Raw genomic sequence first — 70,598 nt, 5'->3', positions numbered from 1 at the left:
CCCCCACAATCTGGGTCCTCATTTTACCTACCTTTGAAAGGATGGAAGGCTGAGTCAACCTTGAGCCTGGTGAGAGTCGAACTTACTTTAATTGCAGACAGCTGGTGTTAAATTACAGTGCTTAGTCTGCAGAGCTATCCAGGCTCCAATTTATTTATTGGTTCGATTTATATGCCGCCCTATTCCGGAGACTCAGGGCGGCTTACAATGTGTTAAGCAATAGCCTTCATACTTTTGTATATACCTGCTTAGTAGGGCTTTCGCCCCCCCCCCAGCGGTGTTCTTTTTTATACAAAGTCAGCTTATTGCCCCCACAATCTGGGTCCTCATTTTACCTACCTTTGAAAGGATGGAAGGCTGAGTCAACCTGGTGAGATTTGAACTTGCAGTAATTGCAAGCAGCAGATGTTAATAACAGTGCTTTAGTCCACTATACTACCAAGGCTCTTATAGACACATGCTCATGGACACATGCACCTTTTTACTGAAATCTTTATTTATAATCCCGCTCGAGATTACTCCTGCCTTTGGAGCTTAATTGATTGAAAATTAGTAATTATGTGAGATAGAATCCCTGCTCTGCTCGTAATTCTTTGATGCCTGTTTTAGGCACCTTGTTTAAATGTGTTCATTCCCTTGGATTTATAATAGCTGCCGTACACTGCACGCTCATTCTGCCTGCAATTGCTTGCTGCTTTATTGTTTGGTGATCGCTCTTCTACTGCTGCTTTTTTATGGAGACTGCTGTTTGCTGAAAATTTAAAGCCGTTATCCTAATTGCTGTTAGATTTCTACCTTTCCTGCACCACCTGCTTTAACTGGAGGGTTGGGGGGAAAGCCCCTAGAACCGTGATGGCGAACCTATGGCATACGTGCCACAGGTGGCACGCGTAGCCATATCAGTGGGCACAAGAGTTCAGCTCCGCCAGCTGATTTTTGGGTCTTCTGGGCCCACCAGGAGTAGGAAAGCAGGTTGTTTCCTGCCTCCAGAGGGCCTGGGGGGAGGGGAAGGCCCGTTTTTCTTTCTCACCTGGCTCCAGGGCCTCTCTAGGACTCTGGGGAGGGTGAAAACAGCCTTCCCTCCCCCCAGAGGTCTCCCGGAGGCTGAAAACGGCCCGTTTGACAACTTCTGGTGGGGCCAGAAGTTGTCAAACAGTCCGTCTTTGGCCTCTGGAGGATCTCCGGGGGTGGGGGGTGGGGAGGGGAAGGCCATTTTTGCCCTCCCCAGACTCCTAGAGGGGCCCTGGAGGCTGTGGACAGCAAAAAACGGGCCTTCCAGTCCCACTAGAAGTTGTTAAACGGGCCATTTTCGGCCTCCGGGGGGATGGGGAAGGCTGTTTTCACCCTCCCCAGATGCCTAGAGAGGCCCTGGAGCCAGGTTAGAAAGAAAAATGGGGCTACCGGGCCATCGCGTGCCAGAAGTGGGGGGAGGGGGTTCATGCACGCATGCGCAGGGGTGGGACGTATAGAATTATGGGTGTGGGCATGTGCACGCGTGACCCCTCCGACCCTCCCCCCCCATTCTGGCATGCGATGGCAAAAAGCTCATGCCCTAGAACATGGTTAAGAATGTTTCAATGAATTAAGAAGCATTTCTCATCATTACAGGCTGTAAATGAATATCGGATGGGTGACTGCGAATATTAAAATGCAATTGGATTAGCAAAAGAATGGTGGCCCAGAGTTTCTGAAATATTAGTTCCTTTTGGTGCCGTCAGGCATCCTTTAGACGCGAGGATTATTCAGATGCTATTTGCACCTGTAAATGTTGTGGCCAAGTTGAAGGAAAACCCATAATCTGAATATTAATTGGAATAATTGAATTGTATCCTGTGGTGTGGAGAGCCATTGCTTGCTTAGGGCTGTTGTCCAATGAGACCATATCCTTCTGAGGTAAATGCTTCACAACAGCCTTACCTATATTATCAGCTAGGGCAGGGATGTCAAACTCGAGGCCGGAGGGCCGGATCCATCCCGCGGGATGCTTAGATATGGCCCGTGATGAAATCCCACTCCAGGGGAAGGATACTGCAGAATCTCCATTCCCACCCCACTCCAGGGAAAGGATACTGTAAAATCTCCATTCCCTCCCCACTCCAGGGGAAGGATACTGCAAAATCTCCATTCCCACCCCACTCCAGGGAAAGGATACTGTAAAATCTCCATTCCCTCCCCACTCCAGGGGAAGGATACTGCAAAATCTCCATTCCCACCCCATTCCAGGGGAACGATACTGCAGAATCTCCATTCCCACCCTACTCCAGGGGAAGGATACTGCAAAATCTCCATTTTGAGGAGCACCCGGAGGCTCCAACTGGTCCAGAATGCAGCAGCGTGGGTAGTGACGGGAGCAGCCTGGCGCTCCCATGTAACACCGCTCCTGCGCGAGCTGCACTGGCTCCCAGTGGTCTTCCGGGTACGCTTCAAGGTGTTGGTTATCACCTTTAAAGCGCTCCATGGCATAGGGCCTAGCTATCTTCGAGACCGCCTGCTGCCACCGACGACCTCCCATCGACCCGTGCGCTCCCACAGAGAGGGCCTCCTCGGGGTGCCATCAGCCAAACAGTGCAGGCTGGTGACCCCCAGGGGGAGGGCCTTCTCTGTGGGGGCACCTACCCTCTGGAATCAGTTGCCCCCTGAGATAAGGAGAATCCAAGACCTCGGTGCCTTCCGCCGTGCCCTTAAAACCTTCCTTTTCCAGCAAGCCGGGCTGGCCTAATTTTTTTAAGTGTTTTTAAGTGTTTTGTTTATTGTTTTTAATCAATGGGGCCAAATTTATATATGTATATTTTAACTGTATTTTAATATTTGTATTTGATGTTTTTACTTGGCTGTTCACCGCCCTGAGTCCTCAGGGAGAAGGGCGGTATACAAATTCAAAATAAAATAAAAATAAAAAAAATAAATTCCCACCCCACTCCAGGGGAAGGATACTGCAGAATCTCCATTCCCACCCTACTCCAGGGGAAGGATACTGCAAAATCTCCATTCCCTCCCCACTCCAGGGAAAGGATACTGCAGAATCTCCATTCCCACCCCACTCCAGGGAAAGGATACTGTAAAATCTCCATTCCCTCCCCACTCCAGGGGAAGGATACTGCAGAATCTCCATTCCCACCCCACTCCAGGGGAAGGATACTGCAAAATCTCCATTCCCACCCCACTCTGGGGCCAGCCAGAGGTGGTATTTGCCGGTTCTCCGAACTGCTCAAAATTTGCGCTACTGGTTCTCCAGAACCTGTCAGAACCTGCTGGATTTCACGCCTGGATCTGGCCCACAGGGCCACCCTAGAAACAGTGAAGGACGAGCCCGCGGTGCCTCTACCAGGGAAAACGGAGCTCGTGGCCCTCACAAGCTCCATTTTTGGTGGCAGAGGGTGGCAGAGGATTGCAGGAGACCGTTGCAGCCGAAAACGGAGCTTGGGAGCCCGTTTTTGCTGGCAGATCACTCAGGCCACCACAGGCACCCCCGACACAAGTGACATCGAACTGGCCATGCCCCCCGTGGTCCCCCGAGGTCAAACACAGCCGTGATGCGGCCCTCAATGAAATAAAGTTTGACAGCCGTGAGCTAGGGTTTTATACAGGGCTGGGCTTCAAAAATTTTAGCAAGGGGTTCTCTGCCCAGTTGCGGAGTGGGCGTGGCCTAGTCGGCCTCCCGCACCATGGCGGAGGGCATTTTTGCCCTCCCCGGGCTCCGGAGGCTTTCCTCGAGCCTCTAGGAGGGCAAAAACGGCCTCCCCAGGCTCGCTAGGCCCCTTTTCCACCCTCCTCGAGCCTCCGTGCGCGCCCTGCACTTACCTGCATCCAAAACAGGCCACATGGGGACTCCTGGGAGGGGCAGGGTGGGCGGGGCCAGCCAGGAGTGGGATTTGGGGGTTCTCCCGAACCCCTGCGAACCCCCAGCAGCCTCCCCCCTGGTTTTATATAGGTAAGCTATTGATTAGCATGGAAGAAAAGAATGGAAGTGAATTGACAGTATTTGTCAACCTTTTGAGGTAGTTCAGCTCAAGCAACAGGTCACAAGAAATAGTGCAACTAGACCTCATTGTTACTTATTTATTTATTTAGCGTATGGCTGGTCACACACTCATTGTTATACGGCTTGGCAATGGGAATTTTGGTCCCAACTTTGGTGGTAAATCAAGGACGACCTGTATTGTACCCAAAGGTGCTTTTTTTTCCAAGAAGGAACTGGACTTTCTTGTTTTTTCTTTGAAGACGTTTCGCTTCTCATCCAAGAAGCTTCTTCAGCTCTAACTGGATGGTGGGGAATGGAAGGATTTATGTTCCTTGCAGGCAGCTGGTCGTTTGCAGCCTTTTTAGGGGGTCGTTGAGGCCACTTGGAGGTTAGTCTGTGTCCTTCCATTCCCCACCATCCAGTCAGAGCTGAAGAAGCTTCTTCAAGGATGAGAAGCGAAACATCTTCAAAGAAAAAACAAGGAAGTCCAGTTGCCTCTTGAAAACAGCACTTTTGGTACAACTATGACCTGAATGAGTGAGAATCTCTACAGACTTTGTATTTTTCGTTCTTAACTCATTTTTCCCTTTCAGCTGCTTCATTTTCCACAGAATTGCTTCATGACATCAATCCAGCAAGACCTCACTTCACCTCCATTCAGTGATCACCCTTTGGATTACAGCTATCATATCTGCACCGTCTAAAATGTCATCCTTAGACCTGTGCATTTGGTGGCATTATAAACTGTCCATCTCTTCGGGAGGAAAGAGCAAAGCATCAGCGCTCAAGAGGGTAGGTCTACTTAAGAATACCAGTCGCAATGGCAGTTAGACTTATATATCTCTCCATAGTGCTTTACAGCTCTCTCTGAGCAGTTCCGGGGGTTTTTTTTGTTGGTTTGTTTTGTTTTGTTTTGTTTTGTTTTTACAGAGTCAGTATCTTACACCCCCAACAATCTGGGTCCTCATTTTACCGACCTCAGAAGGATGGAAGGCTGAGTCAACTTTGAGCCGATCAGGATCGAACTGCTGGCAATCGGCAGAATTAGCCTGTAATACTGCATTCTAACCACTGGGAGGGAGGGAGGGAGGAAAGGAAGGAAGGAAGGAAGGAAGGAAGGGAGGAAGGAAGGAGAAGGGAGGGAGGGAGGGAGGGAGGGAGGGAGGGAAGGAAGGAAGGAAGGAAGGAAGGAAGGAAGGAAGGAAGGAAGGAAGGAAGAGTAATAGCAATAGCAATAGCAATACACTTATATACCGCTTCACAGTGCTTTACAGCTCTCTCTAAGCAGTTTACAGAGTCAGCTTATTGCCCCCAACAATGTGGGTCCTCATTTTACCTACCTCAGAAGGATGGAAGGCTGAGTCAACCTTGAACCAGTCAGGATTGAACTGCTGGCAATCGGCAGAGTTAGCCTGCAATATTGCATTCTAACCACTGGGAGGGAGGGAAGGAAGGAAGGAAGGAAGGAGGAGGGAGGGAGGGAAGGAAGGAAGGAAGGAGAAGGGAGGGATGGAGGGAGGGAGGGAGGGAGGGAGGGAAGGAAGGAAGGAAGGAAGGAAGGAGAAGGGAGGGAGAGAGGGAGGGAGGGAGGGAGGGAAGGAAGGAAGGAAGGAAGGAAGGAAGGAAGGAAGGAAGGAAGGAAGGAAGGAAGGAAGGAAGGAAGGAAGAGCAATAGCAATAGCAATAGCACTTATATACCGCTTCACAGTGCTTTACAGACCTCTCTGAGCAGTTTTGTTCTTTTTCAGAGTCAGCATCTTGCTCCCCCAACAATCTGGGTCCTCGTTTTACCGACCTCGGAAAGGATGGAAGGCTGAGTCAACCTCGAGCTCAACGATCTGTTGTAAGTCGAGAACTACCTGTATTTGTTTGCTGGAAGGTTTTGCCACCTCTTGTCTCTCCTAGGCCAAATTAGAAATGATCCATCTTTTCTCCCCCCCACCACCCTCCAAAGAATTGGAGAGAAAAGATTAGAAAAGTTTCTAATCACCTCCGTTCCGCCGACATATTTTCCTGTCAAAGAGAGTACCAATCTGTTCGGAATGATTTGAGGTTCAACGGCGTACAGGTGTCTAATTGTGACACCTGTATTTTCCAGGCAGCAGCTTTCATGTCAAAGGCTTTGTGATTATCTAAGACAGTCTAACTGGTCCTCGGTTTCTTGAACCGATCAAGGTAATGCTTGCAGGCAAGCTGAAGGGCTGACTTTGATTATTTTAAATGTTAGATGTAGATTTAATGAACAAAGAGGCAGTCAAAACCTTAGGGAGAGAAGCAGAAAGCCAGGTGTATCGAAAATGGCTGCTTTCCATTGTTTTCAAGACAGGATTGTAGCTGGGAAAACCAGCAATTCAGCTGAATAGCACACACCTTCATATTATGCTCTTGGAAAGATGGTTTAATGGTGGACAGGACCACGTGGGTGAGAGAGAGAAAGAGAGAGAGATTTATACCCTCTGTTGGGCTTTGAATTTGAGCTTGTGTTCTGATTGGTTGTCAGACTCCCATGGGGCCATGCAGGGGTTAACTTTGTAGGTTGTCTGTGTCCCAGGCTTGGTTGACTCATGCTGGGTGATGATGTAATGAAGGGGTTTGGGGCAATTCCTATTATGGCTCTGCCTGAAGGAGGTAGATCTTTGTTATGTAGAATAGGCTGGCCCAGGTCTTAATGGCCCATTGACAAAGGTGGAGGGGGTTGAGTTTCTGCCACCCTTTTAGGGGAAATATTCTGCCCTTTTAATATTTCCTAAAATATCTCATTTTCCTAGGAGAGGGGTGGGTGCTAACTTCCTACAATGCTTTCGAAGATTCAGGAACACAAACTTGTAAACGATGGCTATAAAAATCTGTTTTATTGTCCCCTCACTGGAGGTGAATACAGGTAAGTCCTTGACTTATGACCACAATTGCGCCCCAACTTTCTGTCATTCATTAAGCAAGGCAGTCGTTGAGTGAGTTCTGCCTCGTTTTATGACCTCTTTGCCACAGCCATTCAGCTTCCCCCTTTGACGTTGCTTGTCGGGACACTGGCTGGGAAGGTCAGAAATGGGGATCGCATGACCACAAGAACCGCAACCACCATAATTACCTGTCAGTTGCCAGGCAACTGACCACATGACCACGGAGGCGATACAATAGATGTAGTAAGTGTGAAAACTGGTCATAAGTCGCTTTTCCAGTGCTGTTGGAACTTGGTCAAAATTTGGCAACTGGCATGTATTTATGACAGTTGCACTGTGCCAGGGTTATGTAATCGCCATTTGTAACCTTCTTGGCAGGGGTGAAATCCAGCAGGTTCTGGAGAACCGGTAGCGGAAATTTTGAGTAGTTCGGCGAACCGGCAAATACCACCTCTAGCTGGCCCCAGAGTGGGGAGGGAATGGGGATTTTGCAGTATTCTTCCCACAGGAGTGGGGTGGGAATGGAGATTTTGCAGTATCCCTCCCCCAGGAGTGGGGTGGGAATGGAGATTTTGCAGTATCCTTCCCCCAGGAGTAGGGTGGAAATGGAGATTTTGCAATATCCTTCCCCAGGAGAGGGGAGGGAATGGGGATTTTGCAGTATCCGTCCCCCAGGAGTCGGGTGGGCATGGAGATTTTGCAGTATTCTTTCTCCCTGGAATGGGGTGGGAATGGAGATTTTGCAATATCCTTCCCCTGCCACACCCACCAAGCCACGCCCACAGAACCGGTAGTAAAAAAATTGGAATTCCACCTTAGCCGGCTGCAACAAGCAAAGACAATGGAGGTAGCCAGATTCCCTTAACAACTGGGGCAAAAAAAGTTGCAATTGAAATGTTGGGCTTATTTATGATTGTAAATTGAGGGTTGCCTATATATCTCTGTGGTGTTAGAATTTCCTTTCCTTTGGAAAGCTTTGGGAAGGGTGATAAATGTTTTTGTTTTTTTAGGTCATTCATCTTACCTGCTGTGATGAACTCCAGCTAGCTTGTAGAACAAATTACCTGCAAGAGAGAAGAATCAAAACAAGGACTGTATATATATATATATATATTTTCCCACTGCGCACAGGAAACAAAATTTTTATTCATAGAAAGACCGGTCACTTCTCTATAACGAAAAAAAAAATGTAGATTTGCATAACTTTGGTCTACAGTCCCCTCAAATATGGGCATGCCTATAAATAATACAAACAATGAGGAATTCAAACATAATCACATCTCGGTACCGAGAAATTGATCATCTCTACCGTCTGCGCTCGTTTTAATTTTCATCGTATTTCCTCAAACCCAATTTAGATTGAGTCGCCCTTTAAATCGAGGAAGATTTACCAAGAGTCCTTGATAAATGTAAATACGGAGCGGTAGCCTCAATGTTCATCCTCTAATATTTCGTGTGGATTTTAGCAAAAGGTAATAGGACATAGCTGTTGTTGCTTTACTGACCTAATTAATTGCAAGAGCTTTCACTATCATCCTGTTAAGACATTTTCTTCCCTATGACTCCAAAATGTGAAGGATAAGGCACCGAAAAGGCTGTACTTCCTGAGAATGCTCAGGAAGATAAACCTATCTCAGCATCTACTTCTTTCCTACTATTGCAGCACCATTGAGAGTGTCCCGATATACGGCATTCTTGCATGGTATGGGAGCAGCTCTGTAGTGGACAAAAAAGCTCTACAGAGAATCATTAAAACTGCCCAGAATATCATCGGACTCCAGCTACCAGCCCTGGACGACATCTTCAAATCTCGTCGTTTGAGAAAGTTGCATAACATTCTCAGAGACTCTTCCCATTCTGCTTACAATTTTTTTGGACTGTTGCCTTCTGGCAGAAGATACAGAACAATGAAAACTCGGACCACACGTTTTCTGAATAGTTTTTATCCCAGAGCTATAATTGCACTCAACATTGAACTAAAGGGCCACCATCAGTGAGATGTTGGACAGCATTACTTGGTCTGTTGTGTGGATGTTTGGGTGGTTTAGGGGTGGAGAATTTGTGGTGGGTGGGAGTGTGTTTGGGGATTGATCTGTGTGTTGGACCTGGTCTTTGGGTGTGAATTTCGTTGTATGGGTATTTATTTATTTATTTATTTATTTAAATTTTGATTTATATGCCGCCCTTCTCCAGAGACTCAGGGCGGCTTACAGTGCGTTAAGCAATAGCCTTCATACTTTTGTATATTTATACAAAGTCAGCTTATTGTCCCCACAAACTGGGTCCTCAATTTACCGACCTTAGAAAGGATGGAAGGCTGAGTCAACCTTGAGCCTGGGGAGATTCGAACTTACAGTAATTGCAGACAGCTGGTGTTAATCACAATGCTATCAGTCTGCTGAGCCACCAGGCCTGGTATACTGCGTATACACGTAGAATGACAATAAAGTTATTTATTATAACCTGGTTAGATGTGCTGAGTTGTAAATAAATTCCACTGAAATGGGTTGGATTTGCTTCCGAGTGTCTAATAAAGCAGGGCTAATACAGTCAAACTACATTTGGAATGAATGAGATGGAAGGGACCTTGGAGGTCATCTAGTCCAGCCTCCTGCTCAAGCAGGGGAAAACCTATACTATTTCAGATAAGTGACCATCTAGAACAGGGGTATCAAGCTCGATTTCATTGAGGGCCGCATCAACGGTTGTGTTTAACCTTGTGGGGATCAGGGGGGGCATGGTCAGGGTGGGTGTGGCTAGCTCAACATCATTCGTGTCGGGGGCTCGTGCGGTGCCCGGATGCTCCTGAGCTCAATTTTCGGCTGTGACGGCTTCCTGCAACCCTCCGCCAGCAAAAATGGAGCTCAGGAGGGCCACCTGTGGCGCTCCCAAGCTCTGTTTTTGCTGGCATAGGCACCATGGGTCAGTTCTTTGCTGTTTCCATGGCAACCCCACGGGCCGAATCTAAGCACCTCGTAGGCCGGATCTGACTCCCAGTCTTGAGTTTGACAACTCTGATCTAGAATCCTCTTAAAAACATCCAGTGATGGAGTGCCCACAATTTCTGGAGGCAAGCTGTTCCACTGGTTAATTGTCCACTCTTAGAAAATTCCTCCTTAGTTCTAGGTTACTTCTCTCCTTGATGAGTTTCCACCCATTGTTTCTTGTTCTGCCCTCAGGTGCTTTGGAGAATAATTTGACCTCCTCTTCTTTGTGGCAGCCCCTCAAACAGGGGTGAAATGAATATAGAATAACAGAGTTGGAAGGGACCTTGGAGGTCTTCTAGTCCAACCCCCTGCTCAGACAGGAGACCTTATGCCATTTCAGACAAATGGTTATGCAATCTCTTCTGGTTCGGGCCGGTTTGCCCCGAACCGGTAGTAAAAAAAATGCTTAAAAACAAAACAAAACAAAAGTTCCGAAGATCAGCTGAGTGACACACGATCATCGAAACTTTTTTTTTTTTTTTACTTTTTAAAGCATTTTTAACTACCGGTTCTGGAGACCTAGTAGTAAAAAAAAATGCTTAAAAAGTAACTACCAAAAAAAGTTCTGAAGATCAGCTGAGCGACACGCAATCATCGGAAGTTTTTTTTTTTTTAACTTTTTAAAGCATTTTTAACTTAAAAATGCTTTAAAAAGTAAAAAAAAAAGAGCAAGAAATCCAAAAGCACGTGTTTGGTGTGGACAGCGCATTTGGCACGCACCGCGCATGCACAGGCAGCAAACCGGTGGCGGCCGGCGGAGGATTTCACCACTGCCCTCAAATATTGGAATACTGCTATCATGTCGCCCCTAATTCTTCTTTCCTTTAGACTAGCCAGACCCGAAACCTGCAGCCATTCTTCAATTACTACTACTTCAAGAGCCTTGGTAGTACAGTGGTCTAAAGCACCCTGTTATTAAGACCAGCTGCCTGCAATTACTGCAGGTTTGAATCTCGCTAGGCTCAAGGTTGACTCAGCCTTCCATCCTTTCTAAGGTAGGTAAATTGAGGACCCAGTTGTGGGGGTAATAAGCTGACTTTGTATAAATATAGAAAAGTATGAAGGCTATTGCTTAACGCATTGTAAGCCGCCCTGAGTCTCCGGAGAAGGGCGGCATATAAATTTAAAAAAAAATTAAAAAATTAAAATTAAATTAAAAAATTAAAAAAAAATTCATCTCCAGGCTACAGCTAGTCCTCAAGTTACAACCATTCGTTTAGTGACAATTCAAAGTTGCAATGGCGCTGAAAAAAGTGACTTAGGATCATTTTTCATGCTTAAGAACCATTGCCGCATTCCCAGGGCCATATGATCAAAATTTTGGATGCTTAGCAACTGGCATGTACTTATGACGGTTGAAGTGTTTCGCGGGTCGTGCGATTCTCTTTTGCCACCTTCTGATGGACAGCGGGAAAGCTAAGATTCGCTTAAGAACCGTGTCACTAACTGAGCAACAGCAGTGATTCGCTTAACAAATGTGGCAAGGAAGGTTGTAAAAGGGGACAAAACTCGCTTAACAACAGTCTTGCTTTGCAACGGAAATGTTGGGCTCAGTTGTTTATCATAACTCATCGCCATCTCAGTTCTTAGCTTTGCACTGTTGCACTATTTTAAACTATTATCTCAAGCATCAACTACCAGCACACTGCCTGTTATTTGTGATTTGGGTTCAGTGGTGGATTTCAAAATTTTTTACTACTGGTTCTGTGGGTGTGGCTTGGTGGGCGTGGCATGGCATGGCATGGCTTGGTGGGCGTGGCAAGGGAAGGATACTGTAAAATCTCCATTCCCTCCCCACTCCAGGGGAAGGATACTGTAAAATCTCCATTCCCTCCTCACTTCAGGGGAAGGATCCTGTAAAATCTCCATTCCCTCCTCACTTCAGGGGAAGGATCCTGTAAAATCTCCATTCCCTCCCCAATCCAGGGGAAGGATACTATAAAATCTCCATTCCCACCCCACTCCAGGGGAAGGATACTATAAAATCTCCATTCCCACCCCAATCCAGGGGAAGGTTACTGCAAAATCCCCATTTCCTCCCGATCAGCTGGGACTTGGGAGGCAGAGAATAGATGGACGCGCGGCCAGTCAGAATTTTTACTATTGGTTCTCCGAACTACACAAAATTTCCGCTACCAGTTCTGCAGAACTGATCGGAACCTGCTGAACCCCACCTCTGTTCGGGTTCCTCCTCTGTTAAAACCAATAAAAAACCGGAGGGTTGCAAAATAATTGAATGTGGCATAACTATTGCAGAATAATGTTTTCAGGGTAATAACGGGGAGAATGGAACTGCAAGTATTATTACATTGCATATTGCTCTGTCTCCTCCAGGAATCATGATAGATTCATAGGTGAAAAGCTGGAGATTCGGTGATGCATAGAACAGTCATATGTCCTCATTTATCAGAAGGAACATCTGGTCCGAATTTAATTTATTCCTCAGCCCGTCGAGAGAGCATAACTCACTTGGTTGCATCCTTCCCTACAGGGATGAGACGGCTGCTCTATTTTACGGCTCATCCTTATTTCTAATTGGGCACATAATACATTAGTTCTGCATATGCAGTCCCAGATATTGTGTTGCCTTCCACAGTGATGTTGAAGTGGCTACTCTCGGACCCAGCTTGGCAATTGTTGCCGTAACAATTCCCGTAGTAGATGCTGAAAGCAGGCAGGCTCCAGAAACCTCCACACAGCAGAGCTAGGCACCTGATCAATTCAGTCCCTGTTAGGAAAGCTGGTGATGGGCGGAAAAATAATTAGTTTTTGAAGTGCCATTCTGCCCTGCAAGCCAATTAAGGAAAAAGAAAAAATAGAGCAGCACAATCTTAACAAATTTGGCATTTAAACGCCAGCTAATGTGGTCCATTTGCAAAAATCCGTATCGTCGTTTCCCCTTGAAAATAACTAGTTGCGGATTGATACTCTTTTATGGATTTGGAGCATGGGTGGGCCGCTGGGGGTTCACAGGGATTCGGGAGACCTCTAGCTAAGATACTGTGCTGTTCGGAGAAACCCCCAAATCCCACTCCTGGCTGGCCCTGCCCTCCCCACCCCTCCCAGGAGTCCCCACGCAGCCCGTTTTGGATGCAGGTAAGTGCAGGGCGTGTGCGGAGGCTCGGGAGGGCAAAAAACGGGCCTACCAGAAGTTCGGGAAGGCCTCCGGAGGGCCTCCAGAGGGCCTCTGCAGCCTGAGGAGGCCGTTTTCGCCCTCCCAGAGGCTCGAGGAAAGCCTCCGGAGTCTGGGGAGGGCAAAAACACCTCCCCAGACTCTGGAGTCTCCGCCCCCCCCCCAGTGGTCCAGGTGGCCAACTAGGCCACGCCCACCCAGCAACCAGGCAGAGAACCCCTTGCTAAAATGTTTGAAGCCCATCCCTGCTTTGGAGTTGTTTCTCTTCTGCTTACATTACACACAGAACAGCCTTATGCAGACACAACACGAGTCATTGAGTCATTGTTTTCTCATAAGGTTGCCCGCTTGTCATTTGAAGTACGCCTCTTAGAATCGTTGCTAAACTGGGGGTGCCTGAATTTTATCAATGGGTGGCAAGCAAGAGATAAGAACCGTTGCTATGGTCTCGATGTTGCTTAGCATCCAGCTTTGCAGGTTAGAGCTTTTCATCTTTCGAATCCAAATTTGGAAGTAAACAAACACTGAACGATTCCTGAGCATTTTTATTCCCTCCAATAATTTTTGCCTCGAATCATATAGTCTTGGGAGGACAGGCTTATAATGAGCAGAGTTTTTAATGATTCATATTGTGCTGGATTTATGGGCAGGTATTTGCAATGTAGTTGGGATGCAGTGGCTCAGTGACTAAGACTCTGAGCTTGTCGATCGAAAGGTTGGCATTTCAGCGGTTTGAATCCCTAGTGCCGCGTAACGAGGTGAGCTCCCATGACTTGTCCCAGCTTCTGCCAACTTAGTGTCAGCACTTCAAGCTGCATTTACTCTAGTGCTGACATAAGAAGGAGAAACGGAGGCGTCTGGAAAGGAACATTTGACTTTTCACCTACTTATTTTCCCTGGAGATAATATCCCCTAGGAGATGGGATGGGAGGGGGGGAAATTCCTTTGAGCTGGAGCAGTAGATTAGGGGTAGAGTGACTTGGAAGATGGCCAATGAGTGCAGGGGAGTGGGGAATGGAAAGGGAGGGTTTTGAGTCTGGAAGTCAGTGTTGGCTACGATGGAGTCAGATTTAGAATGTCGTGCTTAATAAATGGGAGTTTTTTTCATCAAAGACTTTGTCTGAAATGCAATTTATTTGAGACGACCTCGAATCTTGACACCTAGCAGTTCGAAAGCACGTAAAAAATGCAAGGGGAAAACTAGAGACCACCTTTGGTGGGAAGGTAACAGCGTTCCATGCGCCTTTGGCATTGAGTCATGCCAGCCACATGACCATGGAGATGTCTTCGGACAGCGCTGGCTCTTCGGCTTTGAAACGGAGATGAGCACCACCCCCTAGAGTCGGGAACGACTAGCACATATGTGCGAGCGGAACCTTCCCCTTTACCTTTTATTTGCAATATAAATGCAAGAAAAAATCCAAATAAGATTCCAAAGCTCTTGCATATGTCGGAATCTCAGATTATAATGATGGACCCGTTTCCAATCAAAACCAAATTATCTTGAATACGGTCTTTGACCAACCTTTACAATAAAAAGGATAACTTGTTTAATTTAATAATTCGTTATTGTGAAAGGCGAAAAAAAACAATAGGACAATCAAACAACCTTCTCTATTTGAAAGTTCAGCGCAATCCAGAGGTGGATTTCAGCAGGTTCTGACCAGTTCTGGAGAACTGGTAGCAGAAATTTTGAGTAGTTTGGAGAACAGGTAGTAAAAATTCTGACTGGCCCCGCCCCCATCTATTCTCTGCCTCCCAAGTCCCATCTGATCGGGAGGAAATGGAGATTTTGCAGTAACCTTCCCCTGCCACGCCCACCAAGCCACATCCACCAAGCCATACCATGCCCACCAAGCCACGCCCGCAAAACCGGTAGTAAAAAAAAATTGAAACCCATTACTGGTGCAGTCACATGTCTTGGTGAAAATATTTGGCCAGCTGGTTTGTGAGCATAGGGTTAGCTTCCCTTAAAAAGTAATAAATATAAAATTTATGAGATGAGTAGAGGTAGTCTTCAACTTACGACTTACAACTGAGCAAAAAAATTTGTTGCTAAGCGAGACAGTTGTAAATTTTTTGCTGCATTTTACAACCTTTCTTGCCAAGAGTTGTTAAATGAATCACTGCAGCTGTTAAGTTAGGAACACGGTTGTTAAGTGAGTCTGGCTTCCCCGTTGACTTTGCTTGTCAGGAGGTCACTAAAGAGGATCACATGACCCCGGGACACTCAACCATCATATATACAGACCAGTTCAGTGGTGGGTTGCTACCGGTTCTCCCCGGTTCTTGCGAACCGGTAGTGGAAATTTTGAGTAGTTCGGAGAACCGGTAAATACCACCTCTGCCTGGCCCCGCCCCCAATCTATTCTCTGCCTCCCGAGTCCCAGCTGATTGGCTAGAAGGAAAAAATCAGGGCTCACTTGACAAAGAAGAGGAAAAAAAACCCAAGACACCGTAGCTTTAAATTGAGAAGCCAAGAAGCCTCCCAACTGATCGGCTAGAACCGATCCGCTCCTTGTAAACCGCTCGGTGGTGGTAGATTGGCAATTGAGGTCAAGCTGCCTGAAAGCGGTTTCCGATGCTCTCGGTGGTGGCAGAGCAGCAAAAACTTGTTTAAACTCTTGCCGCGGTACTTCAAAGGGCTGCCCTACAGCTGATTAGCGGTAAAAGGCAGTGTGGTGGTAGACCAGTGTGCTCCAAAAACAAATGGGTAAACCGGTACGGCTCTGCAAGCAGTTAAAAGCCTGGTAGACCAGTACCTCTGCTAAATCCTAAAGAATTGTTTGTCAGATGACCATCAAGCCACGCCCATAAAATAAGCGACGCCCACAGAACCGGTAGTAAAAAAAATTTAGACCCCACCCCTGAACCAGTTGCCAAGCTTCTGAATTTGGATCACATGACCTTGGGGATGCTGCAATGGTCATAAGTTTGAAAAAAATGACACTTTTTTCAGTGCCATTGTAACTTCGAACATTCATTCAATGAACGGTTGTAAGTTGAGGACTACCTGTATTACCAGTGGTGGGATTCAAGTAATTTAACAACCGGTTAATGATTTCTTCTAACAACCAGTTTTCCAAACTGCTCAGAAAGTTAACAACCGGTTCTCCCGAAGTGGTGCGAACTGGCTGAATCCCATCACTGTGTATTACCCTCAAATCTGGAGATGATTGGAGAGATCCGACCACATTGTGGGATATTGTAGAAAAGTCATGGTCAGGGGGTTGGACTAGAAGACCTCCAAGGTCCCTTCCAACTTTTGTCATTCTGTTATTCTGTCCAACTATCTTGAGTTTTATTTGGGTGGGCTGCTGAAAGACTGCAGAAGACTTTGAAATATCTGTAATTAAGACTGTACTTGAACATTCTTTATTTTTCCCCCAGTGGAAATCATTTTAACCAGGAACCAATTTAGGGAAGCTAATGAAATAAACTAATCTTTTAGAAAATGCAATTTTCTAAGAGTTTAGTTGTACGCTGTAACTGAAGCATTGATATTCAATTAGAATTCATAAACTGTATTATTACACAAGTTTCAATGCCAATTTCTAACCGCTATTTAAATTATTTTTGAATTAAAGATAATATAGGTTCATTGTCACTGGAAGTAATTTTTGAAGAATTTAGGGAATGTTCCAGTAACCTTATTCAGTTTAATTGCTGTGCAGTGTTAATCTTATTAACTACGTGGCGTTTATCGAAGGATAGAAACTAATATGTGAATAGCAATTCTGGATAGGTCCAAACTGCTGCTTTTTAACAGAAAAGGATTTTTTTAAACCTCCATAATTCAGAAGATTTCCAGAACTACAGTAGTGGCCAAAATTTTGGAAACCTTTTGGGAAAAGTGTATTTTCTAAAACTAGCTAATAACACCACCTTTTTTTGGAGGAGTACTATATATCAGTGTAAAGATAATTTAATCAAGAATGTAATACAATAACTTTTATGAAGGATTTGCTATTAGAATAGCAGTTACAGTATAAAGAAGAAAAGTGAAACACGTAGAACAAATGAGATATGCAAAAATGATCACCATAGAAAAAACGAGATATACAAAAGTTATCACCATATCAGTTAATACTTAGTTGGATAACCTTTAGCATAAATTATGGCCTTACAACGTCTTCCCATGGAGTGAACCAAGTCTTTGAGTTCTGCAGTTGTTATAATGTGAAACCAAGATTGCTTCTATTAACTGGTTTTATTACTGGGTCGCTTCTGACTAATAAGTTTCTTGAGTCAGCTCCATAGATTTTCAATTGGGTTAAGGTCTGGTCTATTCCCAGGCCATTCCAGCAGTGGAATAGGATTATCTTGAAACTCCCCCCAAAAAGTGATGTTATTAGCCATCAAACCTCAAAAATACACTTTTTCAAACCCAAAAGGTTTCCACAATTTTGACCACTACTGTATATGCCCCCCTCCTCCATCTTCAACTTCTATTCTCCTTGGGTGAAGAATTCTGCAGGACCCCAAAATGTTCCACAGAACTCAACATCTGGCAAAAGGTATCTGAGTAACACGGGTCTCTCCACGTTTTTCCTTCTGGCCAGATCTCCTCCTGTTTTTGGCAGAGCTGGAGAAAGAGAGCGGGGAATAAATGGGTAGCAGCGATTGGAGGAGCTCAGGAGCAGAGAAAGTAGGGTAAGTTCTAATTCCCCGTTTCCCCGTTTTCCAGTCTGCTGTCTTTGTAAATTTATCTCAGGCAAAGCGCTAACATCGTTAACAGCTACACTGCTGGTTCGAGCATGAAAAATGAATGGAGCCTTTCTACCAAATCAGTCACTCTCTCTCGTCCACCGAAATATGAAAGCATAAGAAGAGAAAAAAGCCAAATCGTAAATCTTCACCAGGAGGCACCTCTAGTGCAGCAACCGTTGCCAGGAGCTGCTGACAAGATCATAGTAACAAAACAGATAAAAGCGATGGAGATTTATGGGCATAAAGAGACGGGTTCCCAGCACAGTGGCTGGGATTCACACGTGAAGCACCGAGACTCACTTTAATTAGCTTGATTTGGGACCGCCTACTGTGTGAACCCAACGTATTGTGTTCAGTCAACAAACATGTCTTATGCACATGACAATTGTTCTTTCGGCAGCTTCTAATGCAGCTGCCTCTGGTTTCACAACTCCTTCCTGCCTTCAAATTCTCCAGTAAGAAACGTTTAGGGGAAGGTGATGGCTCAGTGGCTAAGACACTGAGCTTGTCGATTGAAAGGCTGGCAGTTCGAATCCCTAGTGCCGCATAACAGGGTGAGCTCCCGTGACTTGTCCCAGCTTCTGCCAACCTAGCCGTTCGAAAGCAGGTCAAAAATGCAAGTAGAAAAATAGGGGCCACCTTTGGTGGGAAGTTCACATTGTTCAGTGCGCCTTTGGCGTTGAGTCATGCCGGCCACATGACCATGGAGTCGTCTTCGGACAGCGCTGGCTCTTCGGCTTTGAAACGGAGATGAGCACCGCCCCCTAGAGTCGGGAACGACTAGCACATACATGTGAGGGGAACCTTTACCTTTATGCACCGGGTCTAATTTCTCCCCCCCCCATCTTTTCTCTCATACTGAGCTGCAAACTGTTTCACCTGATAGAAATTTCCTCTCTTCAAAGGGTGAAAAATGAGAGTTCATTTAAAAAAAAAAAAAAAGTGGCTTTCAGGCAGACCCAAAGGTGCTTTTCCAAAAGGCAAATAGACTTCCTTGGGGTTTCTTCGTTCCCCTGTATCTTTCTTCATATCTTTCTTCGCGGAAAGATAATTTAATCAAGAATGTCATGCAATAACTTTTATGAAGGATTTGCTATTAGAATAGCAGTTACAGTATAAAGGCGGTATAGAAATGGAAATAAATAAATAAATAAATAAATAAATAAATAAATAAATAAATAAGAAAAGTGAAACACGTAGAAAAAACGAGATATGCAAAAATTATCACCATGTCAGTTAATACTTAGTTGGGTAACCTTTAGCATAAATTACAGCCTTACAACGTCTTCCCATGGAGTGAACCAAGTCTTTGAGTTCTGCAGTTGTTATAATGTGAAACCAAGATTGCTTCTATTAACTGGGTTTTATTGCTGGGTCGCTTCTGACTAACAAGTTGCTTTAGTCGGCTCCATAGATTTTCATTTGGGTTAAAGGTCTGGGCTATTCCCAGGCCATTCCAGCAGTGGAATAGGATTATCTTGAAACTCCAAAAAAAGTGGTGTTATTATTAGCCATCAAACCTCAAAAATATACTTTTCCCAAAAGGTTTCCACAAGTTTGGCCACGCTGTATATATAAAATAACTTTTTAAAATTAAGATAACATGTTTAAATCTTAAATCTCTTTGGGTGTCTAGGTCATTGTGTTACCATAACTGGGTTATGGTTATCATCTTTGAATAAAATGGAATTAAGTCACAAACAAAGCCTATGCCCTATACAATTTACATCAATTGCTGTTTGAGAATTTCCAGACTAATATGGCAAGGCTAGCGAATTATAGATGTTGGCAAAATAGTTAAAGGAAATTATAGCATACTTTTCTCTCCCTGCAAATTTGGCTTCAAAATATTTGGAAATGAGGAAAACTAACTTACGAATAAATTTTTCGGACTTGCATACCCAACATATGAAATTTGTATGAAGGATTCTGGATTACCTCTTGTAAATTATGGATTGAGACTTGTTCAATTTGTTACTTGCAAGCCGGGTGTTGGAAAGAGTATTCATAGCAATAATATCCAAATATATAAAATGCCAAAGCAGTATTATTTTCCAACAACCTCGTCCTGAATTTCAAATGCCATTTAAATTTCAGAATGAAATTCAGCATCAGGATAGATTGTAGACGTGTGCCCCCTCCTGGGCAATTTCATATTTATTTTCTCAATGTAGGTAATCCTCAATTTACAACCACAATTGAGCCCAACTGAGATATGTGTTAAGTGAGTTTTGCCCCATTTTACGAACTTTCTTGCCACAGTTGTTAAGTAAGTCACTGCAGTTGTTAAGTTAGTAACACAGTTGATAAGTGAATCCCGCTTCCCCATGGACTTTGCTTATCAGAAGTTTAGAAAAGGCAATCACATGACTCTGGGACACTGCAACCGTCATAAATATGAATCAGTTGCCAAGTGTCTGAATTTTGATCATGGGACTATGGGATGCTGCAACAATCGTAAGTGTGAAAAGCGGTCATAAGCCACTTTTTTCAGTGCAGCTGAAGCTATTGTTAAATCAAGAAATACTTGTAAATTGGTTTTATTAGCCTTGCTAATAATTTTTTGCCTGTATAAAAAGGTGAGAGGCAGGTACCTTGGTCTATATACCAAACGGATGACCCATTGGGATCCCCATATCAAAACAACTTACCTTACGTGCGACCAGAATCTGAAAATAACATTGGACACAGCACAGGACTTGAGCAAAATGGTTCGGTTGAGATCGACATACGTGGGACTGATTGGGGTAGATTGTAGGGGTGACACCAAAATATAATTTTATCATATTTTATTTATCTACATCTTAAATTATTGTATTTTATTCCAATTTCATTTTAAATCATATTTTATTCCAATTTCATTTTAAATCGTATTTTATTCCAATTTCATTTTAAATTGTTTTTTGATCAGATTTTAGTAACAATTTGTGTCTGGAACTCTGCACTTTGATAAGGCCCAAAGGCTAATCAATAAAGTAAACTAAACTAAAGGACCACTTGTAATGGAAAGTGGATCCATTTAGCTTGAAATAGAGGTGGCTCAGTGGCTAAGACACTGAGCTTGTTAATTTATCAGATTCTGAGTTGAACTCAAAAACCTTACAACCTCCAAGGTCCCTTCCAATTCTGTTACTGCTACTATATAGTCAATATATTTAAAGGAAATAATAGCACACTTTTCCCCCCTCCAAATTTGGCTTTGAAATATTTGGAAAGGAAGAAAACTTATGAATAAACTTTTCGAATGCATCCAACATATGATGCACGTATAACGGATTCCGAAGCATTTTAAGCCTGGATTTACTCCAAATTGGAGTAAATTTGGCTGAAGACCTTTGGCTGAAGGCTGAGCTGGTCTTGTCAAGATACCTGTCCCACTTCCACATAGATTTTCCCCATTTCAGGAGCTTTCAAACATCTCCAAGGACTTTCATGCTCCACTCCACCATTTCCATCTTCAGTCTCCTTTGTGATAAAATCCCTGGTAATTTTCTCAGAACTTTGCAAACCCTTCAGTTTATTCCAAATATATTCTATATGTAGTTACTCAAGGGTGACATCCAGATTTAGATTCACTTCTCCTGCTAGGGTGGTGGTGGTTTGTTTTTAGCCATAGTTTGTGGGATCAGGTGAATTAACCTGGTTCACCAAGAGAGGTGGGTTTCAGCAGGTTCTGACCAGTTCTGGAGAACCGATAGCGGAAATTTTGAGTAGTTCGGAGAACCGATAGTAAAAATTCTGACTGGCCCCGCCCCCATCTATTCTCTGCCTCCCGAGTCCAAGCTGATTGGGAAGAAATGGGGATTTTGCAGTATCCTTCCCCTGGAGTGGGATGGGAATGGAGATTTTGCAGTATCCTTCCCCTGGAGTGGGGTGGGAAGGGAGATTTTACAGTATCCTTCCCCTGCCACACCTACCAAGCCATGCCACGCCCACAGAAACGGTAGTAAAAAAAATTTGAAACCCACCACTGTTCACCTGTAATGGTGAATAACACTTTGATAGTGAAATGGGCAGCATATCAGTAACAGTAACAGAGTTGGAAGGGACCTTGGAGGTCATCTAGCCCAACCCCCTGCTCACACAGGAGACCTGTACTGCGGATTCGAACCGCCAAATTGTGTGACTAGGTGGCTCAGTGGCTAAGACACTGACCTTGTCGAAAGTTCGGCAGTTCGAATCCCTAGTACAGGTCTCCTGCGTGAGCAGGGGGTTGGGCTAGATGACCTCCAAGGTCCCTTCCAACTCTGTTACTGTTACTGAACTTTCTGATCGACAAGCTCAGTGTCTTAGCCACTGAGCCACCTAGTCAGGCAATTTAATGTAAATGATCAATTTAATGAATAAATAAAATTTACGGAATGCAAAGCTGGGCACTTGGGTTTATGAGGCATGAAGCCTGGCTGCTCGCACTTCGCCTCACTGAGCCAAAAAAACTCCAAATATTATAATCTGATGTTTGACTGGAGAATAGTAAAATGATTTATTTTATTTTATTTTTTAAAAAAATGAAGGGCCGCCTTTATGTCTCAGACTTCAGCGTCCTCCGCATAGCAACCGTTGCTACGGGCAGACGTTCAGTTGCTAGCGTCTTCCTGGCAGCTTACAAAACGCAACACTGCGACGTAACTATTTTTTTAAAAAAAGAAATTGGGCCACCCAAACACCTCCAGAGAAGTCTATCTATTATTAGAGAAATAAAACACGGGAAATATCCGGAGACTGGAATAACGGCCCTTCTGGCGAGTCTAAATAATTCAATATCTTCCTGACAGGACCCGAAAAAACGCGGTCTGGCGCGAAACTTAAACTATAGAGATACAAAAAAAGGGAAGAAACGATTATTGATTTTCATCGATATATTTTATTATCTGTCCCACAGAGCGCCATTGGGGCCTTTTTAAAAAAAATCATTGATTGCTCCATACGTTATATCTTTAAAAGTGGTCAGTAATCCTAGAAACATCCCTCCTTGAGGAAAAAGAGCGGCTTAAAAAAAAAAAAAGTCGGCCATTTTTTTTCTATCTCTAGGAGCACGGAACGGGGAGCGTCGCTCTAGCCTATAGAGTGGGACACTCTATGGTTCTCTCTCCTTTGCTGGGGGAACCGAATCGAGCTCGGCTTTCGCTGCTGTGCGAGGTTCGCAATTGCTTCTTTGTAGCTTTTTCCTCCGCCTTCTTCATGCTGCCCGCTGACTGTGCCCAGAGGTAATTGCTCATTAATTTGTTTAAAAAATAGGATGATGATGATGATGATGATGATGATGATGATGATGATGATGATGATGGTTGGTCGCCCAGGCAGCCTGGATTTTGCATTTTTGTCCATCCTGGGGTAGGCAGGCGTGGATATTTGTTAATGTGAAATAGAATAAACAAGGTTGGGAGGGACCTTGGAGGTCATCTAGTCCAACCCCCCAGCTTAGGCAGGAAACCCTCCACCACTTCAGACAAATGGCTATCCAACGTCTTCTTAAAAACTTCCATTGTTGGAGCATTCACAACTTCTGGTGGCAAGCTGTTCCATTGGCTAATCCTTTTAACTGTCAGGAAATTTCTCCTTGGTTCTAGGTTGCTTCTCTCCTTGATTAGTTTCCACCCATTGCTTCTTGTCCTGCCTTCAGGTGCTTTGGAGAATAGAATAGAATAACAGAACTGGAAGGGACCTTGGAGGTCATCTAGTCCAACCCCCCCCTGCTTAGGCAGGAAACCCTACACCACTTCAGACAAATTGTTGTCCAACATCTTCTTAAAAACTTCCAGTGTTGGAGCATTCACAACTTCTGGTGGCAAGCTGTTCCATTGGCTAATCCTTTTAACTGTCAGGAAATTTCTCCTTAGTTCTAAGTTGCTTCTCTCCTTGATTAGTTTCCACCCATTGCTTCCTGTCCTGCCCTCAGGTGCTTTGGAGAATAGCTTGACTCCCTCTTCTTTGGGGCAGCCCCTGAGATATTGGAAGACTGCTATCATGTCTCCTCTGGTCCTTCCTTTCATTAAACTAGACATACCCAGTTCCTGCAACCGTTCTTCATATGTTTTAGCCTCCAGTCCCCTAATCCTCTTGGTTGCTCTTCTCTGCACTCTTTCTAGAGTCTCCACATCTTTTTTACATCATGGCGACCAAAACTGAATGCAGTATTCTAAGTGTGGCCTTACCAAGGCATTATAAAATGGAATGTTAAATAGTGCAAGAGGTATTTTTTTTTTTTAATTTGATTTATATGCTGCCCTTCTCCGGAGACTCAGGGCGGCTTACAATGCGTTAAGCAATAGCCTTCATTCTTTTGTATATTTTATACAAAGTCAGCTTATTGCCCCCACAAACTGGGTCCTCATTTCACCTACCTTAGAAAGGATGAAAGGCTGAGTCAACCTTGAGCCTTGGAGAGATTCGAACCAGCAGAAATTGCAGGCAGCTGTGTTAATAACAGGGTGCATTAAACCACTGTACTATCAAGGCTCTTTTATTATTATTATAGTATTATTGCAGAATGCAAACTGTTCCAAGTAAAACGGCCTTTTTGCAGCTTGGCTGCTCATGATTTTGTCCATGCCCAGAGTTGTTCAAAGGATGCTTCAGATGTTTCAGAATTGCACCCCAAAAAATACCTATTGATCCTTGTTCTTGCTTTTTTCTTTTGGCACAGCCATCCTCCTACTTCTATTTGCAAAGGCTTTATATTTTGGGATTTCCCTCCCATTCTTTCTCTTCTGTTCTGTAGTCTCGCTATATATAGTTTGTTGCACAGTCGTCCAGATGTTCAGGCTTGGATTGGGCATTTTGTCCATTTAACGCAGGCAGATGTTGTTGTTTGAGGGTGTGAAAGGTCTCGTTCCAGGAGGTAAGCCGGTTCCAAGCAAAGCTGCCTTTTGCAATTGACTGATGGTGAGTTTGTCAATGCCGATGGCGTTCTAGTGGTGCTCCAAGAGATTTTGGGCTTGCAACTAAGGTGCCTATCGCTATTGGTATTATCTTTGGGCAGGGGGTTGGATTAGAAGACCTCCAAGGTCTCTCCCAAGTCTATGATCCTGCTGGGAAATTCAGATCAAAGCTCGTTCTTTTGGGATGTTAATGAAAAACAGCCTTTTCTTGGCTCTCTCCAGGCTGGTTTCCCTCTTCACCCAGGCCTTGGAAGATTGCACAGAGCAGAGGGCAAAACTCCAGCAGAAAATTCAACAGTGCCGTGCAGTTCTTGGGGACTGGTAAGCTGGGTGTAATTTTAAAGTGTACCTTTCTGTTTAGTGCAAGGGAAGCAAAGAATGGGACCTTCCTCCTCCTCCTCTCTTCTCTTTCTTCTTCTTCCTTGTCTCTTTTCTCCTCTTTCTTCTCTCTTCCTCCTCTCCTCTTCTTCACCAGTCCTCTTCCTCTTCCTCATTCTCCCCTCCTTCTTCTCCTCCTTGTCCCTCTTCTCTTTATTTTTCCAATCCTCCTCTTCCTCCTCCTCTCTCTTCTCCTTCTCCTTTCTTCTTCCTTGTCTCTTTTCTCTTCTTTCTTCTCTCCTCCTCCTCTCTTCTTCTTCACCAGTCCTCTTCCTCATTCTCCCCTCCTTCTCCTCCTCCTCCTCCTTGTCCTTCTCTTTCTTTTTCCAATCCTCCTCCTCTTCTTTCTCCTTCTCCTTCCTTCTTCCTTGTCTCTTTTCTTTTCTTTCTTCTCTCCTCCTCCTCTCCTCTTCTTCACCAGTCCTCTTCCTCATTCTCCCCTCCTTCTCCTCCTCCTTGTCCCTCTTCTCTTTATTTTTCCAATCCTCCTCTTCCTCCTCCTCTCTCTTCTCCTTCTCCTTTCTTCTTCCTTGTCTCTTTTCTCTTCTTTCTTCTCTCCTCCTCCTCTCCTCTTCTTCACCAGTCCTCTTCCTCATTCTCCCCTCATTCTCCTCCTCCTTGTCCTTCTCTTTCTTTTTCCAATCCTCCTCCTCTTCTTTCTCCTTCTCCTTCCTTCTTCCTTGTCTCTTTTCTTTTCTTTCTTCTCTCCTCCTCCTCTCTTCTTCTTCACCAGTTCTCTTCCTCCTTCTCCCCTCCTTCTCCTCCTCCTTGTCCTTCTTCTCTTTTTCCAATCCTCCTCCTCCTCTCTCTCTTCTCCTTCCTTCTTCCTTGTCTCTTTTCTCCTCTTTCTTCTCTCCTCCTCTCCTCTTCTTCACCAATCCTCCTCCTCCTCCTCCTCGAAGAAAGTCATCCCAACAGTGACTATCCCAATGCCACAAACCTCCCAGTCTTTCCTAGGCTTCTGCTCACATGAAATTATTATAATCATGAGCCACCTATAAAAAGCTGGGATGATGCGGAAGAAGTGATGGGGGGGGCGCATCTGTTCTTTGCTGAATGCGTGTGTACTCTCTTTTCTCTGTGCTAGGAACTCTGAGAGAGAAAACCCTGTTCCCGAAGATGCCAAAACTGAGAAACATGGTAAAGGAAGCATCATTCTTTATTAGTCTCCCTTGTTATTTATGTATTCATTTAAACAGTTTATATAGCTGCCAAATTCCCACATGTAGGTGATTCTGGGCGGCTTGTAACATTTAAAACTCCCTAATAAAAGCCCATCAAAACCTCCCATCTTACTCTCCATGGTAGCAACAACAGAATCAAATCAGCCATTTTATTGGCTCCATATCAGTTCTTGGTCCCTGGCCTGGACCCTTTTTCCTAGTTATAAGAAGTTATAGGCCTTTAATTGGAGACTTCAGTGTCTATGCTACCTCATGACAGTCATATCTTATTCCTGGATTGATGAATTCCAGTAAATCATGGTTTTGTTTATCCATGGCTTGTTGAATAAACCATCATTAGCTGGCATTACACATGCCAGCCTGACTAGGTGGCTCAGTGGCTAAGACACTGAGCTTGTCGATCAGAAAGGTTGGCAGTTCGGCGGTTTGAATCCCTAGTACAGGTCTCCTGTGCGAGCAGGGGGTTGGGCTAGATGACCTTTAAGGTCCCTTCCAACTCTGTTACTGTTACCCTGAGGTTGTAACTGTGAAATCCCAGTACCACAATTACTAAGCTATAATTGATTGAATTGCCACACCTGAAGCAAAAAAAAAAACCAAATGAAGCACGTTATAGTTACAAGTCTAATCAATAAAAAAAATAGTTCCACAAAAAGTATAAATCCAGTTGTTAAAGAAATGGATTCAATGCTGTGGATCCATAGTGGTGCAGTGGCCTAGAGGTGGAGCTCTCGCCTCACAATCAGGAGGCTTATGAGTTTGATCCTAGGTAGCGGTAGATATTTCTCTCTCTGGGCACAATGAGAATACATGAGATATAGAAAAGATATGGAAGAATATGGAATTCAAGGGCTACCACAACAATTGGATAGAATATTGTCAGGCAAAGAAGAAAAATTCATAACAAAAGCATATAAATACTTATTAGAGGTAGAAATGGAAGAAGAAATAGTGAAAGGGCATGGGCACAAAACGTAGCATGGGCACAAAACGTAGGCCGTAATATAAATTTAGAGGAATGGGAAAAAGTATGGAACAAAAACTAAATTAACATTGTCAACTGCATATAAAGAAAATCAGTACAAAATGTTTTATAGGTGGCATTTAACACCGGCAAGATTGGCCAAAATGTACACAATTATGAAACCAGACTGCTGGAAGTGTAAATATAAGGATGGAACATTTTATCACATTTGGTGGCAATGCCCCAAAGCAAAGAAATATTGGGAACAGATAAGGAGATGATAACAGGAGAACAAACTGAATTTAAAACTGAATTATTTTTATTAGGAATAATTAATCAAAGGATAAAGAAGCAACTCCAATATATCATTTTTCACATAGTAACAGCAGCATGAATTGTTTATGCTCGCTGTTGGAAACTTGAAAATATACCAGCCAATGAGATGATTATACATAAGATATTAGAATGTACCGAGATGTATAAGCTCACGTTAGAAATGAAAGGCAAGGAAGAAACAGAATTTTATGAGGTGTGGGATAAGTGGTATAAGTGGTTAGAACAGAGAAACAAAAATGTATAGAAATAAATGTAAATAACTGTAAGAGACACATGACACGGTACTGTTAAAAAATGTTTATTGTTATGTAAATTGGAAAAATGGAAAATAAATTTTTAAAAAAAGACTACATCTGCTGCGAACTCCGCATTGGCGACAAGAAGGGCATCCGGCCAGTAAACACTCAGCTCCATTCAGTTGCCCAGACTCCATCCCGCAAGGGATTACGGTGGTCGTTAAATGACAAAAAAAAAAAAAATGCTGTGAATCCATAGAAAACAGTTCCTAGGTTGCAAGGCAGCATGGCTGGCCGGGGAATTCTGGGAGTTGAAGTCCACACGATCATAAAGTTCTCAAGATTGGGAAACACTGATATAATTTGATCCATTTTGACTTGCTTCCTTCACTTGTAGAAGCATCAGAGCCTTCAGCAGAGGAGCTTAAGGACCTGGAACTGCTTAACAAAGCCTTGGAGAAAGCATTAAGAGTCCGGTCAAAATTCCACCAAGTGCCATTTGAGACCATTAAAGTCTCCGCATCTTCAAGTAAGAAGCCGGTGAGCCAGCAGGCTGCTTTGGAACAACCTTCACGTCATCCTAAGGACAAGGTCCCCAAGACCACCCAGATGTCTCCCGTGAGCAGAAAGCTGGCGGCATCCAAAAAACCCACAGCCTATATGTTGAAGGCTCCCTACAAAACGGATGTGACGGTGAAAAGGCCACCGGTGAAAATACCAGCTGGACGGAGCGCCAGAACATCCAAAACGGCTGGGAAGAAGTTGTTGTCCCCAGCGAGGGTTGTTGCTTCTCCAAAGTTGAAACCGTGCGCCAAAACAGCAGCCAAAGACAGTCGCGAAAAGGTCAATGTTGCTGCTGCAGAACCCGGCTTGCGGTTGGGCTGTCCCAAAGGTCCATGTCACACAACGACACCATCTTGGTTTGCTGATGGAGGAGATTTTGCAGGAAGAGGCCTTCAAGTCCCAGAGGTAGATCCTGATCTGGAGGCTTTAGCTGATGGGCCGTCTCCTTCAAGAACAGACCCACCGAGAAAAGGAACAAAGCTTCCAGTTTCCACTCTTCAAAAAAATGGGTAGGTGGCCTCCCATCCTATCAGGGTGGCTAAAAATCGATGGTTTTTTTTCATTTAAATCAGATTTTTTTTTTAAATTTAAGTCGGATTTTTTTTTCATTTAAATCAGATTTTTTTTATTTAAATCAGATTTTTTTTTTATTTTTATCAAATTTATTTTAATAAAATGCTTTTGGGGTAAAAAAAAATCTAAAGGTAGTTTTGTATTTAAGAGGCATTAATAATTTAGTTATGGGGACGCGGTGGCTCAGTGTTTAAGACGCTGAGTGTGTCGATCGAAAGGTCGGCCGTTCGGCGGTTCGAATCCCTAGCGCCGCCTAACGGGGTGAGCTCCCATGACTTGTCCCAGCTTCTGCCAACCTAGCAGTTCGAAAGCACGTTAAAAAAAACGCAAGTAGAAAAATAGGGACCACCTTTGGTGGGAAGGGAACAGCGTTCTGTGCGCCTTTGGCGTTGAGTCCTGCCGGCCACGTGACCATGGAGACGTCTTCGGACAGCGCTGGTTCTTCGGCTTTAAAATGGAGATGAGCACCGCCCCCTAGAGTCAGGAACGACTAGCACATATGTGCGACGGGAACCTTTACCTTTACTTGAGTAAATAAGAAAACAATCCTTTCTGCAGGATGTGCTTACAGCAGAATTACAGCCTGGATTAACCTCTTACACTGACGATTGGCCGGATTCCCTTTATCTAATAATTTAGTTTATTCAGCATGAAATGGAGCTTAGTTCTGTAGCAGGAGGCTGTATATTTTGCAATATTGGGACTGTCGGTGAGTCAACAGCCAGTCAGAGGGGGAGCCGCTGTAGGACGGAGATGACAATTGCTCTTTAAAAATTATAATTTAAATCAAGCCTTTTTACTAGTGATTTAAATCCTGATCAAATCCACTCTGCATCCTATCTCCAAAAATTTGCCTCCAGCTACAGATTTGCTTTTCCTTTGGACCTGACCGAGCACGGGCTGGATAGGCAGTGATCCATAGCTTCTGTTTTGTGAGTGCAACAGACTGGCTGAGTTCCCTCTATTGCAGCATTTTCGTTTGCTGAACCTGGCATTGTTTGCTGAAAATAGCAGTCAAACTATCCCTGTCTCTTATTTCAATCTATGTTGACTTCTTTGGTCTTCTTCGAGACTCCAGTTTGGTCTCCTGGTTAAGGCAGCAGGCTAGAAGCCACGATATTGTGAGTTCAGGTCCACTTTTGGCTGTGAAAACTAACTGGGTCAATTCGGCTAGTCAATTTCAGCCCAATCCTACCTCACAGGGTTTGCGTGGTGGGGGAAAATAGGAGGAAGGAAGAGCATAAAATGAAGACCCAGATGGTTGAGGGCAATATGCATGACTCAACGCCAAAGGCGCACGGAACGCTGTTACCTTTCCACCAAAGGTGGTCCCTATTTTTCTGCTTGCATTTTTTACGTGCTTTCGAACTGCTAGGTTGGCAGAAGCTGGGACAAGTAACGGGAGCTCACCCCATCACGCGGCACTAGGGATTCGAACCGCCGAACTGCCGACCTTTCGATCAACAAGCTCAGCATTGAAGCCACTGAGCCACCACATCCCTACTCATGAGGCCGATGCTATTCCACCTAACAGCCCTTATCCTCTAGGTATAAATAGTAGCACAAATGTTTTACGACTTGAGGTTTTTTCCTCTTACAAAAAACCAAAGCATCCATGAACAGAGCAGATGATTTAAAAGTCTGTTTGGATAAAACACATCGATGCCTTCTGCCAAGTAGAGGAGGCCAGCCACATTCTCAAGCTTCCAAAACAATTTTGCGAGCTAAATTTGCCACGCAATTTATGCCCTTCCATATGAGAATTATCTGGGGCTTCCATAAACTTTGGCTCCATCGACTGGGCTGGGGCGAATAGGAGCAGGAATGCAGTATCTGAAAGGCAAAAATCCCAAAATCCCTGGTTGAAAACCCTTGCATCCAAACTGCGGTTTGGTCTTGTGGTTAAGGCACCAGGCTAGAAAGCAGAAGACCGTGAGTTCAAGACCCGCATTAGCCATGAAAACCAACTGGGTGACTTTGAGCCAATCACCAGGAGACTGGGAGTTCTAGTCCCACCTTTGGCATGAAAGCTGGCTAGGTGAGTTTAAGTCAATCCCTAGGAGACTGGGAGTTCTAGTCCCACCTTTGGCATGAAAGCTGACTGGGGGACTTTGGTCCAGTCAGCCAGTCATTCTCTCTCAGTCCAACACCTCACAGGGTTGGTGTCGTGGGGAAAGTAGCAGAAGGAAGAAGTATTTTTTTTTTTTAATTTGATTTATATGCCGCCCTTCTCCGGAGACTCAGGGCGGCTTACAATGCGTTAAGCAATAGCCTTCATCCTTTTGTATATTTATACAAAGTCAGCTTATTGCCCCCACAACTGGGTCCTCATTTCACCTACCTTAGAAAGGATGGAAGGCTGTCAACCTTGAGCCTTGGCGAGATTCGAACCCTGCAGTAATTGCAGGCAGCTGGTCTTAATAACAGGGTGCTTTAGACCACTGTACTACCAAGGCTCTTTCTTCATTTGATATCTTCACTGCCTTGAGTTATATGCCAAAATAGGAAAGGAAAGGAAAGGAAGTGGAAAGGAAAATAAAATAAAAATGCTTGCAGGTTGCTAGTTGAATTTTGCCTGTTGAATTTTTGGAACTCCCTGAAGGCACTAATTTGAATAAAGAAACTGATCAAAATTGCTTTCCCAGTTGAGGGCGAAGAGAACGATCTCAAAACTGTGTAATAATCACGCCAGAATTGCAGAAGAGAGGTGACTTATGGCTGTTTGCTTACCTGACTTTTCCGAAATTCAATCCAAAGATGAGCTGAGATTTATCCTGGTTTCCAATATTGGGGGGTATAGGGGTGGAATTCAAAAATTTCAGCAACCGGTTCGCTGCCTAGTTGCTGGGTGGGCGTGGTCATGGGGGTGTGGCCTACTCGGCCTCCTGCACCATGGGGGGGAGGCGTTTTCGCCCTCCCCAGGCTCCGGAGGCTTTCCTTGAGCCTCCAGGAGGGCAAAAATGGCCTCCCCCTGGGCACTGGAGTCCCTTTGGAGGCCGGAAACAGGCCTATTTCTGGACTTACGGTACTTACAGTAGGTCCATTTTTCACCCACCCCAGGCTCTGGAGGCTTTCCTCGAGCCTCCAGGAGGGTGAAAACGGCCTTCCCCAGGCAATGGAGGCCCTCCAGAGGCCGGAAACAGGCCCATTTCTGGACTTCTGGTAGGCTCATTTTTCGCCCTCCCAGAGCCTCCGCGCAGGCCCTGCACTTACCTGGCATCCAAAACAGGCCGCGTGAAGACTCCGGGGAGGGGAAGGGAGGGATGGCCAGGGTCAGCCAGCCCTTGGAACAACCGGTTCAGTGAACCAGATCAAAATTAACACCCGGTTTTCCCGAACCAGCTGAATCCTACTCCTGGTTGTGCATTTACCAAGGATGATAATGCCAAGCAATTTTTTTTTTTTTGGCAGGTCTTCGCTGAAACTGCCCCTTCCGTATCAGAAAGCTTTCTCCAAGTATTTCAGGTAAGCTTATCCGAATTAGACTAACCTGCAAGTCGCTAGGAAAGGTGGGAGAAATTTTAGGGCCTTTCTGAGTTGGATAACCCAGATTGGGTGAGTTTGCAGAATGGAAGTAGGATTCAAAAGTGATTGTGTGACCTTCATTCTGGGGCCTTCAGAGGTGTGAAGGAACCTTATCCAGACAGCCACGTAGCCAGTCTTTTGGCTTTGACCCCGGAAGTCAATCTACACATCTTAAATAAATACCAGGGGCGATAGGATAGCAATCTTCCAGTACTTGAGGGGCTGTCACAGAGGAGAGGAGATCGACCTATTCTCTGAGCGCCTGAGGGCAGGAAAAGAAGCCACAGGTGGAAGATCATTAAAGAAAGATCTAGAAAGAACTCCAACTGAGGAAGAATTGATAGATAAATTTTAGAATGTGCTGAGATGGACAGATTAACAAAAGAAATTAAAGAAAAAGAAGAGACAGACTATTATAGAATATGGACTAAATGGTATAAATGGCTTAAGGCTAGAAATAAAGAATAATAACTATCAGGGGAGAAAATTAGAAGTACAAAATATATATATAAGAAATGTATGGAGTGGAATAATGATCCCAGCACAATTGCCTGATCGTCAGAGCTTTTTAAAAGCATTTTTTTTACAACCTCCTCGGCCGAAGAGGTTGTAGAAAAAATGCTTTTAAAAGATAAAAAAAAAAAGCCTCTGACGATCCCAGCTGAGCAGCGCGATCGTCAGAGGCTTTTTTATATATACTTTTAAAAGCAATGCTTTTAAAAGTAAAAAAAAAAGTTTGTGCGCCACAGCTGATGCTCCCCCCTCGCGTGCTGTTCTACTTACCACATGCCTCCTTTTGGCGTGCATTGCACGCATGCACCTTGCATTTGGTGCACGGTGCGCACTGCACATACGCAGCCAGCGAACTGGTAGTAAACCGGTTCAGATTTCACCACTGCCGTGCATGCATTGCATTTTGGGGGTTCGGGCTTTGGCACTCGGTCCGGAAAAGATTAGCCATCACTGGTATAAAGTTTCTTGCTTGAGGGGGTTGGACTAGAAGGATTCTAGTCCAACCCCCTCAACTCTGTTATTCTGTTAAAAAAAAAAAGTTTAATTCTCCAATATCACCATTCCCAAACCTTCCCATACTATGTATGTGTTTTCCATTATTTTAATGAGAGTTTAACATTATCAGTGCATCATCAGCACTCGGTCCGGAAAAGGTTAGGCATCACCAGACTAGAAGATCTCTGAAGTCCCTTCCAACTGCATTACTCTATGTCCGTGAAGGCGAACCTATGGCATGCATGTCAGAGCTGGCACAGAGAGCCCTCTGTGGGCATACATGCCGTCACCAGCTGCTCTTCTGGTTTCTGAAAAACGGCCCAAAAACAGCCTGGAAAATGTCCCGAAAAAGGCCCCAAAATTGGTCTGAAAATGGCCCAAAAAAACGGCAAAGAAACAGGCTGTTTTTCGGGCCAAAAACAGCCTGAAACTGGCCCGGAAAACAGCCTGAAAATGGCCCAAAAACAGGCTGAAAACAGCCCAAAAAACAGCCAGAAAATAGCCCTCCCCCCCAAAAAATGGCCAAAAAAACAGGTATGCATGCAGCGGCCAGCTGGCCTGCAGGTTTCCGGCATTCTGGTGCGTGCACATACACACGCGTTTTGGTTTGGGCACTCGGTGTCGAAAAGGTTCACCATCACTGCTCTATATTCTACGTCTACATGCTTTAAAGCTGTCAAGAAAATCAATACAAGATGTTTTACAGGTGGCATTACCCACCCACAAGACTGTCCAAGATGTGTAAAAATTGCTCACCGAAATGTTGGAAATGTAAAGCAACATTAGGCACTTATTATCATATGTGGTGGGGGTGCCCGAAAGCCAAGGACTTTTGGTGCCAAATAAAACAGTGGCTAGAAGAGATGTTAAACAAGACGATAGATATGACGCCAGAACTCTTCCTTCTGGGTATAGTTAAGGGATAATTACAAAAAAGAAGAACCTTAGCAACTTTAAGACATGTGAAGTTCAACTCCCAGAATTCCCAGTGCTGGGTGGAGAATTCTGGGGACTCGAAGTCCACACGTCTTAAAGCAGCCAAGGTTGGGAAAAAACCCTGGTCTAAGAGATCTTGCACTGCACAGAACTAGAAATCCCTAAGAACGTCTTCAAAATATACGATTCTGCAAACTGGCAAGAATATCTCTTCTTCAGGCAGTAACAAGCCAGGTCTAAAGATTGGAGCATATCCCAGGGGGGAGTTTTTGGCTTATTATTTCCCACTCTTCTGCTTCTTGACACAAAGGTTGTTGGAGAAGTGCCAGGATTTGAAAACAGCCCCCGAGGCAGCTGTCACCAAGAGCCAGTTTTTAGAGAAACTGCAAGCAACTGTATCCTTTTGCTAATTTGGTTCTTTTGCAGAAGAAGAAAAATGTATCTGCAGGTACGACTAGGGCTTTGACCGGGGTTGTTAACTCCATTCCAACTCCTTTGGCTTCCCAAAACTGTTTTTTTTTTTTTTTTTAAATTTGATTTATATGCCGCCCTACTCCGGAGACTCAGGGCGGCTTACAATGTGCTCAGCAATAGCCTTCATCCTTTTGTATATTTATACAAAGTCAGCTTATTGCCCCCACAAACTGGGTCCTCATTTCACCTACCTTAGAAAGGATGGAAGGCTGAGTCAACCTTGAGCCTTGGCGAGATTCGAACCCTGCAGTAATTGCAGGCAGCTGGTCTTAATAAGCTTAATAACAGGGTGCCTTAAACCCCTGTACTACCAAGGCTGTTCCAATTTTTTTTTTTAATTTTTATTGTATAAGAATTATAGTACAATTCCTCTGTTTCTGGTTTCATGGTGTCAGTATACATATGCAGATATACCTTCATAATATTTACATTGTTCTTTACATAGTATTAGTTCATTGTCTTAGTTTAGAGATAAACTAAGTATTTCTTAGTATTTCTTACTTTTATAAACCTTGATATATAGTATTACATATATTTACATAAAATTACATCTTTTCTCCCTTTTATTTCCTACTACCGATAGTATGACTCATATCCATGTACTCATTTAATTAATCATCCATTTAAACTTTTAGCTCTCTCGAGCTTCACTTCGCTTTTCTTTTCCTCAACCACTCATACCACATATCCCATACACTGTAATACTCAGTTTCCTCTCTGTCGTTGATTTCTAACGTCAGTTTGTTCATTTCGGCACATTCCAGCACTTTTCTAATTACGTGCTCTTCAGATGGCAATTTTTTCTCCTTCCAATGTTGAGCAAAGGAGATTCTCGCTGCTGTTATTATATGTGTAATGAGATATTTCTTCTTTCTTGCATATTCTGTCTTCAGAATTCCCAGGAGAAATATTTTTGGTTCTAATTCAATGGTATCTCCTATTATTTCTGATACCCATTTGCGTATCATCCTCCAAAATTCTTTGGCTGTTCCAATTTTATTGATTTCGCACGTCAATCTCCATTTTGATGCTAAGCAATATAAACTTTAATATGGAATAGCTTTCATCTGTGACCCACATTATATGTGAAATATATTCCCCAGGCAGATGGGAATTCTCGGACTTGGTGTCTTGATACATCTGGAAAACCTCAACTTGCAAAAACTGCTGTAGAAATAAAGGGGAGAAGGAGAAGGAGACAACTGTGGGGTCCTTGGTGTTCTCTGAGCTTGATAGTTCTCTTGCAGACATTTCATTACCAAACTAGGTAACGTCATCAGTGCTGGGTAGGGTTTGCAGAGAGGAGGTGGAGGAAGGCTGTGTGGTCCTTGGTGCTCTCTGAGCTTGGCGGTTTTCTTGCAGATGTTTCATTACCCAAGTAGGTAACATCATCAATGCTAGAAGGGAGTGGGGTTTGCAGAGAGGAGGATGAAGACTGTGGGGTCCTTGGTCTTCTCTGAGCTTGATAGTTTTCTTCTGGACGTTTCGTTACCAAATTGGTAACATCATCAGTGCACGGTATTGTCCCTTTTCCTTAAGCAGATGGTCAGTTCTCCTCTCCTACGCCAGCCTTTACCCCAGCGGAGGTAAAGCAGGAGTTGGTGCATCTACGTGACCTTCACTTGCTCATCACTCAGCACATGGAAGCTGAAAACCCAGGTGAGAAGAGGCCACTGAGCCAATTTCTTCACACCCACCGGATTTGCAAGGGAGTCTAGGAACACTGCAATCATTGGATCTTTGTTTAAAGCAGGGGGGACCCACCTTGTCAACTTCAAGACCTGTGGACTTCAACTCCCAGAACTCCTCAATAGGGAATGGGATTAGCATAGCATAGCATAGCATAGGGAAGGGAAGGGAAGGGAAGGGAAGGGAAGGGAAGGGAAGGGAAGGGAAGGGAAGGGAAGGGAAGGGAAAATAGGATAAGATAGGATAGAATAGGACAGGACAGGACCTTGGAACAGTGGTGAAATCCAAATTTTTTTACTACCGGTTTGGTGGGCATGGTGTGGCTTGGTGGGCGTGGCAGGGGAAGGATACTGCAAAATCTCCATTCACACCCCACTCCAGGGGAAGAACACTGGAAAATCCCCATTCCTTCCCTACTCCCGGGGGGGAAGGATATTGCAAAAATCTCCATTCCCACCCAACTTTGGGGCCAGCCAGAGGTGGCATTTGCCGGTTCTCCAAACTACTCAAAATTTCCGCTACTGGTTCTCCAGAACCTGCTGGATTTCACCCCTGCCTTGGAGGTCTTCTAGTCCAGCCCCCTGCTCATCCAGGAGGCCCTATGCCATTTCAGACAAGTGACTGGTCAGTCTCTTCTTTAAAATACCCAGTGATGAAGCAGCCACAACTTCTGAGGCAAGCAGTTTCACTGGTTAATTGTCCTCACTGTTAGGAAGCTTCTCCTTAATTCCAGATTGCTTCTCTTTTTTCTTTTTTTTTTTTGTCCTGCCCTCTGGTGCTTTGTAGAATAATTTGACCCCCTCTTCTTTGTGGCAGCCTCTCAAATACTGAAGTACTGCTATCGTGTCGCCCCTAATTCTTCTTTTCTTTAGACTAGCCAAACCCAAATCCTGCAGCCGTTCTTCATATGTTTTTTGCGTTGGGTCCCGAGCGATGTTGTCTTACCTGCAGTCTTTCTTCTCAGGGGCACTTGGAGAAAACCCAACCTGGGACAGAGAGTACGAAAGCCTTGTGACTTTGCAGGCCCTACAAGAGATAGTAGAGCAACATCTCTGCAAAGTAGACCAGATGCGAGAAGGTGAGAGTTACTACTCAAGGGCATCATTAGAACTAAAAGATGTACTTATCCATAATTAATAATTATGATTCATGATGAATGTATTTATGATGACTATGGTCATGATTTATCACTTATAGCTTTTATGTACACTGAGAGCTTAGGCACTGAAGACAAATTCCTTGTGTGTCCAATCACACTTGTCCAATAAAGAATTCTTATATCAGTCACTTTTTTCAGTGCCGTGGTAACTTTGAACGGTCATTAAATGAACTGTTGTAACTTGAGGACTACCTGTAGTGAGACTTAGCCTCTTCTTCTAATGTCAGTCTTTTTGGTGCTAGATATATAACAGTGTCAGCCTGCATTTACTCTAGTGCTGACATAAGAAGGAGAAGAGGGGGCAGCTGGCAAGAGGACGCTTGACATTTCACCTACTTATTTTCTTTGAAGATAATATCCCCTAGGAGATGAGAGGGAGGAGGGACATTCCTGGGAACTTAAGTAGTAGATATGGAGAGAGTGATTTGGAAGAAGGCCAATGAAACGCAGAGATTTGGGGAACGGAAAGGGAGGGTGTGGGGGCAGGAAGTCAGAGTTGGCTACACCACGATCGGGGCCAGATTGTCGTGCTAAATAAAATGAAAGATTTCTTCAAAGACTATCTGTTTGGAAATGCAATTTATTTTATTTGAGACTATATCGAAACCTGACAAACAGACAGATTAACAGTGCTGGAAGGGAGGTCATCTAGTCCAAGCAGGAGATCCTACACCATTTCTGACAGATGGCAGCCCAGTCTCTTCTTGAAAGCTTCCAGGGATGAAGCTCCCACAACTTCTGAATTGTAATAATTGTATATTGTAATAATATTGTAATAAGGATGCTTTTCCTTCCTCCGGCAGCCTTGGTGTCCCATGAAGAGTTTGCCTCGCTCTGCATGAATGACAAGGAGGACAATGACCATGATTCTTTGGGCTTCTGTCACTCTTCCCTTGGAGATCAAACCTGTTCGGATCCGGATTTACCAGGGCCTCCCCGACTTCTTTTTTACTCCAGCTTGGATGAGTTGAAGGAGATGGAGGCTTTAAAACTGCAGGTGGCGATGCTGGACCAGAAACTTCAGATCCAGACGGTAATTTTGCTCCCACCTCTCTTTATTTTTGCCCAGGCTGACCATTCCTGACTCTAGAGCCAAGTTAGAGAAGAGATGTGGTAGCTTAACCGGCTCAAGGTTGACTCAGCCTTCCATCCTTCCGAGGTGGATAAAATGAGGACCCAGATTGTTGGGGGGCAAGAGGCTGACTCTGTAAACTGCTTAGAGAGGGCTGTGAAGCACTGTGAGGCTGAATATTTTTAATTTAATTTTTTTAAATTTTAATTTGATTTATATGCCGCCCTTCTCCGGAGACTCAGGGCGGCTTACAATGCGTTAAGCAATAGCCTTCATACTTTTGTATATTTATACAAAGTCAGCTTATTGCCCCCACAATCCAGGTCCTCATTTTACCTACCTTAGAAAGGATGGAAGGCTGAGTCAACCTTGAGCCTGGTGAGATTTGAACTTGTAGTAATTGCAGGCAGCTGATGTTAATAACAGTGCTTTAGTCTGCTGCGCCACCAGGGCTCTGTTATGTCTTAAGTGCTAGTGCTATTACTTTTAAGGACAGTGGGTTCACCAGGATGGGAACTCCAGCTGAGAATCTTCCTCTAACCAGTGGAACAACTTGCCTCCATAAGTTGTGAATTCTCCAACGTTGGAAGATTGGACAATCATTTGTCTGAAATGGTATAGGGTTTCCTGCCTCAGCAGGGGGTTGGACTAGAAGACCTCCAAGGTCCCTTCCAACTTCTGTTATTCTAGTCTATTCTATCTCTGAATCCTGCTGGACTTTATGAAGGTGAGGGAGAACAAGAGCTCCCTGCTAGCCCATTGAATTTTGGCAGTTGAAGTTCACACATCTGGAGGTTGCTGAGGTTGAGAAACTCTGGTTTAGACAATAGAGTTGGTTATCAGCACTTAGGCTGTTAAGAGCCCTGGTAGCGCACTGGTTAGAATGCAGCATTGCAGGCTAACTGACTGCTCACTGCCAGGAGTTCGATCCTGACCGGCTCAAGGTTGACTCAGCCTTCCATCCTTCTGAGGTGGGTAAAATGAGGATCCAGATTGTTGGGGCCCAAGAGGCTGACTCTGTAAACCGCTTAGAGAGGGCTGTAAAAGCACTCTTTCAGAATATGGGGCAGAATATACATCTAAGTGCTATTGCTATTACATCTTTTCCAACGCTGAACGTCGTCCTCTACGCAGGCTATGGAAACGGAACTCCTTCCCCTTCTAGAACCCGGCCGCCTTCCAGAAAGTTCTAGACCTTCGGCGATCCGTGCTGTGTATTCCTTGTTGTGTGAAAGCGGGGAGCATGTTCCTGTTCTGGTGAAGGATGAGGAACTGTCCGGCTGAGCTGATGTGAAAATGGATGACCAGCAGCCATACTCAGGAAGCTGTTCCCCTTTGGCCTTCGTCCTTAAATTCCAGCCCTTTCACGACAGGTGACGTGAAAGGGCAGGTCCCTCAGCCTCTCCACCTGCGTGCACTTGTCCAACAAATAAAAAAAGATTTTGTACCTCCTCATTAACTTTTTAAAACACACATCCCTTCCCCATGTACTGCTCTTCTGCCAAAACTAAGATAAATAGTAGCTTGGTTTATGAATATTTTCTTTTTTTCTTGGCCGGCGCCTGGCAAGTTTGTTTTCATTTCCCTTAGGTTTCCGTGCAATCCAAGCTGAACGGGAGGCTGTGGGTGTGTGGCAGGGATTGTACCTCAGGCCCATAAAATGTGCTACAAATCCTTCTTGACGTTTGTTTTTCGGGCAGAGGCTGCCTTTCAGCCAGCCCTGTTTGTAAATCAAAACTCTTGAGATAGAAAAAAGAGAGAGAGAGAGAGAGAGAGAGAGAAAACGGCCATCAAACAGTTTCTGTTTCAGGACATTTTGTCCTTATTCCATCTAGCCCAGAGTTTCTCAACCCTTGGCAGCGTTAACTTCAATTCTAGACTAGAACGTAGGAAAATAGTGTGGGAAAGAGACTTAGAGGTCTTCCAGTCCAACCCCCAGTTCAAGTTCAAGTTCAAGTAGGAGGCCCTATGCCAGGGGTGAAATGCTCCCGGTTCGGACTGGATCGCTCGATCCGGTAGCAATGGCGGTGGGTGGTTCGGAGAGCCGGTAGCAAAAATCCCTGCGCCCCCCCCCCATGCCCAGCTGAGCCACGCAATCATCAGAGGCTCTTTTTTTAACTTTTAAAAGCATTTTTTCTATAACCTCTTCAGCCGAAAAAAATGCTTTTAAAAGTTAAAAAAAAAAGCCTCTGATGATCGCGCGGGTCAGCTGGGGTCATCAGAGGCTTTTAAAAGCATTTTTTCTGCAACCTTTTTGGCCAAAAAAAAATGCTTTTAAAAGTTTTTAAAAAAAGCCTCTGATGATCGCGCGGATCAGCTGGGGTCATCAGAGGCTTTTAAAAGCATTTTCTTCTGCAACCTTTTCGGCCAGAAAAAATGCTTTTAAAAGAAAAAAAAAAGCCTCTGACGATCAGGCAACTCAGCTGGGATCGTCAGAGCCTTTTAAAAGCATTTGTTTTACAACTTCTTCGGCCGAAGAGGTTGTAGAAAAAAATGCTTTTAAAAGTTTTTTTTTTAAAGTTGGCCACGCCCACCCAGTCACATTACCCCCCCCCACCAAGCCACACCCACAGAACCGGTAGTAACAAATTTTACATTTCACCACTGCCCTATACCTGTGATGGCGAACCTCTGGCACGTGTACCAGAGGTGGCACGCAGAGTTGAGACGTGTCTCAAAACTGGGAAGTTGAGACACTTTCCAGGGTCTCAACTTCCCAACATCCTTGAACAGTAGTTTATTGCTTCACACATGCATAGGACAGACGTTTATGCTGTCCGTGCCTGGAATAATAGAAAGCAATGGCTCCCAACCAGACTTGCTATCTTGTTGTCTTTTTGATTCTACGAAAGGCTTTGTTAATTCACACTTTTTCCACCTGGTGGCTCCCGAGTGCATTGGAATAACCGTGTCCATGAACAACAAGCTGGTAATAAATATTCTGGGATGATCAGTATGCTTACCACCTCTAAAGGATGCCAGGTAGAAAGGTTGGAGACATCCCCATCTGGGCTGCAAACTTCAGAGGATTATGAAATGAGCTAATTTGGTCCAGTGGTTAAGGTACCAGGCTAGGAAGCAGGAGATCGTGAGTTCAAGTCTCTTAGCCAGGAAAGCTGAGTGGGCCACTTTGGACCAATCACCAGGAGATTTAAGTTCTAGTCCTGCCTTAGGCATGAAAGTCAGCCGGCTGACTGGGCCAATCACCAGGAGACTGAGAGTTCTAGTCCCGCTTTAGGCATGAAAGTCAGCTGGGTGACTGGGCCAATCACCAGGTTACTGGGAGTTCTAGTCTTGCCTCAGGCATGAAAGTCAGCCGGGTGACTGGGCCAATCACCAGGAGACTGAGAGTTCTAGTCCCGCCTTAGGCATGAAAGTCAGCTGGGTGACTGGGCCAATCACCAGGAGACTGGGAGTTCTACTCCCGCCTTAGGCATGAAAGTCAGCTGGGTGACTGGGCCAATCACCAGGAGACTGAGAGTTGTAGTCCCACCTTAGGCATGAAAGTCAGCTGGGTGACTGGGCCAATCACCAGGAGACTGGAAGTTCTAGTATAATCTTAGGCATGAAAGTCAGCTGGATGAGTTAGCCAATCACCAGGAGACTGAGAGTTCTAGTCCCGCCTTAGGCATGAAAGCCACCTGAGTGACTTTGGGCCAATCACCAGGAGATGGCGAGTTCTAGTTCTGCCTCAGCCATGAAAGCTGGACAGGTGACTTTAGACCAGTCACTCTCTCTCTCAGCCCAACCTACCTCACAGGGTTGTTGTGCAAAAAAAAAAGAGGAGGAAAATGTGTTGGGTATGTTTGTCTCTTTGAGTTATTTGTAACAAGCAGGCTAAGTTGGCATTTCCCTTCTGAACCGAGGCATGTTTATTATTTATTAAGGACATTGATCTGGCTTCCCAATCCACGGTGACTCCGTGGAATAAGGAATAAAACACCAAACGGAAAACCCAATATACCCCTACCCCACTGCTGACAACAGTCAGAGAAACAACTTGCTGAAGTTGCATTGTTTGCAACAATGGCAAACAAGGTACAGAACCACATCCTGCCAACTGGTGCTATTAACACTAAAGGAGGTGCATTGAACGGATATGATAGATGGATTTTTATACGCATTTGCCTAAAGCGGATGATTGCAAATGAATGTTTAGATACAAACTACTCAGTGGGCTCTATATCACCCTGGGATTCCCAAAGCCCGCTGGCAAAAATAATATCTTCAGGGTCTTTTGGAAGAGTATCAAGGTGAGTGGTGCGATGGCCTAGAGGTGCAGCTCTCGTCTCACAGTCAGGAGGCTTGTGAGTTCGATCCTAGGTAGAGGCAGATATTTCTCTCTCTGGGCACACTGAGAATATTATCTGCTGAACAAAACTCCACATTGGCGACAGGAACGGCATCCGGCCATTCAAACACTCTGCTAGCTCCATTCGGTTGTCCAGACTCCACCTGGAAAGGGATTACGGGGTCGTTAAAAGAAGATGCTCAAGGTAAGGACCAGTCATATATCCATGGGGATGTTGTTCCCCAAGGAAGGAAGCCACCATGAAGAAGGCCCTTCTTGTTTCTACTAGGTGGACTTACTCAGTGCAGAAGATCCATCACATATTCCTCACTCTGGCATGTCAGATAGCTGTAACTGGGAAAAGGAGGTCTCAGATTACATCTGAACATGTTTCAAAGGGATGGTGAGGACCAGAAAGGAAGGCAGCTAGAAGGTCAAATTCAGACGTTGGCAATAAGAATATAGAACATGGAATAATAGCCTTGGTGGCGCAGCAGACTAAAGTGCTGTTAAGTAGCACCAGCTGCCTGCAATTACTGCGAGTTCAAATGTCACCAGGCTCAAGGTTGACTCAGCCTTCCATCCTTCCGAGGTAGGTAAAATGAGGACCCGGATTGTGGGGGCAATAAGCTGACTTTGTATAAATAGAAGACCGCTTAGGGTGGGGGCGAAAGCCCTACTAAGCAGGTATATACAAAAGTATGAAGGCTATTGCTTAATGCGTTGTAAGCCGCCCTGAGTCTCCAGAGAAGGACGGCATATAAATCGAACCAATAAATAAATAAATAAATAAATAAATAAATAATAATAATAGGGTTGGAAGGGACCTTGTAGGTCTTCTACTCTGTTTCCCCCAAAATAAGACATCTGATAATAAGCCCAATCGGGCTTTTTATTTATTTTATTTATTTATTTATTTTAAATTTATATACCGCCCTTCTCCCTGAGGACTCAGGGCGGTGTACAGCCAGAATTAAAAAACATAAAATACAAATATTAAAAAACAGTTAAAATATATATAAATTTGGCCCAAAATTAAAAATACAAACCAATTAAAACATTTAAAATTTCTTCTTAAGCCAGCCCGGCTTGCTGGAAAAAGTGGGTTTTAAGGGCACGGCGGAAGGCACTAAGGTCTTGAGCGCATGGCAAAAAAATGTCCACAAAAAATATAGGACAGGGTCTTATTTTCGGGGAAACACAGTAGTCCAACCCTCAACTCAAGCAGGAGACGCAGCCTGTACCATTCTGGACAAATGGCTCTCCAATTTCTTCTTAAAATCCTCCAGTGATGGAGCACCAAAACCTCTCAAGGCAAGTTCTTTCACTCTTCTTACCAGGGGTGAAATCCACTTACCTTCGCTACCGGAGTGTGCGCAGAGCATCAAAATCGGGACGTGGTGACGTCCGGGTGGGTGGGCGGAGCCTCCTGGCACCGGCACTACCAGTTCGCCCAAGTCGGACAGAACCGGCTGCATTTCACCACTGCTTCTTACTGTCAGGAACCTTCTCCTTAGTCTCTCTTTAATGATCTTCCACCCATTATTTCTGGATCTGCCATCAGGCGCTTTGGAGAATAACTTGTCAACCCAATCTTGCCCACTCTTGTCTGGCAGCAGTTTGGGTAAAGCATTTTTACAATGGTGTGCCCCAACCCCAGATTATTTTAACTGGACATAATATTGATGGAATACATGGGGAATTCCTACACCCAGAGCTTGGTCTCTCAACAGGGAGGCAAGTTCTCCAAACACTGCATTTTTTTCTAAGCACATCCTTCACGCGCATCAGAAGTGCCCGTTTTCTTGGGCACTTCATTAAAGTTTTCCCAAGCACAAAGAGCTTCTTCTCTTTTTTTGGCTTGCTCTTGTGAAAAAAAAAATTTAGCAAGTGAAAAGAAAACCTCTTAGCTAGACTGCCTTTACAAAGGTAGATTCTGAGAAAAACCTCCTTTGTCTGAGTCTCTTCTTTTCTCCCGTTTTGAAACCTACCCTGAATTGAATGAGAATGGAACAATTTTCCTAATTCTTGAATGGATTCAATTACGCTTGCAATTCCCTCTCAGCACCACCACCCCTCCCTCACCCCTTCCTCTCTTTTCTCTCCTGGATTCAATTGCTTGTGCAGAACTGGCTTGCAACATCACCCTCCCTTGTCCACTAAGAAGTGGGGTTTTGTTCCTAGGAAGAGAAAAGAGAGAGAGAGAGATTTGGGAGGGAAAACGGATGAAGATGTTTGAGCTGGAAGTTGAGATGAGAGAAGCAGGGGGCCTGGTTAATTAATTGACCCCCTAAGGCTGAGACAAATAGATGGGGAAGAAATGGAGGTAGTGACAGATTTTATTTTCCTGGGCTCCAAGATCACTGCAGATGGGGACTGCAGGCAAGAAATTAAAAGACGCTTTGCTCCTGGGGAGGAAAGCTTTGGCAAAGTTAGACAGCATACTAAAAAGCAGAGACATCACCCTGCCAACAAAAGTGCGTATAGTCAAGGCTCTGGTTTTCCCAGTTGCAATGTACAGCTGTGAAAGTTGGACCATAAGGAAGGCTGAGCGCCAAAGAATGGAGGCCTTTGAACTCTGGTGCTGGAGAAGACTCCTGCGAGTCCCTTGGACTGCAAGGCCATCAAACCGGTCGGTCCTAGAGGAGATCAACCCTGACTGTCTTTAGAAGGCCAGATCCTGAAGAGGAAATTCAAAATACTTTGGCTACCTAATGAGAAGGAAGGACTCCCTGGAGAAGAGCCTAATGCTGGGAACGATTGAGGGCAAAAGAAGAAAGGGATGGCAGAGAAGGAGGTGGCTGGATGGAGTCACTGAAGCAGTCGACGTGAGCTTAAATGGACTCCAGGGGATGGTAGAGGACAGGAAGGTCTGGAGGAACATTGTCCATGGGGTTGTGATGGGTTGGACATGACTTCGCAACTAAGAACAAAAAGGCTGAGTGTCTGCTGACAGAGTCAGGAGAAGAAGGCCGCCATTATGGATGGCTCATCAGCTCTCACATACAAGAACAAGCCTAAGATGCAACCACCATTTGGGAATTAAAACAAGGCTTCATCCAGGCACAAGATGCATTTCTTGGCAGCAAATTCTGGACTAGCAGAAATGGGGGGGGGAGTACAAAGCATCATGGTTGAAAGGCTGGGTGATGTTTATGGAGGGATCCCTGATGGTCCCTGATGGTTGTTATGTTCTCTCATGAAGGAGAACTCCTCTTCAGGAACATGTCCATCCTTCCAAAGGAAGGTAACATAACAATTGGGACTGGAGGCTAAAACATATAAAGGAATAGTTGCTGGAATTGGGTATGTCTAGTTTAATGAAAAGGACTAGGGGTGACATAGCAATAGCAATAGCACTTAGACTTATATACTGCTTCAGAGTGCTTTCCAGCCCTCTCTAAGCAGGTTTCAGAGTCAGCCTCTTCCCCCAAACAATTTGGGTCCTCATTTTACTGACCTCGGAAGGATGGAAGGCTGAGTCAACCTTGAGCCTGGTGAGATTCGAACTACCAAATTGCAGGCAGCCAGCAATCAGCAGAAGTAGCCTGCAGTACTGCACTCTAACCACTGTGCCACTGAGGCTCTTAATATGATATGAGCAGTGTTCCACTATCTCAGGGGCTGCCACAAAGAAGAGGGAGTCAAACTATTCTCCAAAGCACCTGAGGGCAGGACAAGAAGCAATGGGTGGAAACTAATCAAGGGATTAGTTAGATTAGGGATTAGAGCCTTGATAGTACAGTGGTCTAAGCACCCTGTTATTAACCCAGCTGCCTGCAATTACTGCTGGTTCGAATCTCTCCAAGGCTCAAGGTTGACTCAGCCTTCCATCCTTTCTAAGGTAGGTAAATTGAGGACCCAGTTTGTGAGGGCAATAAGCTGACTTTGTATAAAATATACAAAAGTATGAAGGCTATTGCTTAGCGCATTGTTAGCACATTGTAAGCCGCCCTGAGTCTCCGGAGAAGAGCGGCATATAAATCAAATTTTAAAAAAAAAGGAGAGGAGAGGAGCAACCTATAACTAAGGAGAAATTTCCTGACAGTGAGAACAATGAATCAGTGGAACAACTGGCCTCCAGAAGTTGTGAATGCTCCAACACTGGAAGTTTTTAAGAAGAGGTTGGACAACCATTTGTCTGAAGTGGTGGAGGGTTTCCTGCCTAAGGAGGGGGTTGGACTAGAAGACCTCCGAGGTCCCTTCTAACTCTGCTATTCTGTTAATGGAATGAAATATTCTCAGCCCCCAACTCTCTCTCTCTCTCTTGCTAATTCTGCAAAAAAAAAAGGGGGGGGAGGGGAGGAATCCTAAGAAATGTCACGATGAGTCGCTGCATATGCTCCGCCACAAACACACATTTGGCTGGACGTGCTGTAGGAGACCATCTGGCTTGTATACAGTCTGTGCCCTGTGAATTACCAGGCTGAACACATTCAGAGGGAGCTAGCTTAAAGTGCAAAATTCACATCGCCTTGCAAGTCAGATAGAAGAGAATATTTGAGGGCGGGGGGGTCGGTCAAATATGTCATAGGTCTTTGCTGGACATGAATTCATCCAACAAACACTTGGGTTGGTGGAAACAGATTTTATTAAAAGAAAACAATAAAAGCAATTTTGCCAAATAGGGGGGGTATCCCAGCAGAGACCTCAACAAGGAGTTTGAAGCCACACCTGAAGTTTCAAAAGCATTACATTTTATAGTTCCCTATCCCGACGCCCCTCCACGCCCCTCCTATATCAGGTCCAGTGACCGATCACGGCTAATCCGAAGCGCCTTTTAGAGAGAACATCATCTCTTTCTCTAATTACCTGTTTATCAACATCTCCCCATAACTACCCATACAATATTGTGCAAGAATGACTCTTTCTTATCTCTATTGCCTTGGCATTAAAGAGTGGGCCTCTTTCTAAGGGGTCTCAAACAAAAGAAGATCTATTCTAACACAGCATTGTTACATATTGGTATGCTTTCAGCATGTCTTTTCTCCAACTATCTTAAAACAGAACAATGTCTAACAAATTTAACAGAGTAGCAGAGCTGGGAAGGGACCCTGCAGGTCATCCAGTCCAACCTCCTGCCTGAGCAAAATTGAATCTTTACTTATATGCATTTCTAACCTATATACCTACATACTATTTTATTTTTGAATTTTCTTATATCCTACATCTTGAGTCCCCTTGCACCTACAAGAGATCAAACTCCAGCCCACCTTAAATTCCATGGACTCTCTTACCTACCACCAATTTGCTTGGACCATTAGTAGCTCAGATTATTGTAGAGAGTTTAAGTTTGCAATAACCCTTTATATTCATTTGGGGGAAAAAAACAGAATATTTGTAGCTCAAGGTTAAATTGGGGGGGGGTTAGTGCTCTTTGAGCTTGGTGGTTTTCTTGCAGAAGTTTCATTACAAAAACTAATTACCGTATCTTTCGGAGTATAAGACGCACCGGACTATAAAACAGACCTACCTTTTTTGGTGAGGAAAAGAAGAAAAAGAAATCTGCCTCTGCCTCTGAGCAATGTTGCCTCGTTGCAGCAAACAGCCTGCTCCAGCAATTTTCCTCCTTGCAGTAAGTGGCAGAGCCCTGCACAAAACAGCTGAGAGTAAATCAGCTGAGAGTCGGGAGGCCGATCAACTTGTGCTAATTAGGCTGTGCTGAAGCTGAAAGGAGCTGTTTTTTCTTGCTGTTTGCTTGCAAGGAGGTAACTGCTGGGAGGCAGAGGCCAAAGAGTGGGGGCCAGTGGGTGGGCGGGGCTACATTCGGTATATAAGACGCACCTAAATTTTCATCCCCTTTTAGGGGGGGGAAAGGTGCATCTTATACTCTGAAAAATACGGTAATTGATGTCCCGAGTGCCTGATGATGTTACCTAGTTTGGTAATGAAAGGTCTGCAGGGAAAACAACCAAGCCCAGAGAGCACCAAAGACAGCTCAGTAAAGATATACTTAGGAATAAGCTGTTACTCATGCTTTTGAATGGCTCTATTTGTGACTGAATAGGATCATATTAACTCAGCCTAATTGGCTGTTCCTAATCGACATAGATTTACGGAAACTCCGGCTTTTGATTCTGAAACCGGGCCTGGATTCTGTCTTTGTTTGATGGCTCAGTTTCTGCAAGAATGCCGTAGGTGAACCTCTGCTTGGCTCCTGAACCTAATGTGAGTTACTAGTTTTCTGCTCCACTGAATTCGTGACAGATGATTTCAGCGGCTCAACTACATTCTGGTTAGGTTAAAAGTGCAGCAGAACATTCCCCCCCCACCCCAATCGTCAGTTGGACTGAATGAAAAGAAACAACTTCCTGGAGAAAAAGCCAAACGTTAAGAGCCAGGAATTTGGTAAGATGATGCTGGATCACGAGGAAAAAAGATTGCGTCCGTTTAATACATAGAATTAAACTTGACGAGGCTCTGAGCTTCCTGCATCTGTCTGGAAGCAAGCAGAGTTGGGTTCTCGGGTTAGGTGCAGGGGTGGGCTGCTGGCGGTTCAGGAGAACCTCTAGCTAAGATTCTGTGCAGTTCGGAGAACCCCCAAATCCCTCTCCTGGCTCGCCCCGCCCCGCCCCGTCCTGCCCACCCCGCCCTGCCCCTCCCAGGAGTCCCCATGCGGCCTGTTTTGGATGCAGGTAAGTGCAGGGCACACACGGAGGCTCGGGGAGGGTGAAAAACAGGCCTACCGGAAGTTCAGGAAGACCAGAAACAGGCCCATCTGGAGCCTGGGGAGGCCATTTTCGCCCTCCCGGAGGCTCAAGAAAAGCCTCCGGAGCCTGGGGAGGGCAAAAACACCCCTTGTCAGGTTATGAAGAGTTAATAGCTGTAAGCTGATGAGAAGTTGTAAGCGGAGGCAACTGAAAGCTGATGCAATGGAATGAGGCAGCAGAGTTACTGCCACTTTAAGAAGCTGGGTCAGAAGCTGCCTATATAAGGGAAACCATTAGAGGGTGTTTCCTTCTCCTCAAGCCTTCTCCTCATGTATTATACTTCTTGTTCTCTCATCATGTGTATTATTGCTCTCCGTTATATCAGTAGCTGTATGATAAAGGTATTTAATCACATATAAGTTTGTAAATATTTCACCGTAGATAAAACCACTGTTATTTATCTAATAGACTCTGTGTGCTGTGTGCTGTGTTTTGCTCCTGGGTTTATCTCAAAATACTAGCTACGCTACCTAAACTCTGACACACACTCCTGCCGTGGCACAGGAGGCTGACTAGGCCACGCCTACCATGGCCACGCCCACAGAGGTGGGTTCTACTTACCTTTACTACCGGATTGCAATGGGGCCACGCGTGCGCACTCGCTTTGCTCGCTCGCATTCTCGCTCTTCTGCGCATGCTCAGAAACTTCTGCACATGCGCAGATGCATTTTGAAGATGTCAGGGTCGATGGGCGGAGCCTTCCGCCGGTTTTACTACCGGTTCTATAGAACCGTCACGAACCGGGGCCAACCCACCACTGAGAGAACCCGTGGAACGGTGGAAACAACGATTAACTGACCCACTTTGGTTGTGTGACGGGAAATAAACCACAGCTGTGGTTTATTCTTCTTTGGCCAGCCCAGAGCAAAATTGGAACCCTTGCTTTGAAAATCCTGTGGGTTGAGCCAAGAGAGAGAATTCCCTACCACAGTCAACCTCCTCTGTTGATTTTCCAAAACTTTCTCTTTGCGAGCTTCCAACAAGGCAGACTAATTGCATTTTCAAGAGCCCTGAGAATTTGAGACACTTGAATGCCGAATGGCCTGGATCATGAAGTTCACTCTGATCTTCGGTCCCTGTTGGGGGGGTTAAGAAAACCCCAAATGATTAGTTGCTGGTGAAGGCTGCACATTGCAATTAAATCACGGTTTTGCCTCATTTGTGATATCAAACTAGAACTGGCCGGGTTTTTGCAGCCTTAGAAACCGCAATGGTTGGATTCACACAACCCACTAAAGTCAAGGAGAGAATAATAGAATAACAAGAGTTGAAGGGACCTTGGAGGTCTTCTATTCCAACCCCCGGCTCAGGCAGGAAATCCTATACCTTTTCAGACAAATGGTTGTCCAATCTCTTCTTTAAAACCACCAGTGATGAAGCACCCACAACTTCTGGCAACACAAGCTGTTCCACTAAATAATTGTTTTTGACTGTTGGGAAATTTCTCCTTAGTTCCAGGTTGCTTCTCTCCTTGATTAGTTTCCATCCATTGCATCTTGTCTTGTCTTCTGGTGCTTTGGAGAATAGGCTGACCCAATCTTCTTAGTGGCAGCCTCTCAGATCTTGGAAGACTGCTATTGTGTCACCCCTGCTCTTTCTTCCCACTAGACTAGACGTACACAATTCTTGCAACCATTCTTCATGGGTTTTATTTATAATATTATATCTATTGCTTCTTGTCTTGCCCTTCAGGTGCTTTGGAGAATAGCTTGACCCCCTCTTCTTTGTGGCAGCCCCTGAGATATTGGAACACTGTTATTGTGTCACCCCTAGTCCTTCTTTTCATTAAACTAGACATACCCACTTCCATACATTATTGCAGATCTGAATAACGTGTGAAAGTTCAGCCTGTCTTTCAAGGTTTCTCCTGAGTGATTTACTTGCTGGAACTGCAACTACTTAAAAGCTAAGTCCAGAAGAAAGAAATTGCATAATGTTGCATCGTTTGAACACTTTCCTCTAAATAAAGGAATAAACAGTACAACGTTTTCTTTCCGCTTATTGTATTTCGATTTTCAGCCCGCATATTACTGCAGAATTAGTCACAAACTGTACTTTAGCAATGCTTCCAATCTAATTATAAACGATCAACAGTGCGAATATAATGAAATGGATATAATAACCTAGAATACTAGAATCTAAATGACTCTTAAGAAGGATTTAAAATCCACACGGCTCTTAAAAATGGATTAAAACGATCCTAGGTAAAGGTAAAGGTTCCACTCGCACATATGTGCTAGTCCCGTGATGGCGAAACTATGGCACATGTGCCAGAGGTGGCATGCAGAGCCCACTCGGGGGGCACGTGTGCCATTGCCAGCTGCTCTTCTGGTTTCTGGCGTCCACAGCCAGCTAGTCTTCGCGGGCCAAAAATGGCCCAAAAAACCCAGCCTGAATACAGCCCCAAAACCGACTTGAAAACAGCCCCAAAAACCGACCTGAAAACAGCCAAAAAACCCAGCCAAAACACAGGCATGCGAACACTGGCCAGCTGGTCTTTTGGTTTCCAGTGCTCCAGCACGGGTGAAGACCAGCTGGCCGATGCACACGCACATGCCGAGAATCCGAAGACCAGCTGGCTGGCGCACATCCACATGCCCGAAACCTGAAGACCAGCTGGTTGGCACACACATACGCGTCAGTCAGCTGGCCTTCAGGTTTCCGGCGCTCCGGCACACGCACCTGCACACACATGCATGTGCATTCTGGTTTGGGCACTCAGTGCCGAAAAGGTTCGCCATCACTGTGCTAGTCGTTCCCAACTCTAGGGGGCGGTGCTCATCTCCGTTTCAAAGCCGAAGAGCCAGCGCTGTCCGAAGATGTCTCCGTGGTCATGTGGTTGGCATGACTCAACGCCAAAGGTGCACGGAACGCTGTTCCCTTCCCACCAAAGGGGGTCCCTATTTTTCTACTTGCATTTTTTTTACGTGCTTTCGAACTGCTGGGTCGGCAGAAGCTGGGACAAGTCACGGGAGCTCACTCCGTTACGCAGCACTTGGGATTCGAACCGCTGAACTGCCGACCTTTCGATCGACAAGCTCAGCTACTGAGCTACCGCGTTCCTTAAAGCTATTCTAAAGAAATGCCTAAATAAAATGATAACAATAACATAATAACAGAGTTGGAAGGGATCTTGGAGGTCTTCTAGTCCGACCTTCTGCTCAAACGGGAGAACTTATATCATTCCAGACAAATGGCTATCCAGTCTGTTCTTAAAAACTTCCAGCGTTGGAGCATTTACAACTTCTGAAGGCAACCTGTTCCACTGATTAATTGTTCTCATTATTATTATTTTTTTAAAATTTGATTTATATGCCGCCCTTCTCCGGAGACTCAGGGCGGCTTACAATGCGTTAAGCAATAGTCTTCATCCTTTTGTATATTTATACAAAGTCAGCTTATTGCCCCCACAAACTGGGTCCTCATTTCATCCACCTTAGAAAGGATGGAAGGCTGAGTTGACCTTGAGCCTGGTAAGATTCGAACCTGCAGAAATTGCAGGCAGCTGTGTTAATAACAGGGTGCATTAATCCACTGTACTACCAAGGCTCCTTATCTGGACACTTCTCCTTAGTTCTAGGATGCTTCTCTCCTTGATCAATTTCCATCCATTGCTTCTTGTCCTGCCTTCAGGTGCTTTGGAGAATAAGCTGACCCCCCCCCTCTTCTTTGTGGCAGCCTCTCCCATAAATATTGTAACACTGAAATGCTCATCAAAACTGTCCAAATGAGGGCTAAGCAATTAAATCAAGGGCAGTCGTCCTATGACTAGGAAGGTATTTCCTCTAAGGAAACAGATGCATGACTCACCGGCCACCAAGACATCCGAAGGATGTTTTATATGCATGCCAACCTTTGCTCTAGCCTGATTGACACAACAGAAAAAGGCAGGCTGAAGAAGACACAGGACAAATCCAATATATCAGCCGGGGAGCGAAAATATTTGCTTGCTTCCTGTTGCTCATTTCTCAGTCAGCTATAATCCGAGTGATGATTTCAACAAAAATAAATGCCCAGGGTTAGATTTGGTACTCTGGACAGTTCCCTAGTGCTGGATTTATATTGTAGAAGGTGAAAATTGCATGCTAATAAATTTAATCCAGGTAGTCCTTAATTTACGACCACAAGGGGGACCGAAATTTCCATTGCTAAACCCAACAGTTGTTAAATAGCAATAGCAATAGCACTTAAGACTTATATAGCACTTCACAGTGCTTTTACAGCCCTCTCGAAGCGGTTTACAGAGTCAGCCTATTGCCCCCCAACAATCTGGATCCTCATTTTACCGACCTCGGAAAAATGGAAGGATTGAGACAACCTTAAGCTGGTCAGGATTGAACTCCTGGCAGTCGACAGAATTAGCCTGCAATACTGCATTCTAACCACTGCACACCATGGAAGGAAGGAAAGAAGGAAGGAAGGAAGGAAGGAAGGAAGGAAGGAAGGAAGGAAGGAAGGAAGGAAGGAAGGAAATCTGGCTAGGTGGCTTAGAAGCAGCGGCCATGGGCCGAAGAGGGCGACACAGTGGTGGGTTCCTCCCGGTTCTGCCCAGTTCTGCCGAGCTGGTAGGCCTGGGTAGGCCGGAGCCTCCGACCCAGTACGCCTGCCCACGGGTCTTGGTGTTGCCAGGGGATACGGGAAGCTCACTGGGGAATTCTGGGAGTTGAAGTCCACAGATCTTCACGTTGCCAGGGTTGGAAACGTTGTTCTAGTAGCAATAGCAAGAACACTTAGACTTATATACCGCTTCACAGTGCTTTCCAGCCCTCTCTAAGCAGTTTACAGAGTCAGCCTCTTGCCCCCAACAATCTGCCTCCTCATTTTACCCACCTCGGAAGGATGGAAGGCTGAGTCAACCTTCAGCCGATGAGATTCGAACTGCTGAACTGCAGCTAAAACCAGAGGCAACTAATCTGGTGATGTATACAAACCATGGCTACATTGAACCTTGGCTGAGATTGAAAAGCTCGGTAGCAAACCTGGTTAGTTTTTGGATGGAACACCAAAAGGAAAGACCCAGGGGTGGACTGCTAGGGGTTCGCAGGGGTTCGGGAGAACCTCTAGGTAAGATTCTGTGCAGTTCAGAGAACCCCCCAAATCCCACTCCTGGCTGGTCCCGCCCACCCCACCCCTCCCAGGAGTCCCCACGCGGCCCATTTTGGATGCAAGTAAGTGCAGGGTGCACACAGAGGCTCGGGGAGGGCAAAAAACGAGCCTACTGGAAGTTCGGGAAGACCAGAAACAGGCCCGTTTCCAGCCTCCAGAGGGCCTCCAGAGCTTGGGGAGGCCGTTTTCGCCCTCCCAGAGGCTCAAGGAAAACCTCCAGAGCCTGGGGAGGGCAAAAACGCCCCCGCCCGCCTGCCATGGTGCAGGAGGCTGACTAGGCCACGCCCACCATGGCCACACCCACTCAGCAACCAGGCAGAGAACCCCTTGCTAAAATTTTTCAAGCCCACTCCTGGAAATACTAAGATCGTAGGCTAGGCTAGGAAGTAAAGAAGTAAAACATTCACGACGGAGGCTATGCAGAGTTAATTCTTTGAATGTAACGCAAGTAAGTTTACATTTAAATGAAACACACAGCTTCATTTATTTCTTAAGCCGGGCCCACCCTTGTCCCTATTTTGAAGATAGACGGAGGCTGGAGGAGAAAAAAAATTCTCTTGAAGTAATGTTTAATCTGCTGAAAATTTATAACGCTGTTTTGTTGAGAAGCGTGTATTCCACGCCTGGCTAAGAATCATATTTTGTTTTTTTTTTTAAATGCTCTCAGTCACCAGAAGTTTTTTTTTTTTATCACTGGACTGTTTTAATTCACCTCCTACTTTAAGACGATTTTATTCAAGTGTTTTTCATTAAGTCTTCAGTACTGTCTGTGTAGCCGTTCCCGCCTCGGTTGACAGGATCTTTCTGGAGATAAATTCTAAGGCTGTTTTCTTGCCAATTGCTTTATTCGCTTATCTTTAGATCTTCTTTCTGATGGCTAATTTATCTGAAGTTCTACTGAGCTTGGGTTTTCATTATCAAAAAAGGCTGCTGATTTCTAAATATCTGCCCCAGCTCAATTCAAGGTATTAAATCCTGTCAAACCTCTTTGGAGATTCTCCGTCATCCAGGTCATGGTTGTCCCAAAGGTGTTTTTTCAAGAGGCAACTGGACTTTCTGGTTTTTCTTTGAAGATGTTTCGCTTGAGGACACCGACAAACCTCCAAGTGGCCTCAATGTCTCTCTAAAAGGATGCAAATGACCAGCTGTCTGCAAGGAGTATAAATCCTTCCATTCCCCACCATTCAGTCAGAGCTGAAGAAGCTTCTTGGATGAGAAGCGAAATGTCTTCAAAGAAAAACCAGAAAGTCCAGTTGCCTCTTGAAAAATGTATAATCCAACAACATACTCATCTCTGAGGGGGGAAAAAAACAAGGAACAGAGGATTCCTGAGAAGAAATCCTCAAGTTATGACCATAATGGAGCCTGCCTATTGCGGACATAACAACCTCATTTTATGAACTTGTTTGCAGCGGTCATTAAACAAATGACATGGTTGTCAAGTGAAACCATGGTGAACCAGGTTGGAAGTACCCTCAAGATCGATCTGTCAGAACTGGTCATAACTCAAGGACTATCTTTATTTCTTTGAGATCTGACCACAGGCTGTTGAGCGTTGCATTTTGTTCTCGGGGTATTTATTTATTCATTTATTATTTTTATTTATTATTATTTGTCAAACACGTAAGATAACAGATATATAAACATGATTATGAATACAGGAAATGGGTATGAATAAATGGGGGACAATAGGACAGGGACGGAAGGCACGCTGGTACACTTATGCACGCCCCCTTACAGACCTCTTAGGAATGGGGGTGAGGTCAACAGTAGACAGTCTAAGGTTAAAGTTTTGGGGGTTTGGGGAAGAAGCCACAGAGTCAGGTAGTGCATTCCAGCCATTGACCACTCTGTTGCTGAAGTCGTATTTTCTGCAGTCCAGTTTGGATGGATTTAGCATGAGTTTGTGTCTCTATTGTGTGCTCGTGTATTGTTGTGCAAAGGCTGAGGAATTCTGGGAGTTGAAGTCCACATGTCTTAAAGTTGCCAAGGTTGGAGACCCCTGATCTAACAGATGGAAGATTATCAAAGAAAGATCCAGCCTAGAATTAAGAAGTAATTTCCTGACAGTGACAAAAATCAACCACTGGAACAGTTTGTCTTCAGAACCTGTGGGTGCTCCGTCACTGGAGGTTTTCAAGAAGAGACAGGACAACCATCTGTCTGACATGGTACCGGGTTTCCTGCCTGAGCAGGGGGTTGGACTAGAAGATCTCCAAGGTCCCTTTCCACCTCTGTTATTCTGATACTAATCTGGTCTTCCCACTCCGTGAATTTTGGACTTTCATAGTTGCCCCCACACTGAAGAGAAGACGGAGACGACCAGATTCTTCTACCTGTTCCTCTCTTTGTAAAGAAAAGCTAAAAGAACTCTGACACCTGCAAATAGCTCAAGCAGGTCAACAAATCCCAAAGACACCAACATAAGCACTGGGGTCAGGATTCGTTGGCCAAGATAGAACCAAGAAGTCGTCATCCCAAACGATGAAAGCAGTCATCCCTCTTCTGTCGTGTCGTTGTGTCCCGTCCCCCGGGATTCCAGAGTAGGAGAAAGGAGGAAAGATGCTTTATTCAGTCCCCCTCCCCTCTCCCCGTCAGGATTTTTCTCCGAAACAGTTAATAGCGGCTGAGCTCCTGCCCACACATATGATCTCATTTCTCCTGCCTGCCAATCCCAGCCATTGGCTGCTACAGCAAAAGAATCAGTGGGAGCCAACGCTGGTGCAGAAAGCCAGAAGCCTTCTCCAGCCAGAAGCAGCCAGAGAAAGAGAGAGAGAGAGAAAGAGAGAGAGAACGCAACAAGAGAAGAAACGAAGGAGAGGACTTTCCTTGTGGTTCTCCACTCCCAGAAAGAAGCTACGTTGCAAGAGTTCTGGATCTTCCTCCTCCCAGGGAGTTGGGGATAAGAGTCTTCCACCGGGCACCTGCCAGAATGATGAACTGTAAGTCCAACTCGCTGACTTGCCTCCAAGGAGGCAAATCGGGGCTGCCCGTAGCTGCCACCACGGACTCCACCGCCACCTTGAATAAGCTAGCCCTGGCCACAGGGGGCACTGAGAAGTCGTGGTACCGTTGCATCTTCCCCTTTGGCATCGTTGCCTTGGTGATCGGCATTGCCGCCACCTGCATCACCTTCACCATCAATGGGCCCCAGATGGACATTGCCAAGGTGGTCTCCGTGGCCACCTTGCTCTTTGGAGTCGGCCTCCTGGTGGCCGCCTTGGTCTGCTGGCGGGCCAAACGAGAGCGTCAACGGAAGAAGCAGCAGGAAGAGCCCCTTCCCTTAGAACCGGGGGGTCTCTGAAGCCCACCTTGGGCCAAACCTCCCCCCAGGAATCAACCTTTGCTGTAGAGAACCCTATCTTTTTCATGTCTTCCATGGCAGATGTTGGGGAAAGGAGCTATGGAGACACACATCCCGTGTGTTGGGGTTAGAAGCCAGCCAGCCAGCCAGGGGGCTCTTGGAGCTCCTATAACTCAGCGTGATGAGTGGCATTATGGACTAGTTAAGGTAGTCAGCTCAGGCCAAGAAGGACGGAGAATCAGTCCCTGCAGGTGAATGGCCAGGATGGGTGCCCAGCTGACCATACTTCAGCCTTCCTTCCTCCCCACTCACACCTTTAGGAAGATGGTTTGATCTCAGCCAATGGGGCTGTGGACGAACAAACCCCAAGGACTAACTTCAGGAAGAGAGTAACAAAAATCCAGAGTTCTTTCCTTGAGTCGTTTCCTCGAGGAGACTGACTGCTGCTTTCCAGTGCAGCTACGCCCACCTCTGTCTTTAACTGTGGATGGGGAAAAAACAACACCAAAATATCCTTTTGAAAGAAAGGAAAAAGCTAAAACATCAATCCCAGGATATGGAGCTGGAGGTCGTGAGAAGTTCCAAGTGGCTTCTAAGTGTGAATCTTTTTTTTTTTTTTCCCTGTCTTTGGTTATTACCAGCCCTCCGGGCGGATGAGGAAAAGAGACCAGGATTCCATCTGGGCTGCAACAGCCACCCTTGTTTCCCACGGGGGGGAAACCAGGTTGAAAGTTACTGCGCAGCTTTTAGAAACGAACAAGCATTCCCTTCTGCTGCCAAGGCGTTCAGCAAGTTAGGCGGAGAACCTGATTTTGTTCTCGGACGGTTAAAGAGGCCGGCGTGCCAAGAAGATGCCCACTTCGGTTTGCCAGATCTCAAGCAAATGCCGAGGGCCGTCGCAACTGCCACTGCTCCTTGCAAAGTGGTACAGCTTCTTCAGACTGTGAGGATTTGAGGGAGGGATGGGAGGATGGGGAAAGGAGAGGGGGTGATTTACTACGGAGTAGCAGTTTGGTGTCTCAAAACAATGCAGCCATGCCCCTTGTTTTGGAAGCACTGTGTACGTAGGGAGTTGGCGATAGCAAAGGGCGAATTAAAACTTGATTTCCCCAGGAATAAATTCCTAGGGACAGATCCTGCCCTCTTTGGTCTCTTACTGGGCCTTGCTTTGGATGAATTCGGTCTGGGTCGGGCTGCACCAGAGAGGTGTGCACGCTGGTGCTTGTAACACCGAAAAGGTGTTTTGTGCGTAGAAAGTATCCAAAGCTGGCTCAGTTAGCCGTTTCTGGACAAGAGTTGCAAAAAATAGCTTTGAGTATCGTCCTCCAAGATTGGGAGTTTGGAGGGTGAAAAAGCAAATTTGTTCGAACCTTCTCTCGGTGAAAAATGAGGTGCAGTAATGTGTATTACAAATAGATGCATAAGGGAATAAAACAGCTTCACCCTTTGAAGTCGTCTGGAATCCTGGCAAGGGATCTCGTAGGCTGTTTTTGATGCCTTCTCCATCGCCCCGTTAAATCCAGAGTGTGCTCCAGAAGCTTGTGTATGTGTGTGTGTTTTGGTGTGCGTGCGTGTGTGAAACCTGCCCTCTGAAAACTGGAGAGCAGGTCTCCAGAACCTTTCCAAAAATTATCCCTCTGCCTTAAGAAGAAAGGAGGCCATGGGGATGATGAAGGAAGGCTCTTCTGCATTTCATTGCATGGTATGAAAACGAAGTCTTGTCTGCAGGTGGTCCTCCACTTACAACACTTTCACTTAGGGACTGTTCAAAGTTACGACGGCGCTGGGGAAAAGTGAGTTATGACTCTTTTTCACACTTAACAACCACTGCAGCGTCCCCGTGGTCATGTGGTCAGAATTTGGGTCGTGTGGCAACCGACTCATATTTATGACGGTTGCAGTGTCCCCCTGGGTGTGTGTGTGTGTGTGTGTGTGTCACATGATCCACTTTTGCAACCTTCTGACAAGCAAAGTCCACGGGGAAAGCCAGATTCACTTAACGACCGGGTTACTAACTGAACAATTGCGTCGATTCACTTCACAAACTGCTGGCCGGAAAGCTCGTAAAATGGGACCAAAATTCGCTTCAATGTTTCGCTTAGCCACCAAAAGTTTGGGCTCAGTTGTGGTTGTAAGTCGAGGATTATCTGCATTGGGCTGCTCCAAGCATCCTTGTCAGGGGAAGGTGATCCTGGCCTTCTCCTCAGAACCAAAGGTAGGTCGCTGGGCCAGACAAGGTGCTTTTTCAAGAGGCAACTGGACTTTCTCGTTTTTTCTTTTGAAGACGTTTCGCTTCTCCTCCAAGAAGCTTCTTCAGCTCTGACTGGATGGTGGGGAACGGAAGGATTTATACTCCTTGCAGGCAGCTGGTCATTTGCATCTTTTTAGAGGGTCGTTGAAGCACTCAGAGGTTTCTCTGTGTCCTCAGGGTCACCTGAGTGGTGCAAATGGTTCCTGTAGTCTGCGATTTTTTTCCTCTGGAAATCCATTCCTACTCCCACACCTTTCCAAGTGGGTTCATCTCAAATTCCATAGCTAAAAGCCTGTAGCTATTCTCAGCCATCTAAGTCATGGTTGTCCCAAAGGTGCGTTTTCAGGAGGCACCTGGAAAAGCTGCCTCTTGAAATAGCACCTTTGGGACAACCATGACCTGGATGACTGAGAATCTCTACAGACAATTGGGTTTTGACTTGTCTTTCCTGGTTCAGAGGTCCATCTGGATGACCCAGATGGGGTTGGGCTGGGGTGGCTCAGTGGCTAAGACACTGAGCTTGTCGATCAGAAAGTTCGGCGGTTCGAATCCCTAGTACAGGTCTCCTGCATGAGCAGGGGGTTGGACTGGATGACCTCCAGGGTCCCTTCCAACTGTGCTACTGACTGACCCAGATAGTGACAGAAGGCTCCTGTTCTCCGGTTTGTTGTTTGGTCCTCAACTGTTGTCTCATAACACACCCTGTTGCTAGCAGAGGTTAGAGGATAACTCAGCTGCTCTTTAGCACCTGGACCTCAGCCCACCTCTGGACATGCAGCTGGAAAGAAGCAAAACTGGATTCTGTCCAAGGAGACACAGCTGCCGGCAGGAGCCCATGTCTGGGGTGACGGGCAGGTGGGCGGGGAGAACAGAGAACACAGAGCCGGTCACATCCATCACGTTTCTGGCTGCAAACTTCACGGCTTCACAGTGGCAGAAAATCCCCCGAGGTGGCTCAGCCAGACCTGGCCAAGATGCAACAGATGTGGAAGTAAAAGCTGTAATGGTTCATTCAAAAAAACAGAAGAAGACCAAACGCTGGGAAAAGAGATGATCTAGAGAAGAAATAGAGGGATGCGGTGGCTCAGTGGCTAAGACGTTGAGCTTGTCGATCGAAAGGTCGGCAGTTCATCGGTTCGAATCCTGAGTGCCGCATAATGGAGTGAGCTCCCGTTGCTTGTCCCAGCTTCTGCCAGCAGTTCGAAAGCACGTAAAAAAAAATGCAAGTAGAAAAATAGGGACCACCTTTGGTGGGAGGGGAACAGCATTCCGTGCGCCTTTGGCGTTGAGTCCACATGACCACGGAGACATCTTCGGACAGCGCTGGCTCTTCGGCTTTGAAACAGAGATGAGCACCGCCCCCTAGAGTCGGGAACAACTAGCACATATGTGCGAGGGGAACCTTTACCTTTACCTTAATATGTATTTTTCGAAGTCTGCTTTTCCTCTGGGCATCATTACTCACCCCTTCCCTCTTTTTTTCTTTTAATCCTCAAGTCAATCTTATAAGCTCGTGATGCAGGAGGAAGAATGATTGATCTCATGTCTTTCTGGAAGTTTCGTAGCTAAATGAGAACCTGTGTATCTCTAGGGTTGAGTCATCGCAATGTACATCATTTGGTTTCTGCTTGCCATTTCTGCATACAGTAACTGGGGATTGCTTTGAGTTCTGGCAACTTGAGGCATGTTTTTTTTCTTCTTCTTTCCTGTGGGGGTTGGAAGGGTTCCTCCGTTTCGAAGCCGAAGAGCCAGCGCTGTCTGATGACGTCTCCGTGGTCATGTGGCCGGCATGACTCAACGCCAAAGGTGCACGGAACACTGTTACCTTCCCACCAAAGGTGGTTCCTATTTTTCTACTTGCATTTTTTTTTTACGTGCTTTCAAACTGCTAGATTGGCAGAAGCTGGGATAAGTCACGGGAACTCATCCCATTACACGGCACTAGGGACTCGAACCACCGAACAGCCGACCTTTCTGATCGACAAGCTCGGCGTCCTTAGCCACTGAGCCACCGCTTCCCTCTGCCGCTGTATATGGAAGGTGCCAAAAATGCTCTAAAACTCAACTCTTCTTTCTCCCAGAGAGAAATCAATAAGGCTATCTCGGAAGGTAGAAGAGGTCCATATTTCTGCCACAGGGATGTCTCGGTGAAATATCGAGAGGTCCATCCGAAGTCAAGGCAGACTTCATGTTTCTTTTCTTCATCCAAACAGAAAACAAAAGTCAGCCAAAAAAAACACGAGATGCTTTTTTTTTTTTTAAATGAAATGCAATTACAACCCTAGTATAAGGACCGAAGAAAAACAGCCTCTCTTCGTGAGGTAAACAAACAGTCTTCCCCACTGTTTAATAGCACAGATTTCAATCTCCCTGGAAAAAAAAAAAAAAAGGAGTCATATTTGATTTACAGGCCATTAACAGAGCTTCCCCCCCACCAGTCCTTTTAAAGAGAAGTAATGGCAGGAGAAGAAAAAAATAAAATAAAACTTAATTTAGCAGGAGACATATAAGGGCCTACTTATCCTGGCAGTCATTTTCAGCTCTCTGGCTTCCCTTGATTGCTCTACTGAAATCTGGTGTCAAGATCACCAAATTTTAGAGATAAAAACTTTGACCATTAGAGAAAAGGGCTGAAAGCTATTCCTTTGCTAGGGGGTCTCCTGGACTAAATCTCCTTTTTAAAAATCTTAACCCCGACATCAGTGGTGGGTTTCAATTTTTTTACTACCAGTTCTGTGGTCGTGGCTTGGTGGGCATGGCAGGGGAAAGATACTGTAAAATCTCCATTCCCACCCTACTCCAGGGGAAGGATACTGTAAAGTCTCCATCCCCTCCCCACTCCAGGGGAAGGTTATTACAAAATCCCCATTTCCTCCCGATCAGCTGGGACTTGGGAGACAGAGAATAGATGGGGGTGGGGCCAGTCAGAATTTTTTACTACCTGTTCTCCGAACTACTCAAACTTTTCGCTACCGGTTCTCCAGAACTGGTCAGAACCTGCTGAAACCCACCTCTGCCCGACATGAAAAAACTGGGACTAAACCAGTGGTGAAATCCAAATTTTTTTACTACTGGTTCTATGGGCATGGCTCGGTGGGTGTGGCAGGAGAAGGATAGTGCAAAATCTCCATTCCCACCCCACTCTGGGGCCAGCCAGAGGTGATATTTGCCGGTTCTCTGAACTACTCAAAATTTCCCCTACCGGTTCTCCAGAACCTGTCAGAACCTTCTGGATTTTATCCCTGTACCAAACCAGATCTCAATCCTATCTTCCTCGTGTTCTCCTGTGTAGGAAGTTAGCACCCACCCCTCTCCTAGAAGAATGAAATATTCTAGGAAATATTAAAAAGGCAGAATATTATACCCCCCCTGGATGAGAAATGGAGAAACATGTTTTTTAGGCAGGAAGCAGACTTACTCTTAATAGCCCCCACATTCTCAATAATCCACAGCAGATGTAAGCAGTTAAGAGATAAAGAAATAGCTAGGTCTATTCATAAGCAAATGCCCTCACCCAAGATCCAACAAAGATAGGATTAGCCCTCTACCTATCTAGCAACAGAACTCACCACATGGCACCTGGGGAGATTGCAGTACCCAGCAAGGCTCAACCAAGCCTGGGACTCAAAAGACAACCTACAAAGTTCACCCCTGCATGGCCCCATGGGAATCCGACAATGAACACAAGCTCGAATTCAAAGCCCAACAGAGGGTATAAAAATCTCTCTCTCTCTCACCCATGTGCCTTTTTGCCTAGGGCCTCAAAACCAAGTGCTCCTGTCCACCATTAAACCATCATTTCAATCAGTCTCCATGTTTCCAGTGTCTTTCTCCCTACTTGGAGCTGAACCCAGATATACATTTCTTCCAACATCTGTATAGCAGGATTGAGAGCCAAGGTTGTGGATTTTATTTTATAAACGAAGAACTATGGTTGCACCGCACAAGTGCCTTCATAAAAAAGAATTAAGAAACAAAGATATTGCTTGACAAGTTCTGAAGAATTTTATTATGTATATCAATACGGGTTGTTGTAATCTACCTACTGATAGTTATCAACTTACAATTGAGACCGGAATTTCTATCGATATGTTGATGAAGATTCTCAGTCATCCAAGGTAGAAATATCAGGAAGTTGAATCCTGGCAATTGGCTTTAATTTTGTTAGTTAGACATATTTTGCTGCTTATCCAAGTATGATTTGATTTGATTTGATTTGATTTGATTTGATTTGATTTGATTTCTACGCCGCCCTATCTCCATAGGACTCAGGGTAGCTCACAACAATAAAATATCCAAATAAAGTGTGTTAAAAAGCGTGTTGACTGACGAAGCTACTTGGATAAATCAGCAAAACATCATTGGAAGAAATATCCATGTTTCCGTTCCAAGCCGGGAAAAAGGCACTGGAGACAAAATGGAGGCTGGAGGCTGATTGAAAAGAGGATCCATTTAGAAATAATAGAAATAGAATAACAGAGTTGGAAGGGACCTTGGAGGTCTTCTAGTCCAACCCCCTGCTTAGGCAGGAAACCCTCCACCACTTCAGACAAATGGTTATCCAATATCTTCTTAAAAACTTCCAGTGTTGGAGCATTCACAACTTCTGGAGGCAAGTTGTTCCACTGATTCATTGTTCTAACTGTCAGGAAATTCCTCCTTAGTTCTAAGTTCTCCTTGATTAGTTTCCACCCGTTGCTTCTTGTCCTGCCCTCAGGTGCATTGGAGAATAGCTTGACTCCCTCTTCTTTGTGGCAGCCCCTGAGAGATTGGAACACTGCCATCATGTCTCCCCTAGTCCTTCTTTTCATTAAACTAGACATACCCAGTTCCTGCAACCGTTCTTTATATGTTTTAACCTCCAGCCCCCTAATCCTCTTTGTTGCTCTTCTCTGCACTCTTTCTAGAGTCTCCACATCTTTTTTTACATCGTGGAGACCAAAACTGAATGCAATGTATTTATGAACAGAACCACATGTTTGTAGTTCTGGTGCAGCTGACCACATGGAGTTGAGAGTGGGTTTTTTAAAAAATACCTTCTCCTGGCCTTTGCACTTGAACTTCCTGTTCCTGTGCAAGAATACGTATTCTATTGACTGTTGTAGGGGTTATGTAAGAGTCATAGCTGGCTCTATAGGTTTTCTGAACTCCTAGGTTTGGTGTTGGGCAATTCCTATTATGGCTTGGTTGAAGTTTGCTGTGGGTGGTGCAACTGATAGATATTACAAAGCAGCTGCCTTCTTTCTTTAATCCATGAGGTCCCTCTGCCACAGTGACAGGACAGCTGCAAAGTGCGTCACTCAGCTTCGAACAGAAGAAAGTCGCAGGTTACACTAAATGTTATTTCCGTTACAGGTTCCTTCCTTCCTTCCTTCCTTCCTTCCTTCCTTCCTTCCTTCCTTCCTTCCTTCCTTCCTTCCTTCTCCCTCCTGTCCCCCTCCCTCCCTCTTTATTTTACACTGCTTTCTGTGCTATTAATAACGTCAGTGAAATTATTTCTTCACATTGCTTTTTTTTTTTTTACTACGGAGTTGCACTAACAATTCAGCCTGGGCTTTTGACAGTAGAGCAGAGCAGAGTACTTTCCATGATGAGGCAGCTGTGAATTGGCACCCTTTTACTTCCTTTTCAAGACCACAAAAATCTTTCAACCCCAAAATCTTTTCCAACTTTCTGGAGAGAAAACGTCTCAGGAACAAGTGTTCTTCCCTTCGCGGCCCAATATGGCTGCGGAGACGGTTGATTGTCAGGCTTTGGTTAACATCAGAAAGCCAATCTCATTTATCTTCAAAGCATCGAACAGTCACTATAAAGACACGGATTAAGGGGGCTTTTAAGTAGTATTGTGGCATGGGGACAAAACATAAATGACCCTCAAAGTAATCCCCAAAATTGCAGAATCAAAACATTCAGAAGCTCCGTCCCGTTTGTCACTAGACAAGGAAAGTTGTGTTCCAGTCACAAACACAAAAATAACCAGATGAACATTTTATTTTTACTTAAATTTATACACCACCCAACTCCCGTGGTTTCAAATCTGCCTCTCGATGCCCGGGTTTGAAAATCCAGAAGGTTCAGCACATGAAACAGATCTCCGCTGGACAGGAAATGCCATTGAATTTATTTTGTTTTCAGTGGGTGGGGGATGTATTTGGTTACCAGGGGCACAGAAATAGAAGAAAGTGACATATCTTGGCAGCTCAGTTTAAAGGAAATCCGCCAGGGTCCCTGCTGTGGCAAAAGAGCGAGAGTTGAAAAGTGAGCCCCGTTCTATTTTTTGCTCTACTTCATCAGAAGATAAAAAGCAGCCATTCCCCCTCGCCCACTTCCTGTTCCCACCTGGGGACACAGCTTCTCTAGGGGATTTAAACTACTGTACCATTTAAAAAAGGGACGCAGGTGGCTCAGTGGTTAAGACGCTGAGCTTGTCAATCAAAACGTCGGCAGTTCAGCGGTTCGAATTCCTAGTGCTGCGAAATGGGGTGACCTCCCATTACTTGTCCCAGCTTCTGCCAACCTAGCAGTTCGAAAGCAGGTAAAAAATGCAAGTAGAAAAATAGGGACCACCTTTGGTGGGAAGGTAACAGCGTTCCGTGCACCTTTGGCGTTGAGTCATGCCGGCTGTAAAATGGGGCAAAATTGACTTAACAACTGTCTCACTTGGCAACAGAAATTTTGGGTCAGTTGTGCTCGTAAATTAAGGACTATCTGTATTCTTGGGTGCCTCTGCTAGACTAGCATAGATTATTTAAACAGGACCAATTTTAAAAAGCCGTTTTTTAAAATTAAAAAATGGCTTTTTAAAATTGATTAACACTAAAAGAGAAAGACACTTGAATTACAGGCAATTTAGGCCCTAAGCGAAAAACAACGACGTCTTCTCCAGCATAGCTCCATTTGTGAAGACATGATCATATCACGACTGGGGAGCTGAACAGTTCCCTCCCCAAGGGAAAATTTCTGCTCCTCCAGGAAAATAAAAACATTTAATTCTTCTAAAAAAGTGTCAAAGAAAACACTTTGGGAGGAAAACAAAATTGCTTCGGGATGTTTAGCCTTTAATGCTTGTAACCCACAAGAAAAGTTAATCTCTTAGCTAAACCTCATCAGTCACTGGCTTGCATAGGAGCGGGGTGGGCTGCTGCCTGCTGGGGATTTGCAGAGATTCGGGAGAACGTCGCTAAGATTCTGTGCAGTTCGGAGAACCCCCAAATCCCACTCCTGGCTGGCCCCCCCCCGCCCCCCATCCCCTCCCAGGAGTCCCCACACAGCCTGTTTTGGATGCAGGTAAGTGCAAGGTGCATGTGGAGGCTCGGAAAGGGTGAAAAATGGGCCTACTAGAAGTTCGGGAAGGCCGGAAATGGGCCCGTTTCTGGCCTCCAGAGCCTGGGGAGGCTGTTCTTGCCCTCCCGGAGGTTTGAGAAAAGCCTCCGGAGCCCGGGGAGGGCAAAATCACCCCACCGTGGTGCAGGAGGCTGACTAGGCCACACCCACCATGGCCACGCCCACCCAGCAACCTTGCTAAAAATTTTGAAGCCCACCCAGGAGTGAAATCCAGCGATCGCTATCGGATCACCGAACCACAGGGAAAAATCGCTACCGGATTGGCCGATCCGGTCCAATCCGGGAGCATTTCACCCCTGGTGCATACGCTGTCAGTCACTGGATTTGAAAGCGGTCAGAAAGGATAGATAGGGTTTCTTTCCTGAGCAGGGGGTCAGAGTAGAAGATCTCCATGGTCCTTTCCAACTGTCCTATTGTGCAGACGGGTGGGATACAAATGTAATGAGCCAATAAATAAATGGCAGCATGTTTGCAGATTCAACCAATCCTGAATGGAGCGAAGGCACTCCGGTTTTCTGAATCCATGAAATTAAATAGGAACGGGAGAGGTTTAACTGCAGACAGAACAAGGAACATTAATTCTTGAGAGAGTCATCAGCGTGGGATGCTGGGTCCCCTCGGGTTCCAATCGTTTTCTCAAACGGAGCGTAACGCAAGTTATGGCACCATCCAAGACCGATAAGACAGCGAAAAGCTTTTTTTTTTTCCTGGGAGATGCTTCAACCTGCCTTCTTATCCAATACCCCTCCGGTCTCCTTCTGCTCTCCTTCCATCTGTTGCCTTCCCTGCGTCTTTCTCCTGTGCATCGCAAGCTACTTCTCTTGCAATTTCTTTTCTTTCTTTCTTTTTTTTTTATGCAAGCTTTTCTCTACTCCCTTTCTCAGTTTGACCAACATTGGCAAGAGAGAGAGAGAGAGAGGGAAGCGTAAAGATAGTAATTAAGCAGTGTGCAATTCTGAAAGAAAGACGCCCCAAAGGAAGCAGGGTACTTATGTAGCGGCTTGGTGAACTGCCTGGAGCTGATGACACAACATTAAACCTCCCATCCTTTTGAGAAGCGATTTTATTTTATTTATTTATTTTTTTGAGCCTGAAGTTGTCTTCCCCCTTCTCCTAATTGCCTAGTTATCCCATCGGATGATGGTATTGGTGTCAAACGGGAAGGATCTGAAATAGAAAAAGTGGTGAGGGGGACACTTAAGAGGAAAGGGTATCAATTTGTAGTAGGGGTTCACCGAAAGGAGATGGAGAGAGATAAAGGTTGCCTTACGTCAAACCTTCCTCCTGGAAACTTCAGTGACTCATCCACATAATGTTGTAGGCAGCAAAATTTATCTCTCACTGCTGTCTTGCGGATATGTGTAGGACTTTCCAAGCTAGCTTACAGCTCATGAGTTTCCTGGAAGTCCCACCTTCCAAGAACTAAATCAAACATAGAACATAAGACTATGGGACATAGAATTTAGGAAGAAGAGGAGGAGGAGGAGGAGGAAGAAGAAGAGGAAGAAGGAGGAGGAGGAGGAGGAGGAAGGAGGAGGAGGAAGAAGAAGAGGAGGAGGAGGAGGGGGAAAAAGAAGAGGAGGAGGAGGAAGGGGAAGGAGGAAGAGGAGAAGAAGAAGGGACGGAAGGAGGAGGAAGAAGGAGGAAGAAGAAGAAGGAGGAAAAAAGAAGAGGAGGGAGGAGGAGGAAGAAGGAGGAGGAGGAAGAAGGAGGAGGAGGAGGAAAAAGAAGAGGAGGAAGAAGAGGAGAAGGAGGAGGAGGAAGGAGGAGGAAGGAAGAGGAAGGAGGAGGAGGAGGAGAAGAAGGAGGAGGAAGAAGAAGGAGGAGGAAGAAGGAGGAGGAGGAGGAGGAAAAAAGAAGAGGAGGAGGAGGAAGGAGGAGGAAGAAGGAGAAGAAGAGGAGGAGGAGGAAGGAGGAGGAGAAGGAGAAGAAGAAGGAGGAGGAAGAAGGAGGAGAAGGAGAAGAAGAAGAGGAGGAGGAGGAGGAGGAGGAGGAAAAGGACGAACAGGAGGAGGAGGAGGGAGGGAGAGGATTTTATCCATTCAGTTATGTCTGACTCTTTCACATGACCCTAGAGATGCCACCATGCTTGTAAGTGTAAAGACCCATCATAAATCACATTTTTCAGTGCCCTCGTAACCTCAAATGGGCACCAAACAACTGGTTGAAAGTCAAGGGCTACCTGTGATGTCTTCCTCCTTATGTATTTTGTTCTGTATTTTTGTTAAATCATTGTAATTTTTTCTCGGCTGACCCTCTATGCATTTCATAGAACAGAGAAGAACAGAGTTGGGAAGGGTCCTTGGAGGTCTTCTAGTCCAACCCCCTGCTCAAGCAGGAGAGCCTATGCCATTCCAGACAGGTGGTTGTCCAGTCTCTTCTTGAGAACCTCCAGTGATGGAGCACCCACAACTTCTGAAGGCAAAGCTGTTCCACCACTTTATTGTTCTCACTGTCAGGAAATCCCTCCTTAGTTCTAAGTTGCTTCTCTCCTTGATTAGTTTCCACCCTTTGCTTCTTGTCCTGCCCTCAGGTGCTTTGGAGAATAGCTTGACTCCCTCTTCTTTGGGGCAGCCCCTGAGATAGTGGAAGACTGCTATCATGTCTCCCCTAGTCCTTCTTTTTCGTTAAACTAGCCATGCTCAGTTCCTGCAACCGTTCTTCATATGTTTTAGCCTCCAGGCCCCTAATCATCTTTGTTGCTCTTCTCAAATTATAAAATCTGGTCTGGTCACATGGTAATCTGCTTAATGGCCGCAATGAGTTATAATTATAATTCAGGACTCAATTATGGTCATAAGTCGAGGAATATCTGTAACACACAGCAGAATAAATAACAATGCAATGATAACCGAAAGGCAACCAATAGCAAATTTTAGCCATGATGGTGCAGTGGGGTTAGAGTGCAGTACTGCAAGCTAC

General features: G+C 45.2%; 2 protein-coding genes and 2 long non-coding RNA genes across 7 annotated transcripts in view; 3 read left to right on the top strand and 1 right to left on the bottom strand.

Moving 5' to 3' along the window:
• LOC132712216 (uncharacterized) overlaps window positions 1–8,895 on the top strand; it is a 21,971-nt gene extending 13,076 nt beyond the window's left edge. For 2 of the 4 annotated variants that reach the window (XR_015729831.1, XR_015729830.1), the window contains 5 exons: window positions 4,555–4,753; window positions 4,892–5,012; window positions 5,710–5,804; window positions 6,730–6,842; window positions 7,872–8,895. This is a non-coding gene — a long non-coding RNA (uncharacterized LOC132712216). The remainder of the gene's footprint in view (window positions 1–4,554; window positions 4,754–4,891; window positions 5,013–5,709; window positions 5,805–6,729; window positions 6,843–7,871) is intronic. The other 2 variants (XR_015729833.1, XR_015729832.1) reach the window with 2 other exon arrangements.
• Window positions 8,896–22,727: 13,832 nt separating this feature from the next.
• Window positions 22,728–40,206, top strand: TEDC2 (tubulin epsilon and delta complex 2). Its single transcript, XM_087878367.1, has 10 exons — window positions 22,728–22,898; window positions 24,795–24,893; window positions 26,038–26,090; window positions 28,068–28,743; window positions 32,219–32,272; window positions 34,587–34,671; window positions 36,301–36,409; window positions 37,404–37,517; window positions 38,402–38,631; window positions 39,805–40,206. The coding sequence occupies exons 1-10, from the start codon at window positions 22,771–22,773 to the stop codon at window positions 39,952–39,954; spliced, it is 1,698 nt and encodes a 565-aa protein (XP_087734493.1). The 5' UTR covers window positions 22,728–22,770; the 3' UTR covers window positions 39,955–40,206.
• Window positions 40,207–41,504: 1,298 nt separating this feature from the next.
• LOC132712238 (uncharacterized) lies at window positions 41,505–44,970 on the bottom strand. Its single transcript, XR_009622902.2, has 2 exons — window positions 44,319–44,970; window positions 41,505–43,125 (listed from the first exon to the last, which is right to left on the bottom strand). It is a non-coding gene; the product is annotated as an uncharacterized LOC132712238 (long non-coding RNA).
• Window positions 44,971–57,478: 12,508 nt separating this feature from the next.
• Window positions 57,479–59,528, top strand: LOC117673125 (transmembrane protein 100-like). Its single transcript, XM_034430306.3, has one exon. It carries the CDS (start codon window positions 57,710–57,712, stop codon window positions 58,079–58,081), a length of 372 nt encoding a protein of 123 aa, XP_034286197.1. The 5' UTR covers window positions 57,479–57,709; the 3' UTR covers window positions 58,082–59,528.
• The last annotated feature ends 11,070 nt before the right edge of the window (window positions 59,529–70,598 follow it).

Source organism: Pantherophis guttatus, chromosome 14 (genome assembly GCF_059756535.1).
Source record: "Pantherophis guttatus breed Tessera chromosome 14, ASM5975653v1, whole genome shotgun sequence".
NCBI lineage: Eukaryota > Metazoa > Chordata > Lepidosauria > Squamata > Colubridae > Pantherophis > Pantherophis guttatus.
Note: the sequence above shows the minus strand (reverse complement) of the source record. Positions and strands in the feature narration are given on the sequence as shown.

What these genes read in the sequence shown, in the direction of transcription:
- TEDC2 (XM_087878367.1), top strand. Translation starts at nt 22,771, where the DNA reads ATGGTTCTCTCTCCTTTGCTGGGGGAACCGAATCGAGCTCGGCTTTCG. An exon ending in TGCCAAAACTGAGAAACATG is followed by an intron (nt 26,091 to 28,067) that starts GTAAAGGAAGCA and finishes CTTCACTTGTAG; the next exon opens with AAGCATCAGAGCCTTCAGCA. An exon ending in GCTTTCTCCAAGTATTTCAG is followed by an intron (nt 32,273 to 34,586) that starts GTAAGCTTATCC and finishes CTTGACACAAAG; the next exon opens with GTTGTTGGAGAAGTGCCAGG.
- LOC117673125 (XM_034430306.3), top strand. Translation starts at nt 57,710, where the DNA reads ATGATGAACTGTAAGTCCAACTCGCTGACTTGCCTCCAAGGAGGCAAA.